This window comes from Jaculus jaculus, chromosome X (genome assembly GCF_020740685.1).
Source record: "Jaculus jaculus isolate mJacJac1 chromosome X, mJacJac1.mat.Y.cur, whole genome shotgun sequence".
Lineage (NCBI taxonomy): Eukaryota > Metazoa > Chordata > Mammalia > Rodentia > Dipodidae > Jaculus > Jaculus jaculus.
Window position 1 is genome coordinate 81,268,796 of NC_059125.1, and position 72,089 is coordinate 81,340,884.

At 40.1% G+C, this 72,089-nt stretch overlaps 1 protein-coding gene and 1 pseudogene across 1 annotated transcript; both read right to left on the minus strand.

The window, feature by feature from the left end:
- Positions 1-14,493: 14,493 nt before the first annotated feature.
- LOC101594013 lies at positions 14,494-19,558 on the minus strand (annotated as a pseudogene).
- An 8,748-nt stretch (positions 19,559-28,306) lies between these two features.
- Positions 28,307-29,281, minus strand: LOC101593429 (melanoma-associated antigen 10-like). Its single transcript, XM_004666754.2, has one exon. The coding sequence runs from the start codon at positions 29,279-29,281 to the stop codon at positions 28,307-28,309; it is 975 nt and encodes a 324-aa protein (XP_004666811.2).
- Positions 29,282-72,089: the final 42,808 nt, after the last annotated feature.

Here is a 72,089-nt window from a genome sequence, read left to right on the forward strand (position 1 = left end):
CTACCTCTATGTAGCAGGATACAAAATAAATACACAGAAATCAGGAGCATTCCTATATGCTAACAACAAACACACAGAGGTTGAAATCAGAGAGTCATTCCCATTCACAATTACATCAAAGAAAATGAAATACCTTGGAATAAACCTAAGCAAGGACGTAAAGGATCTCTACAATGAAAACTTTAAAACACTCAAGTGAGAAATTGAAGAAGACACTAGGAAATGAAAAAAACATCCCTTGTTCCGTGATCGGAAGAATAAATATTGTAAAAATGGCAAACTTACCAAAAGCAATAGACACATCTAATACAATCCCCATCAAAATTCCAATGGCACCCTTCACAGAAATAGAAAAAAAAAATCCAAAAAATTATTTGGAATCACAAAAAATACCCTCAAATATATAAAATAATACTGAGCAACAAAAATAAGGCTGGTGGTATCACCATACCTGATTTTAACCTATACTACAGAGCCATAGTAACAAAAACAGGATGGTACTGGCATAAAAGCAGACATGTATATCAATGGAACAGAAGAGTGAAGCCAGATAGCCCAGGTAGCTATACCCACCTGATATTCAATAAAAATGCCAAAAATACTCATTTAAGAAAATACAGTCTCTTCAGCACATGGTGCAGGGAATACTGGATATTTATCTGTAGAAGGATGAAAATAGATTCTTCTCTCTCTCCATGCACAAGAATTACTTCCAGTAGATTAAAGACCTAAACATCAGACCTAAAATTCTGAAACTGCTAGAGGAAAATGTAGGGAAACCCCTTCATCATATTGGTCTTGGCAAAGATTTTATGAATATAACCCCAATTGCTCAGGCAATAAAACCACAGATTAACTGCTGGGACCTCATGAAATTACAAATATTTTGTTTCACAAACAACACTATGAATAAAGCAAAGAGGCAACCTACAGAATGGAAAAAAATATCTTTTCCAGCTATACATCTGATAGAGGATTAATATCTATGACATACAGTGAACTCAAAAAATTAAAAAAAAAATTAGAAATCAAACAAGCCAGTTAAAAATGGATATGGAACTAAATAGAGTATTCTCAAAAGAAGAAATATGGATGGCATGTAAGTATCTAAAAAAAATTTTTCTATATCCCTAGTCATCAGGGAAATGCAGATTAAAACTACATTGATATTCCATCTCACTCCTATCAGATTGGCCACCATCATGAAAACAAATGACCATAAATGCTGGTGAGGATGTGGAAAAGGAGGAATCCTATACTGTTGGTAGGAATGCAATGTGGTCCAGCCATTGTGGAAATCAGTGTGGAGGATCCTAAGACAGCTAAACATTGGTCTACCATATGACCCAGCTATAGCACTCCTAGGTATATATCCTAAGGACTCACCTCATTACCTTACAAATACTTGCTCAACCATGTTTATTGCCACTCAATTCACAATAGCTGGGAAATGGAACCAACCTAGATGTCCTTCAGCTGATGAGTAGACAATGAATATATGACACATTTATACAATGGAGTTGGACTTATTGGTAAAGAAAAATAAAGTTTTGAAATTTTCAGGAAATGGATGGATTTAGAAAAGATTATACTAAGTGAAGTAACCAAGTCCCAGAAAGCCAAGCATCACATGTTCTTTCCCATATGTGGATCCTAGCTACAGATGATTGGACTTCTGTGTGAGAAGGAAAAATCTCAGTAGCAGAAGCCAGTATGCTAGAAAAGAGATATAAAGGGAAGAGAAAGGAATGGAGGGGGGTACATAATAGGATGGTATCGTGTATATGTAAGTAGAATTATAGACCAATGGTGGTTAAAAGAAAAGCCCAAGGTGAGGTCAGATGAAGAGTTTGAGTACAGGAAAGTTGGAGGAAGGGCTAATCATAATCTAAGAGGATATGAATAAATCATATAGAATACTACTTTTTTGGACAATGGAGTCATAGATTGTTGCTGGAAAATTTTTCAGTACCACGGATGGGATACCTTCTAGTGAGTTCTTGGCCATGGAGGTCCCTGATGCCCCTAAAACATTATAGGCCATTGCCGAGGCCCTTGGTTTCCCACCAGGAATAAATGGTAAGACCCTATTGCTGAAGACTACACATAGTTGGGCTGCAAGGCCACTGAGAAATCCTTCTGGTACTGAGCTGATAACCTCCTCCATGTAGACCAGATGACAGAAAGCTAGAAGAAGCCATTCTGCATGCAGTTCAATGGGAGAAAGGGAATTCACCAGTGATGATACTCAACAGTGGACACTGCAAGCCTTTTGTTTTGCCAGTCAGGCCAAATGAGCCAACGGGTGCAGTAGTGGTATGTCTATCATGGTGGAAACCAACTGCCCTCGAATGAGACTGAAAGACTGCTCCACAGGAGTGACTACATCCCTTATACTGAATACTTAAAATAGGGGTAGTCATGAGCCCTACGGGTATAATGTCTGCTGCTGCCTGGCTAAATGTATATACTGTGCTTATCAAACTGCCCAATAAGCACTTCTCTTAATGTTCCTAACCTTATATTAATGCTACTCTCACTTTTGGCAGAGAATCTTCTCTTTTCAGATGGCAGTGACCTTGGGATGACTCAGAAGGTATCATGGTGCTGGAAAGAAGTGACCACAGTGCTCAGTACTGTAATACCTCTATCACACTTTCCAAGGCTCAGGGTGTAATGTGGAAGAGGTGGCAGAATGAATGTAAGAGCCAAAGGAAGGGTGGGTCCCCTTACAAAGTTCTCCCTCCAGACACAAAATGGCCTAGATATCCATGATCTCACAGTGCCTGACACTACCTACACAAGACCATTATAAGGGGAGGAAAAGATCATGACATCAAAATAAAAGAGAGACTCATTGAGAAGGGGAGGGGATATGATGGAGAGTGGAGTTTCAAAGGGGAAAGTGTGGGGGAGGCAGGGTGTTACCATGAAATATTTTTTATAATCATGGATGTTGTTAATAAAAATTTGAAAATAAATAAATAAAAGTGTAGTAAACACAATCTGTGTCCCCCATCCACAAACGTGTTTTGAGCAATTTCTGTTTGAAAGCCTCTCTCTTAAAAGTGGGACACAGAGAACCAGCACCATCCTTACTGGGAGAAGGGTATAGGGATATTATGAAGTCCTTGAACTGTCCTCTATGACTGAGAGAACAATGAGGAGGTGATAATTCATGTGACAGCAGCCTAGTGTTCATGCACTGAGGCTAAAGTTTAGAGAAACTGCAATATGTATGTGGCTTGATTGTAGTGAAGTTCCATGGTGGCTGGTGATGGACCATCAGGAACTGTGACTGACTGAGTGCTGAGAAAAGGAAAACTGCCCTGAGAAGTTCCTGTTGGTGATGATGAGGCATTGATTAATGGGGTATTTGACCCTAAGACAGGAATGAGAAGTATAACTGAACATAGTGAATAAACAGTATCATTTATCTGATTACCTATAAGGATTTCCTGAGAGATTAACCTAACTTTATTCTAAAATAAGTGGAAAGCAGTCCTTCTTCTCAGAGGGGAAAGACAGATTCAACTAATGATAGGACATTTTACTTTGGTATCTCTAGTGTAATTTTTCTATGCAATTCCAATCCTCCCCAACTAAGGCTGCCTTGACTCTCATTACATGTCTGTTTAGAGAACTTCATAATGTCTCTCAGTTGACAAGAAGGAGGAAATATAGGAGGCTACACTACCATTGTAGAACATGTGACCACTGCCAAGTCTAGAAGATTCAAGTTCTGATTTGGCATTAGTATAATGCAACTAGGTGATATGTATTTCAAGGCATTAATTTTGATGCATGTGACCAACTGAGATGTCCTTTCTAAAAGTAGCTTGTAACTTCTCTTTATGCATGTGCATTTACCATACAGGAAGTAAACGCATCCACTAGACACATGTTCACAGTCTGCCAATGAGAACCCTACCACCACTAATGGCTCATGTGTTGGGCCCTGATAGGCCCAGGCGTGAGGCCTAGTAGAGCTTCCTGAGCTTAGCTAAAGTTTGGCAACCTGTCTCTGGCCAGCTAGGACTCAGCAAGATGCCTAATGGCCTCTTGCCTGCTACTTACATGCAGGAGTTGGAATTATCATTTCAATAGTCACAGTTTACTATTGGCCCTTACCTCTTCCTTCATCTGAAAATCCCCACCTTAGTCCCCAACATGATATAGGCAACTGTTTGTAACAGTAAAGCGAGTTCCTTTGAGTTCCTGCTTCAACAAGACTCCCGACTCAGTGTGGTTTTTCTCCGGTGACTAGGAGAAATTCTCGGTCATCCAACATCCACCCCCTTCCTCAACTCCTAGGGAGGAACCAGCAGGCCTGGTCCTTCCTCAGCACTACCTGCCTGCTGGTGGAGCCTGGCATCTGTCGCCCAATGTGGGGCTCCAGGAACCTGCCAGACTATTGCCCCATAAAAGGCATTCATTGAGGAGTTCAATCGGTGTGCAGGTGAATGTACCCTCATGAGTTATGAGACAGTCTTCATATTTAATACACTAAATTTGCTTCTATAACCTGTACTTGCTTGTCAATATTGCTTCTGTCTCTTTCTCTTTCCTTTCACTTTCAGTTTACAGACAAGCTGCATCTGTGGCTTTTGTACAACATGTTTACCTATCTTTTGGATACTTGTGATTGTGTTGTACTCATGTGTCTGTGGGTTGCTATTGCTCTAATTTTATGGGTATTTCTCTATCAACTTTATAATATGGGACAATCTACCTCTAAACCCAACCCTGACTTAGAATCTCTCAGGGAATTCCTAAAGAGTAAAAGGCTTAATTTGACCAATAACCAGGCTCGACAGACCTGGGATTGCCTTCTCAAGCTGGCGCCACGGCTGCCAGAAGGAAATCTCTTTGATTGGGACACATGAGATAGAGTAGAGGCCCTTGTTTGTTGGGCACATGTGGAGAAGGGTCAAATTCCCCCCTCAGGGGTCCTCCCTATGACCTCGGCCCTCAAGGACTGCTTCCCTCCAAGGCCAACCAAACATAAACAAATGACAGAAGGAAAAGAGAGTATACAGCTTGATCTGGCTACTCCTCCTGGAGATACAGCTTTAACCCCCCTCAAAGAATATATCTTTATATTCATCATTTGATCCCTTTGAGAGAACTCCCTGGCCTTCTGGGGGACCTCCTCCATCGACTAACCCTTTCTGGACCCCCTTGGCCCCTCCTTCATATTCGGCCACCAAGACCCCCTCAGCTCCACCTTCATATTCGGCCGACAAGCCGCCAGAAAATAAAGCTACTTTTTTATTTCCCATCAATCTAAATCCTGGGGGCAATCACCCTACTGCCTGGTATCCATGGGAAGCTCAGGACCTTAAGGAGCTTAAAAAGGTTGTCTCAGAGGATATACCCAACTCTCCTTGGGCTGAGACCCTATTAAGGGACTTGCCCATCAACCTTGTACAATCCAATATTGGAAAAATGTAGTCAGGGCTGTCTTGTCGGGTCTCCTATACATTAAGTGGTGTGCCCTTTTTAGAGATGAGTGCCATACACAGGCATAACGAAACCAAAGTCAACAGCACCCTGTGTCAATAACTTTTGAGGTGCTCTCCAGTACCTCTGATCAAGTATACTACAGGCACTCAACAGGCAGCTGTACCTGACCCGTATAGGGACCAGGTCAGGGCACTGGACTTGGAGGCATGGAAAAAGCTTGATGAGGGACCTTCTGAATCCCCCCTTATGAATGTTACTCAAAAACCATCTAAGGACTTGTCTACATTTATAGGTAGGGTGGAAAAAAGTCTCCAAAGAAAATTTGCCCCAGGGGCATTACAGGATCAGTTTACTAAAATGTTGATCTGGGAAGGAATGATGGCCGATCACCACCTCACCTCTGTGGGTCTCAGGGACAACCCCATGACTAGATGGATTGTAGCCACCAAGGACATTGGCACTATCTCCCATCAGGCTAGGGTCAGGCTGCTGCCCTTCAGGAAAATAAACAGAGATATTTGGCCACTACGATCTGTGCATTACAGTTAAATCCTAAAAACTCAACATGTTTTGTGTGTGAAGACGAGGGCCACTTTAAGAAGGACTGCCCCAACAAGACAAAGCCTCCCCCACCCTTAGGGGGGATGACCAACACCCCTCGCACCCACTGCCCTAAATGCAATAAGGGGTTTCATTGGGCTAGGGAGTGTCTGTCAATGTTTGACATACAAGGAAAGCCTTTAAACTCCTCCCAGGGCTCACCCCAGCCCTCTTAAATAAGGGGAAAGAGACCATCAAAGCCCACTGGACTGTCCCCCTGGTCCCCAGCCTTAGACCAAAAATTATTTTAAATATTGACAATAAAAAGTTCAAACTTCTCATTGACACTGGAGCAGACCAAACGGTCCTGAGAAAGGAGGATGTGCCCACCTCCTGGCAGCTTGTACCTGGCCCTCCCCTACTGGGAGTTGGTGGGCCCTCCTGGGAGACTGCCACGTGGCTCCCTTGGACTGACCCAGGTGGGGACAGAGGAAAAGTCTGCCCTCTTGTGGTGACTGGGCTCACTGCTAACTTACTGGGGCAAGACATCCTTTGAGATGCTGAGGCTTTCATCACTACTGACCATAAGGACTTTTATAATAATTTGTTAGAAAAAATATCAACAACAGTTTGAGGAAGGAAGGGAATGTCATCCCAATTACTCCAATGAACACCCCCAATTCTAAGGCTCACTGCCCAGCCCCCCGCGCCCCCGTTTAAAATCCAGTGGAGACTGGGAGGATCCTATATGGGTTGAGAAGTGGCCTCTCCCTTCTTCTAAGTTACACCAACTCCTCATAATTATTGATCAACAATTGGAGGCCGGACATATCTGCCCCTCCACTAGTCCTTGGAACTCTCCTGTCTTTGTCATAAAAAAGCCTAATGGGTCTTGGAGATTTTTACATGATTTAAGGAAGATCAAAGAATGCATGATCCCCTTCCGAACTCCCCAGAGGGGACTTCATGGATCACAGCTATTCCCAATATATACCATATTACTATCATTGACACTAAAGATTGCTTCTTCTCTATCCCCCTCCATCCAGGAGACATGGAAAAATTTACATTTTCTGTACCAGCTGTGAACTTTTGTGGCTCAGATATGAGATTTGAATGGACTGTCTTACCTCAGGGCATTGCTAATAGCCCACTCATTTGTCAATATTACCTGTCATCCATTTTCTCTTCTCTTATCAATCTCCCCAATACCCTGTTTTATATTTACATGGAAGATACTTTTCTTGGGTGCCAGGATTCCTCCATACTTCAGGACCTTACTCACCAATGTCTAACTATCCTTTATAGTCACAGCTTTAAAGTATCTCCTGAGAAAGTTCAAACTATGCCTCCCTTTGAGATCTTGGGCTTGATTCTTACCCTAGATATAGTTTCACTTGTTAAACCACAACTTTATATTCAGGATTCTTACACCTTGCCTCAACTCGAGAAGCTCTTGAGAGAAATTAGTTGGATGAGGCATTAGATACCCATAACTACTAAAGAACTGTCCCCTTTGTTTGACCTCCTAAAGGATCTTAACGTCTCCTCTCAAGTAATTTTGTCCCCTTGTCATTAACAAATCTTTCATAAACTACAACAGGCTATAAATACTGCTACCCTAAAGAAGTTCAATCCTGATTTGTCTATATCCCTCTACATTTTCTCTGGAGAAACATTATACACCACACTGTTGGCCCAGAAAGGTAAGCCCATCCAATGAGTCCACCTCTCAATCGGTGGGGTCCCCAGAGTTTATTCTATAACCAACCAGGTTGCTGATTGCATTATCAAGGGCAGAGACACCTCTGTCCGGTGGTTTGTCACAGAACCTCACCTTATTGTCACTCCCTTTAAGATAACATATTTCACTTGGCTTCAGAGAAATAATAACAGAATTGCTATGGCTCTCAAGGGGTTTCTAGGTCAAATTGACTGCCATTATGGCCCCCACAAATGGATGAGTTCTTTCTCAAGGTTACAATGGAAGCCCCCCAGACATTTTCTGTCTCAACCTAACTTTGACTTTCTTACTGTGTTTACCAATGGAGGGTGCCTGGGGGCTTCCCTAGTCATTTACCCTCCCTTAAAACAGGCAAAAGAGCCTATGCCCATAAAGTCAGTCTCCCATGAGGTTGGGGTGTCAGCACAATTCAAAGAACTAGTTGCTGTCATTCTAGCTTTGGACACTATTCAAGAGCCATTTAACTTATTTTCTGACAGCGTTTATGTTGTTAATTTATTACCCAACCTGGTTGAGGCCCATATTAGACTGGACTCCAACCCTATATCTCCTTTAGTGATTCAAGCTCATTCCCTACTCAAACAAAGAATTAACCCCATTTTTCTTCAGCATCTCAGGGGTAATCAAAACTTACCAGGATTTCTCTCTTGAGGAAACAATTTGGGTGATAAAATGGCTTCTATGCCTCAGTGTAATACTATTACAGAAGCTACACACTTCCACTTATTGACCCATCTCAACTGGAGACGTCTCAAGCACAGGTTTCCACAGGTACCAGTCAAAGACCTCAAAAATATTGTCCAGACTTGTAAGTCCTGTCAGACTTTCCTCCAAGTACCCCCCCCTTCAAACTACAGGAAACAATCCTCCAGGGCTCCGCCCTAATCATCTTTGGCAAATTGATGTAACACACTATTCTCCATTTGGAAAGCTTAAATATATTTTTCTTTCAGTTGATAAATTTCCCATGCCTGGGAATAATCTAAATATGTCATTAGTCATATGCTTCAATGTTTTCCCACTCTTGGACTGCCTGATCAAATTAAAACAGATAATGGCCCCTGCTTTGTAAGCAAGGCCATTATAGATTTTCTCCAGACCTGGAAAATCTCACATTCCACAGGCATCCCATACAAGCCTCCGGGGCCAGACTATAGTTAAAAAATATAATCAGACTCTCAAGTCTCAATTACAAAAACAAAAGGGGAAATCCTTACCCACACATGACCAACTAAAAAAGGCATTATTTACCCTAAATATTTTAAATTTTTCTAAAGAAGATAAACAATTACCCCCTTTTCAAAAACATTGGTCCTCATCTGTTATGTACACTTCTATCTGGGTAAGATGGAGGAACCCATTGGCTGGGGCCTGGAGAGGGCCTGATCCGCTCCTCACAGCAGGGAGAGGGTTTGGATATTTCTTCGCTTAAGATGAAAAAAGACCCATTTGGGTACCAGCGAGAAACCTAATGTGTTTGTCCCAACAAGGGGACAGTGACAATCACTTCTCTAGGGAGTGTCCCACCCCTAAGGACTGTTCCTAAAATGGTCCTTCACCCTGCTAAAGTAAATAACTCCCTCCCTTGGGGAGGATTGCTGGCTTTGCCTCTGATTTGGGCCTCTCTGGCTGTTTGCAGTACAGCTGCCCATATGACCTTAAAAAATTGCATGGGCTGGAGAGATGGCGTAGCAGTTAAGCACTTGCCTGTGATGCCTAAGGACCCCGGTTCGAGGCTCAGTTCCCCAGGTCCCACGTTAGCCAGATGCACAAGGGGGTGCACGCCTCTGGAGTTTGTTTGAAGAGGCTGGAAGCCCTGGCGCGCCCATTCTCTCTCTCTCCCTCTATCTGTCTTTCTCTCTGTGTCTGTTGCTCTCAAATAAATAAATTTAAAAAAAAATTGCTCAGCCACCTTCCCCATCCCCATCCAGCTTTTCCCAATGTTTCCTCTGGGTACTTGGGCCCTGCCTTCCCTTAATAATTCCAGTATAGATGAGGGATATATTCATCCTTTCTTCTGTACTTTTAACACAACTGAGCCCAATGCTCAACACTGCCTGCCTTCTGGAATGGTTTATGTTTGTGGAGGTGGGATGGCCTATGACTTTCTGCCCACCAATTGGATAGGCCTTTGTGCCCCAGCCACCTTAATCCCAGATATAGATATCATTCCTGGAAGCTAGATTCCCTGGCTCAGGTAGTAATACAAAACAGGAGGGGACTAGACATACTAATATGAAAAGGAGGCATATGCTTGTTTTTACACGAAAAATGCTACTTTTATTCCAGTAAATTGAGAATTGTCCAGGACAAGATTAAGAGGCTCCAGGAAGACTTGGAGAGGAGGCGACAGGACCTCCAGGACAGCCCACTGTGGAAGGGCTTACATGGCTTCTTACCCTACCTCCTCCCTCTACTTAGGCCCCTCCTTCCCTTCCTCCTTATCCTTACTGTTGGGCCTTGTGTAATTAACAAAATTACACAACTTATTCACCAGCAGATAGAGGCAATAAAACTTCATCAGGTCGAAATACATTATCATGGTCTGGCAACTCAGGAATTAAGTTCCCCAGATGACCCACTGCCACCTCCCTTGACCTCCGTGTGACTGATGACAGGTAAGATCTCAGACTGACTGAGGTAACCTAAGAAAGGCCATGGAGTGGGTTCTCAGTGAGCTAAACACATGGTACCAAATGATGGGTAAGATCCCCAGAGGGGAACAACCTAAGACAGGGGCCATGGTGACTAATGCTCTTACAAAAACAAAAGGGGGAGATTTTGGGCCCTGAAAGGCCAAGTAGTGAGACCTGGTCGAACTTCCTGAGCCTAGCTAAAGTTTAGCGACCTGTCTCTGGCCAGCTAGGACTCAGCAAGACGCCTAATGGCTTCTTGCCTGCTACTTATGTGCAGGAGTTGGAATTATCATTTCAATAGTCACAGTTTACTATTGGCCCTTACCTCTTCCCCATCCAAAAATCCCCACCTTCATCCCCAACATGATATAGGCAGGTATTTGTAACAATAAAGCGAGTTCCTGTGAGTTCCTGCTTCAACAAGACTCCCGACTCAGTGTGGATTTTCTCCGGTGACTAGGAGAGATTCTTGGTCATCCGATGTCCACCCTCTTCCTCAACCTCTTGTGAGAAACCAGCAGGCCTGGTCCTTCCTCAGCAATACCTGCCTGTCGGCAGAGCCCGGCACTCATGGATACAAGAACACAGAATGATTTAATCACTGGGTAATGCCTAGTAGAACAGATGCTGCTGGACTAATTGCCTCCAAGGCACACTATGGAAATCCAGAGTTGGGTCATGGATTTGTAGCAAGTAGCCTGATTAGGACAGGAAAGGAAGGAAAGGATAGAAGGACTCCACTGGATGGGGACACCCAGAATGTTGTGTTAGTGCTACAGGGAGAGACAATGTTAATTTATGAGAAAACAGGGAAGCAGTATTGAGGACATGGTTTTGACAGAAGAAGGGTAGTGTTGTGATTGGTAATGCCTTCTGATGACCACCTTGGAAGAGGCTCAGAGGAGCTCTGTCAGTTGTCACTTTAGTCATTGTAGATTGGACCCCTTGGAGGAGTGAAGGTGGACTGTGATAACTGACACAGAAATTACTGACAGGGCTTACAGAATCCCTTTGGTAGCAGAAGGACAGTGTGAGTTCTCATGTTTACGGGTCTGCCAGTACTGTATCTGTTGATTGTTCTTGGACATTACATGTGAGGTGAGCAGGGCTTCTGGGTAAATAGTTAGGGCTGAGCTGAATGAGATTGTGTTGGCACAGTTGTATAGGAGATGGATGTTGTTTTGAGGTAATTGTTAAGTATGTAACTTGTGAGTGTCACAGTGCGTTTTTAAAAATATTTTTTAATTAATTTATTTATTAGAGACAGAGAGAGAGATAGAGTGTGAAAATGGGTACACGAGGGCCTCTAGCCACTGCAAACGAACTCCAGATGCATGTGCCACCATGTGCATCTGGCTTACATGAGATCTGGAGAATGGAACCTGGGTCCTTAGGCTTTGCAGCATGTGCCTTAACTGCTTAGCCATCTCTCTAACCCCAAGTTTTGAGTGGTAACTAGAGTAGTGTTGGGGGCTGAGTTGCTTGACAATTACTTAGGACAAAACTGGCTGAGAAACTGTATAGGGCTTTGAGTATTGAGTTGTGAGTTGAGGGAAGTTGTGATACTGACCTTGTCCCAGCAGGGCAATGAAAGTACCAAGGTGAGGCAATAAGTGATAACATAGGATAGAGTAGAGCTATTAATTCTGACATAATGTGAACCAGGGTGACAATAGGAGCAGGGAGTGTTCAATGTGCTGAAGTACATAGGGAATACTACAAGAGTAGTAAGGCAGGTTTGTGAGTGTTGTGTTAGGAGTTGGCTGGATATAGAATTTTGTGGCCTGACAAAAATGGTGTGGGGGTGTAGAAGAAGTAGAGCAGAGCTGTGAGTGGTTTGGTAGAAGTCAAGAGCATGGTTGACCAAGATGGTTGACTCACAGGAATAAGTAGGCAGCATGTTGGGCTAGTGGCCTAAGAAGTAGTTGGAAAGCTTTAATTTCTCACATATTGTGGAAGGCAATGTTGATGGAATACAACAGAACTGTTCATGATGCTGTAATAATTTAGGGAAAGTACATTCATGTTTACATATAGTGGCCATGGCCACTCAAGTGCCCACTTGATAATGTGTATGCTGTTTTATAGCTTAAGCTGGACTGTAGGAGGAGCAGGGTAGTTTGTGAGTGATAAGGTAGGCATTGAGAGAAGAACTTTAAGGCTTAAAACTATAGGAAATATGGGAGGAACAAAACAGCTCTGTGAACGCAGAGGTAAGAAATTTGGAGACTCTTTGAATTCTGACATAAATCATGGCAGGAATGATGAGTTAGCAAAAGCTTTAAAATATACTCCTCATTCACCAGATTCCCTCCCTCTACTACAAGTACAAAATCAGCCAGAAGACATATGGAAACCAATTAGACAATATAATTTTCTAGAAGAATCTCCTATCTGGTATTTCCTGAGCTCTAAATATGGTGCTCTTGGTAATACGATGCCAAGCAATTCTCTAGTTTGGCTTGTCCCATTATCTTGGCCTTCTCTGTAATGTGATCATATTATTTTAAAATTTTATCTTGGCATTTACATATACATATACATACATATACAGACATATATATATAATTTAATTAGAGTGAAAGGTAAAGAGAGAAAGAGACAGAGAGAGAGAATGGGTGCACCAGGGCCTTTGGCCACTGCAAATGGACTCCAGAAAGTGATGCTACCTTGTGCATCTGGTGTACATGGGTCCTAGGAAATAAAATCTGGGTCCTTTGGCTTTGCAGGCAAGCACCTTAACTATGAAGCCATCTCTCCAGCTGTCTTGGCTCATTTTGTATTCACATCTTCCATACTTATTGACAATAAACCGTGATAATTTCCTTCCCTCCCTCTCTGTCCCCTTCACAAATCCACTCTCAATCTCATATTTTTTTAAACTATACAATACCTTATGTACAACTTTTGCAAAGTAACACTTTTTAAATAACTGGACACAAAAATATACACTTTAGAGAAATTCACATCAATAATTGTATAAAGCTCTCTTCTAGGGTCCTGAAAATTTAGGACAAACATTAGCTGTAAATAAAGTGTTACTGTGACAGTCTTGAAAGGCCACATATATATTTATCTACATATAGATATCACATTGATGTTTTCAAGGCTACCAGCTTTACTACAGAATTTTTAGATTATGTATTCAATTGTTGAGGTTTTTATGATTATGCAAACATTAAAAGAATAGTGATATAAGAAGAACAGATTTGAATAGTGGTATAAGAAGAACAGATTTGAAAAAAATCTGAACCAGCACATATATGGAAAAGCTCCAACCACTCCAAGTTAAATTCTAAATGGCCATCTTTTCTGCAAAACAGTAGTGAATAATGTTTAAAATAAAATTATGGCAAAAAAACTTAAAACGTGATTCTGATTTAGTACATTTTTCTCTTTTAATGCAAACAATTTATTTACCATTTCTTTATTCTAGTGCAGCTGCATTAAGGCTTTGAATCATTTGACTCAAAATTTTTACAATATTAAAATCTGACTCAGGATTTTACAATGTCAAACAGGTCCACAGCTATACTTCCTACTCTGTCTCACTGAGTGAGAATCAACAGAGGTAAAGCTCAACACCTTACAGAAATGGTAGTAGAGACATATGCTAACAGCTAAGAGTTACATATATAGTTTTTAATTAAAGGAAGTGTCATAACACAGTTTAGTGGCAAGAGATTGGTGCTGAGCCTGGCGTGGTGGCGCATGCCTTTAATCCCAGCACTCGGGAGGCAGAGGTAGGAGGATCGCTGAGAGTTCAAGGCCACCCTGAGACTACATAGTGAATTCCAGGTCAGCCTGAGCCAGAGTGAGACCCTACATCGAAAAACCAAAAAGAAAAAAAAGAGAGAGAGAGAGAGAGAGAGAGAGAGAGAGAGAGAGAGAGAGATTGGTGCTAATAAACAAAGGTTTCTTTTAAAAAAAAAGTAACAACTTTGGAAAACTGTTCAGTTCATTCTTTCGTTTCCATGGAGTTAATGCAAATACATTTCTTAGGACAACCTTAAAGTACACTTTAGATGGAAATGGAATGTACATCCAGAACTACAGGTGAAAACTAAGATCTAGGTGCTAATAGAAAAATTTTCCTGATTTTGGTCCTTACACATTTGTGTCCTGGAGTAAAGGTTCTTTGGTTTCTCCCGGCGCTTGTGTACTGTGAGGATGTCTGTGGCTGCCACAATGCTTTCTCCAACTGCTGGACCTTAAACTTAAATTAGTATGTTCCGGAATGAACAAGGCAATAAGCAGAGCCAGCAGTACCGAACAGGCTCCAACTAGGAATGGGGGACCGGGGATGATGGAGTTCTGTTCAAAGTGGTGCTGAGGGCTTGTGTTTGTCACCAAGTCTGTTCCTGTGATTGGCAGTTCTTTAAGTTCCACATGGAATATGTAGAAAATAAATCCATAAAGGGCTGGTCCCAGACCATTAGTAATCCTCAAATTCCTGTTATCATTCCTTGAACAACACCCTGTTGATCAGCATCAGCAGTTCGGGAGACAAGGGCACTAACAGCAGGAAAGATAATGCTGGACATGGCTGCAACTGCCCCAGCAGTTCACATCATCCAAGGTTCTGAACCAAAGCCATACCATGCCAGTTGTAATATTTGAAATCCTAGACCCAATAAAATGGTGTTCTTATTTCCAATTGACCTCATAAGCAAACTCAAGACTATAGTCTGTGCAATAATAGAATGAATGCCAAGGACAGCTATGAAGGCTGCAACACTTTCTGGTGAAAGTATAATTATCTGTCTGAGGTACAAGAAGTTGTTGGAGTACTGGCCTGCCTCGGGCAGGTAAGAGAGTGCTGGAGACGAGGAGATGAGCCCTGAACAGACCTTTGCCCTGAGATAACCTCTATCCTGAGCAACTTCTGCCCTGAGCAACTTCTGACCTTTCCTCATCCCCCCACCCCGCCATACCTAACTGATTCCATCCCCCACCCCGCCACACCTAACTAATTAACACCCTGCCTGGCAACTACTGTCTTTGTAAACTAATATAATGCAGGCCATTATCTCCAAAAGTTCAGCCACAACCACTGCAGTAGAAGACAGATAACGAGATGTGAGAACTGTACCGTGAATTCTTGGAATAACCGCAAACTGTCCTAGGCCAAAGGCCAAGAAGATTCTGTAACTTTCCACCACCTGCCTCCTCCAGCACCACCCCCACCCAAGACCCTAACCCTAACCTTAACCCTTAAAAAGGCCGCTGTGGCTCAATAAAATTGGACTCTTGACAAGTATACATTTGCTTGAGTCTCTTCCTCTCTCTCGCCCATCTTATTTCAGGTTAGGGTCCTCCTTGCCCCCATGAATAACTAGGTCCCGTGGGACGGGACAAGAGAGGAACACCATGATACAGATGAGCAGCACGATGGAATCCTGAACCACTTTCTTCAAGGATGCAAAAGGGTCAGCCTGTTCCCAGGAAATTGGTGCTCCCCATGATGCTGGCCGCATCTTCTCAGGCAGCGACTTTGGCACAGCCACAAGGATGAAGCAAATATCAAGCAAAGCTATTGCTGTAGCCAAGACCACCACTAAGGTATCCCCGTACACTCGTCCAAGGTAAGTTCCAATAGCAGGGCTGGTAACTAAACTTGAAGTGAATGTTGCTGAAACCAGCCCATAAGCCATACTTCTTTCATGCTCTTGAGTTATATCTGCTATGTATGCAAATACCACAGAGAATGTCACTGCAAAAACCCCAGAAACAGAGATAACAGCAAAGTACCACCATGGGCTGATTTTCATTAAAGGGATTGGTGCACATGTGAAAAAAACTGTTAGCAGCAAGAAGGATTTTTGTCCCCAAACATCAGAAAGAGCACCAATAAGTGGGGCACTGAGGAAGGACAACAAACCCTTTACTCCTTGAATTAGGTCATTCATCAGAAATGTATGTTTAGGGAAGGTTTCATGTAATACCACCAACGTTGGTGCCGTCAATAGTCCCCAAGCAAACCCTCCAGAAAGATGACAATAACCGCATGATAAACACTAGGAGAACCAATTACTTGAGGTAAGCTGAATGTTTCTTATCCACACTGATTGTTTTGTTTCTTTTAAGATCTTCTCAAAATAAGCGCCAGCAAAATCACTTGGAAAACATGTTGTGAGAACTGCCATGAGGCCTACAAATTGAGAGCCAGCTGATAGTTCCTTGAAATCAAGCTCTTGAGAATCTGAAGGCCATACTGTCTTTGTAAACTAATATAATGCAGGCCATTATCTCCAAAAGTTCAGCCACAACCACTGCAGTAGAAGACAGATAACGAGGAGCCTCCTCTTTTAAAGTCCTAGAATAATGCATGGTTAGAACCAAACTTGTAGTCTGAAAGACCAAAATTCCCAAGGAAAGATATTTTAAGTTGGCAGCCATTGTTTTATCTTTATTTGCCTCCCGCGCCGTTCGGCCAGCTGCTTGTCCCAGGCTCCAGGACCCAGCGACGCTGCGGGACACCCCAGACTGCCGAGCCCGCTGCGACTGCTGACCCACAGCGCCACCAGCTCCCGCAGGTGCCACCTCGGTGTGAACCACTCCATCCCATATTTTTAAATGCAGCTTTCTACAGGTTTTGCCCAAATTATCAATGATTAACTTTGCAGTGAGTGACTTCACTATAGATAATTGTACTAGATGGTATAAATTTGTAATTTCAGGAGCTGGGAAGGTGAGAAGGGAGGATCACCAAGAATTCTAGGGAAACTTGTTCTACACATTATGTTACAGGCCTTCCAGGGCTATATACCATGACACTGGCTAAGAAAATTGTCTATTGAACTGCATGTTGGCAGAGGAACAAATGAGTAAAATGATAAAATCACTGTTCAGCACGAGTTACTAAGAATAATGAGTGAGTCTGAGTTGAGCCAAAATGCAGTAAGCTTCATAAGGCTATAACCTTCATATGGCCCTTTTCTTGTGACAAGCTCTGTTCTGGGGTAATATAGGTATAGCTATTAGCCTCCTTCATATGTCAGAACGAGTAATTAAGAGGAGTTTTTCAAAAGTTTTGATACAGAAAGTTTCCATCATGATGGGGTGAGGGACTCATGAAATCACAAACCCCCTCATGGATATTTAAGGAGTTAACCAACCCCATGGGGTAGGTGCTAGAGATTCTTCACATCCAAGAAGATCTTTAGACAGTTAATATTTGCTAAAGGGAAGGGGCTAATGATGCTATGCATCTCCCTTGGATATATAAGAAGGAAGCAAAGAGACCTTTTTATCTCCAGGCACATATAAGTCATGGTCCTATGTATATATCATCCAGTAAATGATTTGATCCACCAATCTAGACTTGCATGGAATCTTTTCTTTAGTATGCTTGTTTGCACCTCATCTGGATTGAGTAGACATTTGTTCATATCTCCTAATAAAAATTCACAAAACACCTTCTCTGTATTTGGTTCTGGCCAAATCCTCCACCTCCAACAGCCTGGAATTTTTCCTGGTTAACTCCACTCAATATCTCCACCCTCTATACCACTACTCTTTTACCATGGTCACTTGCTTCCCACACTTCTTATGTTCTTAGTAACTGCCCATAACCCTCTAAGTCTCTTCTTATCACAGCCTTCTGCAACTTGTCTGCAGTACTCCTGCCAGGCAAGTTTTATCTTTGGTCATTTCTTGTCTTTGCAAGAATGAGGACAATGAATCAATCAATTTTACATTTAACCTGTCCACAGACAAAATTTCTGCTGGATATGTTGATGTTATCTGTTAGGGCAGTGAACTGTTCCATCCAAACCAGTACATATTCATGAATATTTGCCACAGAATGTCTCAAACCTTTTCTGGGATAAATCCCAAAGCCACCCAAACACAGCAGTAAGAAAAGGATATTCATACTGTATTTCTATCACCTTCAACCTCACCTTACACTACTCAAGCATTACCTAACCTTACGTTTGCTTGCATACTAGCACTAGAAATAGTACAGCGCATGGTATCATCTGCTGTGGCAGTTGTGATCTAGGCATTCATATCCTCAACTCTCAAATACACAGATTACTACATGGGTAGAATCTGGGACTAGCAGTATGTATATTGTTCATAAATGTCAAAAATTTCAATGGGATTGTTTCAGTAAGGGCTCTTGATTCCCAGGGAATTCATATTGGGAAGGTTCAGTGTGGGAAACCTGGTGGTACTTCACATACCCTTATTGAACAAAAGTTTCAGTGATGAGTCTCCAAGCATGCAAAAATATAAAATGATACCTATCAGAAAACATCCCTACATTACTCAACATTCATTAGACTACCTCTCCATTCAGACTCCTCCCTTCTTAAAGATTATGCCTAGGACCATTATCAGGAAGCCTGCCTTAGATATACCCTAGATATCACTCAGCATCCCATTATATGTGAGACTGAGGACACAGACAATAACATACCAGTGGACAAAGGAGTCAGTTTCCCTCTCCTGTATGCCAAAGAGGATAAGCATGTAGTGAGACTCTGTGTAGAAAATCTCAGAGTAGTACTCCTGGAAATTTGTCATGACCCTGCATAGCATTTCCTCCTTGGTGGTCAGCTCCTTTATTCTATGCTGGAGGAGCAGGAACTTCACTAACTCTTTACTTTAACATTTATTTTATTTTTTTTTTTGGGGGGGGAGGGGTTGAGGTAAGGTCTCACTCTGGTTCAGGCTGACCTGGAATTAACTATGTAGTCTCAGTGTGGCCTATAACTCAAGGCAATCCTCATATCTCTATCTCCCGAGTGCTGGGATTAAAGGTGTGCACCACCACAGCCAGCTTACTTTAACATTTATCTGATCTTTAGGACAGGTAACAACTGGAAGTCCTGTGAGTTGATGTGTTGTTTCTCAATTTCATTGTGCAAGTTCAAATTAGATTGGTTACATGAAGTGGGGGTCATGTAAATGGATGAAGAAAAAAAAAAACACTCTGGGAAGAACTTGATGTTCCAGCAGCAGCATATTCCTTCTCTGAAATGCTGGAACTTCGAGGATATACAGTGGAGGATGAGGAAGAGGAGAATGAGGAGGAGCAGGTAGAGGAAGGGGATGAATTATACAGCTCTATGGCCTCCTGCAGACCCAGGGGATTTTGTTTCTCATTATGGGACTGAAAGTCTTCCTCCAACCTGAAGGGTTTAGGCTTCTGAGGTAATGCCATGTTGGCTTTAATCTTGGACTCCAGGAGGAGTCAGGTGATGCTGACCCAAGACCTATTAGAAAAAAATAGTGTGGTAGATTGCAGACAGCCATTCCTCTGAGAGCTCTCACAAAGGACCTTGAATATTTTCTCTTGGGTAGTCTATAAAACCAGGGAGATACTGGATTTCTCCTGCACATGACCCTAGGGAGTCTGAGTACAGAAAACACAATTCTCTGCACAATGAATCTAGTTCATAGATAGTGAATATCTCATACAGTGTGCAGGGTATTTGGGGGGGGTGTTGACTTTCAGGAAGAGATATTATGCACATCTTCAGATTGTACACATCACTATGTCTCCTGACCCCTCCTAGACTTCCTTTTCTATTTAAACTGTGGAAACTTCCCTGCACCAAGTCTGTTACAAGCTGCTTCCTTCAGCACCAATTGAGGCTCCAAGGCACACAGATTTTTGACTGCTAGAAAAGTACTGCTTACTCACTCTTGACAACTCAATATTCCCTGTTCAAGTTCCACCTTTCACTTCCTTCAGCAGTGCCTACAATAGTACACAGCACTGCCTATACTCCTACCTCAGCCCTCACATCCCTGTTCTGGTCCTCTTCCTGAAGCCGCACTCCAAATATCCCTCCTTAGACTCCCAGCTCTGCCTTGCACTTCTGTGGCCTGCTTCCTGTGCCACTAACAGCCTCTCCTTGTGTGCCGTGCATTCCCACATTGACCCTGTCCTGATTTGCAGACTCCTGTCAGATCAGATGAGTCCAACAGTGTCTTCTAATGTCCATTGTTATGTACTGCATGATGAATTAATTGCTTAGTCTGGAAGTGATGGCAGCAGGCCCCACTATGATTAGGCCATATATAGTTATGGGGTGTTTCTTCACTCTCCTGTGATGGTATATGCACATGAGTAAGCCTTTATCAATGGAACACCAGATTTTGGCAGAAAGCATCAGTGTTAGTGTATGGAAAATCCTATCTTCAAGCATATGTCACTAGAGACCACATCAGCAGTACTTCTATCTGGACCTGGTATGGGTCAAACTATCCAGTGGGGCACAGATCCTTTTTCCCATTTTTACTGACATTGGAGGTTTCTTTAGGGTGCTGACAATTAGAGGATGCTGGCTCATTGGCAGAGGCTGAAATGAACCATAATCCTAAGCCACTTGTGCTCTAATAGCCAGCTCATTGATTGAAATGGGATTTGGGTATGTAAGCCTAAATCTACATGCACAATTTCCAATATATGCCAAGGCCACCTTACTTTAACACTCATAAGGTGCATACAAATCTTCTCCTCAGAAAACCAGAGCCCTGCCTTGCTCTTCTCAGCACTAAGGACGTAAACTCAGACCCTCACTGGCACTTGTGTGAAACCCCACCATCATATGTCAACAGGTAGAGCCTTGGCCCTAATCCCTACCTTACCATGTCCCAGGTTCTGGACCAACCCTTGCATTAAGACAAATAGATTTAGTACCCAAAACTCTGTCCTTGATACCATGTCTGTTCCACCATGCTTCAGTGCTCAGAACCCATCTCTCCATTCCTTACTCACACTCAGCCCCATCCACAAATACTAAGCACTCATAGACCATGCCTATTTCTTCCATAGCATTTCCCAGCCTTAGGTCAGGCATTCCTCTCCCAATTCCTACCTCAGCACTCACAGTTTAGAAATCAAAGTCCTGCCACATATTAACAGAAGCTTCAAAATTCCTCTCTCAAATTCTCCTTCATCCCACCAAGCCACCAAAGTGTAAGCCCAGACACCATCCTCTACCTGGTACTTCAGTGGCTTCTCGGACCATGCATCTACATGCACACCCTTTGCCCCAGTTTCTACCTCATCACAAACAGCTCTGTACCATTGCCCCAGTATCTCTGTCAACAATATGGCTCCTTTCCCCAGCATTTCTGCCAACAAAATTTCAGGATTGCAAGGTCTTTCCCCACTCCTGGGCCACAACCCACAGTGCAGCCCTTGCATTCTTATAGGCCTCCATTCGAGGTCAAGTCTCACAAAGAAGCCATTAACTTCTACCTCACCACTAGCAGCCCTGCCCACTTTCTTCCATAGTCCTACCCCATATGATGGTAGGCCTCAAATTTCAACTTTCATCACCAACCACAATATTCCCTGGCTGCCGTAATGCTGTATCAGTGCCCCCCAAATGCATTTCCCCACTGTAAACTCTACCATGTTCTTTTTGTAGCCCTGACTCCTGTCAAGTCAGAACATAAAATTCATCCCTAACATCCTATATTATTGCTTATATCCTTGTCTGGGCATTGCTTTGTGATCCAGTCCCAGGTATATAAAAAGCCTGACTTATATTCCTACCTTTCCCCTTATAGCCCTATACAACATCTCATTCAGCCCTGCTCTAAATAAACCTCAGCCAACTCAGTAGCCCCACTCCCCCTGTGAACACTGCCACCTGGTGCAATACTCTCATAATCCTTCTTCAACATATACTTCACAGGTCTGGCCATTATTTTCCATAGCCACATAACAACTCTATCTCAACAGGCTCAGCCCTCCCCTGATCCTCCAGTAGTTCTTGGCCCCTCACAACAAATATCCCCAAATATTTAACAAGTAATGATGGTCCTGTAAGGCCACTACACCCAAGAACTCATAGCCTCACTCTTGTTTAAGGCACTCTGTAATGTGACCCCGTCACTAACACCATGTCTGTGATTTCAGCATAGATGGGTTCCTCCCATGTCTTAGCTCCCTATACCCATTAAGAAGATGCACGGCTGTGCCCTGAGAATTCCAAACCTGCCTCCAACAGGCCTCATTTCTGACAACCCTCCCTGCCCCCACTGAATCTATGTTACAGATCCTACTTTGCTGGTTTCCCATAGATGCTCCTTGCTCCTCCTGGCAACCCAAACACAACAAGGACTCTGCAGGGTCACATCCTGCACATACTCTTTCATTTCTCTCTAATTTCTGACATATCTTATCCTAACAAAATAACATGCTATAAATCCCAGAATTTGCCCTGATTTGCCATAGTCACTTAGGGTTTAGTGAGCCTCAAACCTGTTACAGACATTGCTAAATCATAATCTAATTTTGAATTCTTACATCCATGAGCCATTATTTATGGAAGGATTTTCACTAATAGGCTATATGCATGTGCATGATTTATGTGTTTATGTCCTTGACAGTATATGCATATGTGCGGACATAGGCACAGTAAGAATATCAGATTTGGACTCAGACATGAAGTTAATGCCTACAAATATCCTTCCCTGCACTGAATTCTCCAAAGCCCAAGCTAGCTATTGTTGGACTGACTTAGACTCTCTGATACCACCAAGGCATTCCCTCACCTGGACACAGTTGGCATTTGTTCTACCATTGGTGCACTGGTGGCATACACCTATGTGTCGCACTTGCTACCTCCTAGTCAGAAGCTCCTCAAATACCCAAGGTATATATAAAAAAAAAAAATGATGATGATAGGACGCTGAGGTAGTGTATCTTCCTGTATTCTACTACTTGTCACCAGAGGCATTATGCATTGTTGAGAACAGACATGTAACAAGAGTCAGGAAAGCATAGGGTTGGGAAAATTGGAAATCTCTGGCTAGATTATGCTGGAGATAGCCAAAGTTAAACTTAATTTTAATACTCTCACCTTCTGGCCAGGCCCTAGGATACTCTGTCACAGGTTCTAGGCCTAAATGGTTCTGTTAGTCACCCTTCTCTCAGAAAATGCTTGCAAATAATGAGATAAATCAATGCATACATTATGTTCAAGCTGCACCTCTCATTCCTGCCCTTGGGCCAAATCCTCTAATCCTCCATGTCACATTCATAAGCAATAGGAAATGCTCTGATCAGTCATTGCTTCTCCTAGGGTCAACCCAGTGACCACAGCCAAAGCTCTCTTACCTAGGCCGACAAGGGCCTTCATTACAATCATGTCCCACAGAATTGTAGTTTCAACCTGCCCCAAACTGCCGTGCCTCAACGCATAGACAGTTGCAAGCTCTCTCTCTTGGACCCTAAAAATCAGGTAGTCCTTTTTATCAGAGGACATATCACCATCTTCCTGGTGATAAAATATGCTTCAAGAGGTGGCTATAAGTCTCTTTATCAGAGTGTCCCACATATACTCCAGGGACTTGAAAACAGCCGGTGCATAATTAAGTTTCAGTGATGGGCAGCCAATTCATTTAGAAGACATTACTTCTGTCTTTTATAAGTGAAAACAATCCCAGGCTATGCCATTTAATTCACCCAGGTGTATTTGTTGATTTTATTTATTACTTAATGTGTGAATATACTGTTTATTTGTCAAATTTCACAAGCTTATCTGCTTTATCAACTCGCCCTCACTCCCATTCTACTGACAGGCCCTCTCAGTGGTTGTTTAACTGGTATTCACCACAGGGCTGTGAATGCTCCAGTTAGTCTCATTTGATAGTAGAACTGTTCATGATACTCCTTACCACACTATTTATCTTATAATCTTTTCTCCTCCACTTCCACAATGTTCCCTGAGCCTTGGTGGATGTGTTATAAGTCATCTTTAGTGTTAAGCCTTCTGCATCCTCTGCATTTCTACTTTGATGAGTTTTGCATCTCCTCAGTGTCTTCCACCACCTTCCTGGAGGAAGGTGTCTTGCTAGCACTGAGAGCAGATCTTGGGTTTAAATGAACACTTTCTCTGCAGTGTCACCTTAGTCCTGGCTTATGTGACAGAGATAACTCATCTTGTGCTAAGCAGTTTGCTATCTTTCCTTTTTGTATTGTTGGATCTTGGTTCTCTGTGGTATGTCCTGACATGTATAGAAACCAAGTTCTGCAACCAACAGTGAGAGCAGCATGGAGCATAAGAAAAATCATGGCCATTCAAAAGATTTTCCATAGATACACCCTCTCTTAGGCAAAAACAATGGGATCTTGATTTTTAACTTCATAACTAGGATTGTGACTTGGTTCTCAGTACCAATTATGAATCTCCTCCAATTAACCAGGCCTCATTTCCATCAGATAGCAGTTCATTACCTCCATAGGCTGTGTGCCAATTTTAAACAGGTGTGTACATTTTGCCAGGCTCATTATTTTTGTAACTGTCCCAATCTGAACCCCTACTTGTTTACACTGTTAGTAACCACTACACCCCAGTAGCCTGCTGAACGCATCTCAGAACTATATGTGCTGGATTTGGGGGCTGAGGGGGGCTGTGAATTCCAATGTTTTGGTACTTAACCAATATAAGCAAAAAAATTAGTCAAAAGTCTGCAAGAAGTGTGAATTATGAATTTTTAGGATTATTGTAGGGGAATTAACATCCGGAGAGGAAGGCTGAAGTGATGGCTCATCAGTTAAAGTCAGTTGCTTACAAAGCTTGATGGCCTGGATGTAATTACTCAGTACCCACGTAAAACTAGATACATAAATCTGTGCATGTATTTGGAATTTATTTTCAGTGGCAAGAGTTCCTATTGTACCCATATATTCCCTCTCCCTTCTTACAAATAAATAATGTTTTTTTTTTTAAAGATCCATGGAGAAAGCTAGCTGACTCATGCCAGAGGAAAATTCTACTTACCAGGATAGAAATGATAAGTGGAAATTGAATGATCTCCATCACTTAGAAATCTATAGGGTTAAAAAGGCTCTGGAGAAGGTACATACACCCATACATAGAAAGCAAGGTATGAGAACCAATAGATCCCTTCACATAAAAGATCAAAAAGGATTAAGATATAGTGAAGGTTTTTTTTAATAGTTAACTGTTCAGAATACAGAAAATAAACAGGACTACAAATCAGATTTTACAAACTGCCATGACCCCTATAGTAAAGAGGAAACAGGGCTGGTGGGATGGCTCAGCAGTTAAAGGCATTTGCTTGCAAAGACTGATGGCCTGGGTTTGATTCCCCAGTCCATGTAACTGGAGTTTGTTTGCAGTACTAAGAGGCCCTTTTATGCTCACTCGCTCCCCCCCTCTCTCTTTCTCATTGAAAATAAATAAATTTTAAATAGAGGATCCATAAATGATATGAAAGTGTGACCATTGGCAAGATTCCTTCACTTTAAGATTTTAGATATAATATTCACAAAGGCAAATAGTGGATTCAATTAATAATTTTGCTAAGAAACTGATATATAACAGTAATGTAATATGATATACTAGAAAACATATCTGCAATAGCCTAGTAATATAATAAAATACAATTAATGTAAACATAGTCCATATATTTAACCATCTTTATAAGAATCTAGAAGGTTTGGAGTCAAACTGATCTTTCTTTTTAATTTTTAAAACTTTTTATTAAAAGCATACTTTGTATAGATGCATCATGTGTTGGTAGCATCTTTTTCCTCCTCCCTGCCCCCATTCTGCAAGGGACCCGCCTCAATGAGGTTGATGATATTCCCCATGGGGTTGTGGGTTATGCTTTGTGGGAGCAGTAGTCAGTTATTTAGGAGGAGGCAACTGCCTTACTTTTTTAAACTTTTAATATTTGGATATATAAAAGAATAATGGTCTTTAAAAACATTGTGCTATCTGGTTATATTTGTATGCCCATGTTCATTTTGTTATAATAGATTCTTCATTCATAGATTTATCTTTTCAGATAATTTTTGTTGTGGTTTCATTATACTCAAAAAGCATTATTGTTAGTATTAAGACTTTTATAAAACTAGAAATAAATTGCAGAAAGCAATCTTTTGTTTGTGGGAACTGTATTGTTTATTTGTTAACAGGTCTTAATTCAAGGCTCTGGCTTAATTGCAATGCTCTAGGTAGCCTAGGTTGGCCTTGAAATTGTGGCAGACTTGTTGCCTCTCTTACTGAGTATGGGAAGTACCATATATGAGTGAAAACTGACATTTAAATAGCATTATGATTTGTTCTAGGAGAAGAATGTATTTATTAATCTGAATATTTTAAAATAAAACCAGAATTTTTGTTGCCTCTGCAGGCATCATCATGTTAATTAACATTTGGTGGGCTTGTAATTTCTGATTAGAATCTCAATGACTTTTTTCCACAGGTATGGTATTATGTAGAAAATGTATTCATTATGTTTAATACTTTACTTGGGCTTCTATTTAAAAACTAATTTTTAATATGGAAAAAGTACATATATACAATCCACATAAAATAATTACACATTTTAGGGCTGGAGAGATGGCTTAGCAGTTAAGTGCTTGCCTGTGAAGCCTAAGGACCCCGGTTCGAGGCTCGGTTCCCCAGGTCCCACGTTAGCCAGATGCACAAGGGGGCACACGCGTCTGGAGTTCGTTTGCAGAGGCTGGAAGCCCTGGCCCGCCCATTCTCTCTCTCTCCCTCTATCTGTCTTTCTCTCTGTGTCTGTCGCTCTCAAATAAATAAATAAAAATTAAAAAAAATAATTACACATTTTAGATGAAGCTAAAAAAAAGATATAATGAAGGACTCAGTGATCAATGATGCCATGTAACAAAGTGAGAAAGCACCCCAAAAGACACAAGGAGGCAAGCAGGAAACTACCCAGGCAGAAGGAACCACCATCCTTTTCCCAGCCAGGGCAGAAAGGGAGAGAGAAAGTAACACTCTGATATTTAGATGAAACCACAGGAAGAAGAGAGGACTTACACACATATTTAGGCTCGTTTATACAGGTCAGTCATCCAATTAGGGTGAGTCTTGTTATAAGACTCAGGAGTATAAGGAGATAACTGATAGGTTCATGAACTACAGGGGCTGATTCAAGATGGGCCACGATCTGATTGATTCGTGGATTCAAGGAACTGACTCAGAACAGGAATGCCTTCCTAGGTGTGCTGAGCTGAGGAAGAAGCAAGAAGTTCCCACCAGAGTGTTGTTTGCTGCCCTACTGGAAGAGTCTAGATCAGACATGGATCCTAGTCCTGCCAGAACAGATCAAGTGGTTAACTCCTTGTTCACTTTGGGCCAGAGTCCCTGTCTAACTACTTATGAAAAGCTATCTTGCTCCTATTTCTCCTTGATTATGAGAGTTTTACAGAAGCAAGCTTGCCTTTCAGTGCCAATGTGATCTTTTGATGTCCTGTGACAGCAGGCTCTGGTATCTTCAGCAATAGGGCCTTCACATTTATCTCTGTGGGTAGCCAAGTGCTTTGTCAATGGCCTGCACTGTTTCATTTATTTCACAAAATGAAGATTGGTCTGCCTGTCTTAGTGTTTAACTATTAACACCGGGCCTTGCAAAGAGCATATGCTCAAAGTTATGCAGAACAGGACAGAAATGGCATCTATACACTGTATTATTCACATTAAACATTTCCCATAACCCAGGGTATATCTCTTAATGTTGCAGAATCAGAGTGCAAAGAAAGTAAAGCAATAAAAATAACTTTATTCTGATCATTTAAATATCAAGTTACTTTACATTTCCAAGAATTTCTGATACCAATGTCATGGTAATTTGTGACAAAATTGTTTGCCAAAATTGCAAAACTTACTACAATATGGATCAACAACAATCACTGAAAGTTTAAGAGAATTTGCTGTAGCAAACAATGTTTTAGAATGAAAATAAAATAAATCTTCAGGTCCCTCAGGCACAACAGTAACAAAGGCTATTTCATTCTGAACTCCTATCAGCTCCAACCTCACCCTGCACTACCTCAATCCCTGTGTGACCTTAACTTTGCTATAAAATGTGAAAGCACTTGGACTTGTACTGTGCATAGCATCATCTGCCATGGCAGGTGTGACCTGGGCTTCATCTACCTTAATTCTCACAGATTGAGAGTACTACATGGACAGAATTTTTGTTTAGCCAAGTTTACATAGATTACAAATTTCATGAATATAATGGGGTGGATTTCAGCATGGGCCCTTGGGCCCCACATAAACTCATAGTGAGCAGGATCACTGTGAGGTACTTGAGAGTAGATGAGGTACCCTTCCTGCACAAAATCTTCAGTGATGAGTTTCCAAGCATGTGCATATATAAAACGATAGTTATCAAACAGACCTACAGAATTCAGCACATTCCACATCACCTCCACACTGACACGTCTGTTCTTCTTGTAGATTAGGCTTAGAATAGATAACAGGAGCCCTGTCTTAGGTATGCCCTGGATATCACTTAACATTCCATCATATGTGAGACCCAGTGCAGGGACCAGGCAATATGAGTGGATGGAGGGGTCCACTTCTTTCACCTCAGTGCCAAAGATCAACAGCAAGTACTGACATGCGGTATAGAATATGAGAAGGTAGTACTTCTGGTAATGTTTAATGACCCTGTACAGCATTTCATCAGTGGTGGTCAGCTCCCTCATTCTATACTTTTTCAGCAGGAACCACACTAACTCATTTACTTTTGCATCAATCTGAACACAGAGACAGGGAGCAACAGCCCTAAGTGCCTGTGAGTAGATCGGTTGCATCTCATTTTGCTCAGGGGAGCCCTGAACAGACTGGTTGCATGGCATGGGGTCTATGAAACTGGAGGAGAATCCACCACTGGGAGGGCTCTGATTTGATGGGCGAGTAGCACGAATTCTCTCCACTGAGACACTAGATACCATTGTACAGACTGAGGAGGAAGGAAAAGAAAGAGAGTGGGATGAGGAAGAGCAGGTAGAAGTGGATGAGGAACCATCCTCCTTTTTGCCCTTCTGCCCACCTGGGGCATTCTGTATGTTATTGTCAGACTCAAGGTTTTCTTCAGCAAGGGAGCGTCTAGGCTTCTGAGGTTCAGACATGATGACTCAGATCTAGGACACAAGGCAGGAACACAGTGAGGATGACACAGAGACCTGTAAAAAATTTGAGTAGACTACAGTCAGCGTCTCCTCTGAGAGCCACTACAAAGGTGTATTACATGGTATACATTGGGTGTTCTATATAACCTCAAAGCTCCTGTCTTCGTGGAGGTCTTGACCCTTGAGAACCTAAGGGAACTGAATAGACTCACAGTCTGTAGCTGGGTCAAGTATTTGGAGGATCTGGGGCTATGAGTGGGACTCTGGATCCAGGAAATAGTGGTGGTTTGTGGGGGGGGAAATCTTGTCTTTTAAGAAGGGATATTATGCACATGTTTTAGTTTGTACATCATCTTAATTTCTTGGACTTCTCTGCAATTTGACTGAGGATACTATGCCAGACTATTATGTTCACGTTCTTCTACCTATAAATCCAGCACAGATGAAGAGGCAAACACTTGTTTACTGTAAGGACAACACTGGATGTTCAATCTTGTAAGGTAGAGTTTCTTGATATTTTGGAATTTTGCAATTACATTATACCCACTGTGCTCACTCTTGGCTCCCAGCTTCCTGAAACTGTTTGTAGCCTCTCACTTTTCTGCTGGCCTGAATCACAATCTTGGAACATGTATCCACCATTTTGAGAGGCAACAAAATGAAGATAGAAGACCTCACCTTGGCCTAAACCTGTCCATGGTAAATGGCAATGGGTGTGTCAATTCCATGTGGTCATTTGTATGGGTTACCTACCTAGTATCCTTGAAAAATGTCAGGTATAAAATGTCCTTTGTTGCATATTATTCTACCTTTTCTAATTCAAAAATGTTTGAAACTGTTGGCATAATATGCAGAAGCCAAAATGCAGCTATAGATTTTAAATTTTCTCATGTCCAACAGAAGGGACAAAGAGGGTATGTTTCCTCAGTGTGGATGATAGAACTCCCTCCATACTGAACTCTAGATAGGCCTTTGATGCTTGGTCTGATGCTCTGAGTCAAGGACCATCTTATCAGAGACCTGTAGCTCCCTCAGCCAATAATTAAGAAATAAAATAGGGTTTCTGGACTGGAAGCCATACCCAGGAATATGGTTGTACCGGGGATTGCTCCCACATTTTTGGGTTGGGTACTATCTGTGCTCTGGATGGGTGTTACCTTCAATCATCCCTTGGTGCCTTTATCTGTTGTCCTCAGAGGTCCTCAAACCCTTCTGTCTGCTAACTTAGGTAATCCACTCACATCAAGTCTCTCATACCACAAAGGGACTAGCATCACTCAGGAAAGCAGAGCCCAGGACACACTCTCCCCTGCCTGGGGTAACCACCAATGACCACATGACTTGGCTTAATTCTCTAGACATGCATTCTCCCTGAGTCTACTAATGTTCATTCATCTACTTAGCCATTTCTGACATATTTCCCATATCTGAAAGCTCATTTCCTTCACTTAAACAGGTATCACCCCCAGAACCAAAGTTCTTAAACCTCTGAAACATCCCAATTGTGGCCACTATCTCAAAATGAGAGCAAGCTTCATGCAGCCACCTGGGATTGAGAACAGGGCAGGCAGGATCTGTGAGGTCACACTTGTTTTAGGGACATGGGTTTCCTTCCCATATTTAGTCCTGTACATGGTTCCTCACTGTGATGAATGGAAGATTCTACACACCTCAACCCACTAATCAGACCTGGATCCTTCTGTTTCTCTAATGACTCCCCACACTCCAAAGGTTTGCTGCCCTGAGATAGAGAGGAAACAGAATTAAGGATGAAGCACACTTGGAAAATCCTGGTAGACTTTTCCATGGCTGGCAGAGGAAATGATTCTTAATTGTGTTGGAGTTTCTCAAAGAACTCATAATTACTCTTGCCAGATCTGTGATGATTTATAGATACATCACCTTAGTAAACCGCAGAGTTTCTAGATTCCAACTCAGATTCCATATAAGATAGAAGAAGAAATTTCTCTTATCCAAATTATTCCTAGATGTGCCCTAGATTGACAGCAGTATTCACATATGTTGCATTAGTTTGTATGTGTGTGGGGGTGTTGTTTTTGCTCTTTGCTTCAGGGGTCTTGTACATTATCTTGGGACTGCTGTGCCTACATTCCTTAGATGAAGATCCACTTTCCCTGACATCCCACAGGTTGAAGTGAACATGCACTTTATTTATTAAGTCATCAGGGTCTTCCTCTCAAGCTGACAGAAAGGTGTGGATGTCCCTCATCTGCTGTGCAAGTTCCCACCCTCATAGCTCATTTCTCACCTGGAGTTCCCCCTAGGATCTCAACGTTCTTTCTGTTGGGAAGGTGCTCTTTGTAGAAAACCTCAAACTTCCCTCAGACCTGGTTGCAGAAGTCAGTGATCATATTTTCCGAATGAGGAACCTGTAAAAATGTCTGCAATGAACTGTGAGTAGAAACAGAAGCTGCAAGGGAATTATTGTGTTAAGACAGCCCTCTCCCCGTCATTTCATACAGCCGTCAATAAGCCCTATTACCTTTAATTTGAAAGTGAGGAGTAGGCCTCTACTTGACAAAACCTCTCAAAAATATGCTACTTTCCAAGTACCACATGCTACTTGGGGTGGAGTTATATTCAGCCCTCATTATTGGTGGCCCCTCCAGAGTTTTGAATTATACTCTTGGAACATCTTTGATAGGTGGAGTTTCTACAATACACTCCCAGCTCTCATTACATCTAAGAAAGCTACCAGATAAACTCAGACTCAGAAACCTTTGACAAGGGCTCCTATGCAGATGTACCCAGAGTACAAACATGAAAAGAGCTCAGTGCCATAACTGGATTTTACTTTATTGACAAAAACAAGAGAGGTATGTCATTTTTATTGGACCCTATATCTGGGGTGGGGGTATACTAAAATCATAACTCTACTCTTGGGGCCCTCTAAGACCAGGAACATCACTAAATTTTGGTATATCCCTGAGGTCCCTGGGTTCTGAAGATTTTGGGGAGCAATTCATGATAAAATTTCAGCTATAGATTGTCACAGGAACATTAACAAGGTTACAAGTCAATTATAGGGGCCAGTCTATGTGAGGTAGGCTTTGAATGACACATTCCCAGTCCCCTAATCTCCATTCAGAAACTGAATGGGCCCTCATAGACCTACATCTACATAGAAAATGGTTCTATGAACACAAACCAACAAGTGGAGGGATAAATAATTATTCATTACAAGTCCCCACTTTAGGTTTTAGGGTGACACAGGGGAGCTATGTCATCATCTGGGACCTTCTAACTTCAGTTGGGCTTCTACAGTTCACCTTCAGCTAATCCCTTGCCCCAGACTACAAGTGGATACTCAAAGATCCAAGAAATTTTTAAAAATGGTGCCAGATACAAGTCCCCAGATTTTGATGCAGAAGCCTGGAGTGCTTCATTCTCACATTTTATCCTCCAGTTGGCACAGAGCCATAAACATAATTATTACTCAATTATTGGGACCTGTGTAGGTGGGGTGGAGTTGTGGCAAACCATCCATACTTACAAAGTGACACTTACAAAGTGACATGAAAAATCAGGAGCCTCTGGAAATACCTCCTATCACTGCAGTCAGAAGGGGTATGGGATCAATTTAGTGCCATGCTGATACTAGGCTGCTGCCTCATTACCTAGGGTCTCCTTTATTCTGTATTAACCCTCAGCACACAACCTTTTTGAATACTCACACCTCCCCCCACACCACCACCACCACCACCACCACCACCACCACCACCACCACCACCACGCCTTCCCACGTCAGATCCATGACCTGCACAAAATGGCGACACATAGCCTGGGTTCCCGGATGCTGATGTGGAAATGACAGGAGGGGCGCCTTTTCCCCACAATTTGTACCACCCACGGCCCCCCAATACCCACAGTGGGTTACACTTTAATTAGATGGGAGCTAGAACGGGCCTTGGCTATCCTGCAGATAGATAGGCCCCAATCTTGACTCAGAAGTCACCCGACACTGTGAGGTCGCCTCAGCTCCTGAAGATAGCTCTACTCTCCCACACACTGGTTGGTCTGAGGCGGAAGGAAGGGTGTCTCTATGTGTGGGCCCCACACTGGGTCCCAGCCTTACAAAGAGGGGCTTGCTGATCCTCCAGGGGTCCTCCACCTAGAGCCAGGCTTCCACGCTCCACACTCAGCCCTCACCCACAAATTCCTCACTCACCCACACTCCGAACACACCACACGCTCCTGGCCCACACAGGAGTCTCACAAAATGGCGGCACACAGCCCAAGTCCCCGGATGTGACGTGTCAGTGAGGGGAGGGGCTTATTTCCTCATTCCAGCCTCTGATTGGCCAAGGCCATCAGTAAGTTTAAGTTTATGCTTTAAGAAACGGGGCCTGCCTAGGATGGGTGGGGCTTGAGCAGGCCTTTTCCATTTCTCATCTGGACTCAAAACTTGACCTGGTCCATCCGGATCAGTTAGCTCTGAAAAATAGTCCAGGGCAGTCATGCCTATTGTCAGAGGTGAGGTAAGGAGTCAAAATCATTGAGCTCCACTGGATGCCAGGTGACCCAGGGATGCCCCACCATTATTTGGGACCCTGCATTCAGAGAGAGGGCTTTTATTTTTTATAGTCATTTCTCACCTTTACTGTAAACCAATGAATATTAGAAGATCCAAAAACTTTGGAAAATGTTAAATTCCTCAAATCCCAGAATGCTAATATGGAAATATGGAAACGAATGTGGGAGAGGATCCTTTCCCAACTTCAGCCCCCACACAGTGAATGAAGGTTGTGAACAGTATTAATACTCAATTATTTCCGGTCGATATTGCATGGTTTCTGGGTGACCCAATTCAAGCCACCATCTTGATAAATCTGTGAAGTGGCCCATTAAGATTGTGAATCTCTGTCAATGTGTGCTATGTAAGAATACACACCTAATGTCTGAAGGCAAAGGGGTCTCACTGCAAAAATTTGGTGACAATTTATTTCCAGTCTGACATGGGGTGTTGCCTCATCATTTGACCCTATATCTAGGGTGGGGCTTCCAGAGTCCACCATCAGCACTCACCTTAATACATGAAGTACAACATGTCTCAATGAACTTCAGTAACTTTACTCAATGACCTTAAGTCCCCAAATGTCAGGATGATGAAATGAGAGCAGGGCCCCTTTGGGACAAGTCAGCATACTTTGGCTCTGGGCCAGTATTAAGTGTGCATTTACCCCTGTTTCTTGTGGCCCTGTATCTGGAGAGTGTTTTCCACATTCTACTCTAAAATTTAACCTTCAGACTGTAATCTACTTTAACTTTTTCCAATACTTCTGAAAATGGCTCTTATGCAGAGACAACTGTAGATCTATTTGGAAGTGTTTCACCAATAAAATGCTGCCCTTATTGTTCTGGACTTATCATAGGGGTGATACTGGATTATTTGGGGTCTGGCTACTGTAAAGACTTCTGTAGCTCTTTCTTCCCAGTAATAATTAAGTAATTGCTGACTTTAAATAGAAAGTCTGTTGCTGTCAGGTTTGCATTGCTGGCAGAAATCACCAGACCAAGATCAGCTTGTAGAAAGAAATATTTATTTTGGCATACAGACTCAGGGAAGGAGCTCCATGATGGTAGGGGAAAACGATGGCATGAGCAGAGGGTCGACATCACCCCCTGGCCAACATAAGGTGGATAGTAGCAACAGGAGAGTGTGCCCAACACTGGCATAGGGAAACTGGCGAGAACACCCATAAGCCCACAACCACAATACACTGCCACCAGGAGACTTTAATTCCCAAATCTCCATCAGCTAGGAACCTAGCATTCAGAAGACCTAAGTTTATGGGGGACACCTGAATCAAACTACCACATTCCACCCCTGACCCCCTTAAACTGATAACCACACCTGGCATAAAACATCTAACTTTAAAAGTCCCCATAGTTTTTATCAATTCTAATGATGTTCAAACATCCCCATAATCCATAGTCTTTTAACTGAGCCATAATACAAAAAATAATAATAATAATCATCCTCACAAAACCCACAATGGCACAGAATAAACATTCACACTGCAAAAGATGATGTTGGACATAACAAAGAAATATTCAACCAATACAAGACTTAAAACAAGATAAACATCAAAGTCTATACCTCCAAGTGTAGCAACTCTAGCCAGTGACAAGTCTCCAACTCTGATAATTCTTACAAGCACCAAGTCTCTGGAGTTCCAATTCTGCCCCTCCAGATAGGCTACTCACTGTCCTGTAAAAATTCATTCAGGGTCAGCAGCAATCCATAGCAGCCATCTCGTGGTCCTGGCATCTCCACTGGATCTCCACTGCAACCCATGGTCCATCCTCTCAGATCCATTGGGGTGTCCATGCACGCATCAAGAAAACCTGCTTCACACTGCCCATGGCTGTTTCAAAAATACAAGACCTCATTGCAAATTCAAGGACCCTCCCTTTCATGCATTCCTCATACTCCACAATAGCAGGAAGGATGCCAATTCATTAATCCAGGGGGAATAAAGGAGACTTTGAAGATCAGGAAACTCCTTGAGCACTCAGGCCCCTTCAAAAAACTGCATTCGTTCTGTTTTCTCAATGCAGGCCAGCTGGCGCAATATCAATGACTGTAATCTCTCATATAATTGCAGCTAAACAGACAGCAGTTTGGGCCTAAAGATTTATTTCTGTGCCATATTACTCTGCATACACCAGTCTGTTTCTATGCTGTGCAACCCTGCACAAGTTCCCATGGACATAGGTATAACAGCAAGCCTCTCACACAAACTGATTCTAGCCCAGTCCAAGCAAAGCTTTTTTACATACTCATAAGCCAAACCTCACAGTCCATAGTTCTTATTACATTCAAGTCTTTTAACTCTGACCAGAATAGTCCATCAAGCTGTACTTACACCACTACCAGGCATCTCTTAGGCCAAAGTTTCAAATCCTTCCACATTCCTCTTGAAAAATCAGCTCCAAAAGGCCAAAGCCACACAGTCAGGTGTCTAGCAGAAATCCTACTCCTTGGTACCACTTTACTGTTGCAGTCAGGTTTGCATTGCTGGCAGAAATTACCTGACCAAGAGCAGCTTGTGAGGAAAAAATAGTTTATTTTGGCTTACAGACTCAAAGGGAAGCTCCATGATGGAAGAGAAAAATGATACATGGGCAGAGGGTGGACATCACCCCTGGCCAACATAATGTGGACAATAGCAACAGGAGAGTGTGCCAAACACTGACATGGAGAAACTACCTACAATACCCATAAGCCCAAATTTCCATCAGCTGGGAACTTAGCATTCAGAACACCCACATTTATGGGGGACACCTTAATCAAACCAACATAGCATTTTTTGATCACCCTCACAAGAGCTGTCTTATGAATATTCCATCATATAAGGGAAAATGGTGGATATAGGGCCTCACTGTATTCATGAGATCACTGACATCTACAAGAGACCCACATCCATCTCCACAGGTAATGAAAACTATAGGATTATGTAATATTATACCTCACCATATGTCCCCCTTCTTGTATTCTGTGTTAATAAAAGACTTGTACTCAAGTTACGTCAGCCTTGGACTTGGAGGATGGGGGAAAAAAAGTGTAGAAGCTGGGCGTGGTGGCGCACGCCTCTAATCCCAGCACTCGGGAGGCAGAGGTAGGAGGATTGCCGTGAGTTCAAGGCCACCGAAACTCCATAGTGAATTCCAGGTCAACCTAGGCAAGAGTTAGACCCTACCTTGAAAAACCAAACAAACAAACAAAAAGTGTAGGCTACATTCATGTATAGACTCTTAGTTTCCTCATAGCCCTGAAACAAAATTTCAAAGATAAGGGCTAGAAAGATGGCTCAGTGACTAAAGGCACTTCCTTGCAAAATCTTCCAGCTTGGTTTTGTTTCCTAATTCCAATGTAAATCTAGATGCACAAAGTAGTGTGTAGATCTGGAGTTCATTTTCTGTTTCAATAGGCTCTGATGTGCCCATTTTCTCACTGTCTTTTCTTGCAAATAAATAAATAAATGTTTTTAAAATCACAGTTTATATGATTTTAGAAAACACATGGAAATATCTGTATAGGTAGGAGTATCCTCCTCAAATAAGTACCTAGAATGTGGGTTATTTCCACAAAAAAGTTTTCAAGTAGATGGATCAGGAAATCAGGTCAGAAGAATAAGGTTCCCAGACACTGCTAGAAGGGCTGGTGAAGATTTTTGAAGGAGTGAACTAAAATTGTAGAAATTTAACTTAGGGTTGTTTCTTAAAATAATGACTTAAAGGGACAGGCTTACATTGAGGACAAGTCTGATCATGTGTGGGTATAACTCACTCATTATTTGGTCCCATTTTGGAAAACCAAAATAACCATAAGGAGAAGTTTTAAGTGCCCAATGTGAGATAGCATGTGGGGAGGTTGCTAGGTAGCAAGCCAGGCCAATGCACTGTGCCATAGAGGTAAAGTTACATACTGGCCCATCAGACACACACAAAAAAATATTGATAATATCCAGATTGAGAACCTGGGTCCAGGCAATTTCGCAAAGTAGAGAGAAAGGCAACAGTAATCTCTCATCATATTCATCTTCAGTAGTGCCCCTGGAGGTAATCTGTTTATCAACTCTTAAAGGACAGACATGTGACTAAGTGTACCTGTCAGCAAATAGTTAAATGTTCCAGAAACTTACAACAAAATGTTGTACATGTTTCTGGAACAGTAGCTGGAAATCTGCCACCTTAACACTCCCAACACTTGCCTAGTAGTCCCTCCTCTAAATGCCTTTGGGACACCATGGTAACATTACCATGACAAAATAATGGAGTCTTCAGTACTTGGTTGTTCCCCTAAGGGGACCCAAGAACTCTAAGTATTGCTAGGGGGAGAAAAGACACTGTGAACTTGTTAGGATAGGGATTAGTGGTTCACAGTACAAAGCAGTACTATTGTAGTGGAACACCATAATGACTTGGAATATGGAAGAGAGGAGAGAAACCAATGGTGATACAGCTCCTGGTAAAGAGTTACTGAGAAGCCCCATCGAATGCTTCATGTGACCCAAAAGAGGATTCAAGTGAATGTTTATAGAACTAGTTTTATCAAGACATGAATCAATGCCCCAGAATCAGGCAGAACTTCTAAACAGAAAAACAAAACTAAAGTGCAGACAGAATGAAAGGACCAGTACTGTTTTCTTGGCCTCTCCTTTCCCAGAAAACTCTCCTTTTCCAGAACTCAAGCCTATGGTCAGAATGAGGATATAGACACCATGATGACTGATGTAGACCATTTTTCAAAGATTTTTTACTTGATGAGACAGAGATGATTATTTAAATTTATTTTTATTTTTATCTATTTGACAGAGAAAGAGAGAGAGAGAGAATGGGCATTCCAGGGCCTCCAGCCACTGCAAACAAACTCCAGATTCATGTGACCCCTTGTGCATCTGACTAATGTGGGTCCTGGGCAATCAAACCAGGGTCCTTCGGCTGTGCAGGCAAACACCTTAACCACTAAGCAATCCCTCCAGCCTGAGACAGAGAAGAGATTTGAAACAGACTGCTTGACGTTATTTATATGCCAATTTTAACTGCATGGATTCAGAAAGCTATGACTAGATAACTCTGTGATTCACCTTGGAGAGAACAAGAAAATAATGGTAAAGTAGAATGTATATTTATCTCTAATTTCTGTGATGGAAACATCTTTTTACTTTCATGGAAAATGTCATGAAATATGTGTGGTATGCTTTTCATGTGCTAGGATAACGTCCATTAAAACTTAAAGGTAAGGTATAGGCTATGAAAAGATACCCTTTTGATATTACCTACCAAAGACTCTCATAAATAACTTCAAGCAAGCACAAAATCTCCTAATCATGCCATACATTTGTTTCACCGCCTTCTCGTGTGAAAGCTGTGTCTTTAGTCAGGTTATGCTATGGAACATCATGAACCTTCCCATCAACAGACATCATTTTCTCAATAAAAAGACAAGACCCATATAATTGGGCATGGAGACAATGCATGGTTTAGCTCAGAAAGCCTAAAATTCTCCATTTTCTTTTGAATCTACCACAAATCCAACATTCATGGGTTTCCAAAGTTCTGGAGAAATGCTAAAAAGGTAACCAGTGACTCTCTATTCATCATAAGCCATTAACCAAGAGAATGAAGCTTGATCCTACCAGAAATTCTCCAAGGTTGTGTAGGTACAAGAAAGAAAACACCATGTTCCATAGGAGGGCCCCCAGTAGTCAGGGACCCAGGGCCAAATATGATTTCATGTCAACTTATGTGTCTGGAAATCCATAGTAACCTGCTTCCTCAGGAGTCAAGTGGCCAATGTTGAGTGGAAACCTCTAAGAACATCACCTATGTTTGTCTCGCTAGTACCAAAAATTGAAGAGTATGGGACAATGAGAAGCACTACATTAAAGTATCTAAATATGGTTTTCTCCCATCTTTTTGCAATACTTCCTCTTCCATCCTGAAGCCTGCCTTGTCAGCCATGTCCTCAAATGTCTTTTCTGATAGGAAAGAAGGGGAGAACTCCCCAAATGACTCCTCTGATGAAGAATAGCAGGAGAGCTTCTCTCATGATCAACTCATCAAGGAAAGTTATGGTTCATGAACTCACAGGCCATGCATGACTGAAAAATATAATTTATTATTTTTTTTCTTTATTTAATTCCTTGAGGATATGCTAACTATCAGAATTAACAAGAGCAGTTTCTTGGCCCATTCATATATATCTGTATCTACATATCTATATAAATGTATATGAAATTATTTTTATTAACATATGAAGCTAACTTTTTTAAATGAAAATTATTAGGAATTTTAAACCTAAGTGGACATAGAATATTTTTCTTAAATGTTTTATGCAACTATGCAGTTTCTTAAGGTTTTGTGCCATCTGCTTCCCTTCCTTTAAAAAAAAAAAAATTTAGGGCTGGAGAGATGGCTTGGTGGTTAAACACTTGCCTGTGAAGCCTGAGGACCCCAGTTCAAGGCTCAATTCCCCAGGACCCATAGTAGCCAGATGCACAAGGGGGCGCACGCGTCTGGAGTTCCTTTTCAGTGGCTGGAGGCCCTGGTGTGCCCATTCTCTCTATCTATCTGCCTCTTTCTCTCTCTATCACTCTCAAATAAATAAATAAAAATGAACAAAACAAAATTTAAAAAGTACTCTGCCGGAAAGTGTGTGGGTGAAAGAAAAAGTATTTGAATAGAAAATGGTTACCATCTGTAGCCTTTAAAAATAAAACATTTTAGTTACCACCTTCATACATCAAGACAAAATACCATCTTTACAATCCCCTCCTCTTCACCCTCCCAAAACCTTGTATACTGAATCCCTTCTTCATTCAAGCTAGTCTTGCTTTTATTTGTGATGTCACCATTTTTATCTTCCTTTATGCATGTCTTATGTAGCTAGCATTAGCTCTTGTGAAACTATTAATAGTATGTACAATTTGTGTGTCTTACAGACAATAAAGCAACTGACTCATCTCATACTTGTCCACTTACATTCTTTCCACTACTTATTCTGCAGCCAGTCCCAGAGCCTTGAAAGGTGGATGTCTTACTTAGTGCTGGACATATCACTGTTATTACATCTTAACACTTTTGTGGATTTTGAATTTCCCCAGTCTGAAAATTGAAGCTTCTCTAACTAAAAGGGAGTATAGCATTCATATAAGGGCATAAAATAAGTTTTTAGAGAGTACTTTGTTGGGTACAACACATATATTTAACCAGAAAACAATAGTAGTTTGCCCCTCCCAAGGCTTTTGGCTGCCCCAGCCATAGGTTTTTGTTTAGGAATTTAGTTCCAGGCCATGAATTCCTTCCCTTGGAGTAGGTCTCAAGACCAATCAGAGAGTTATTATTTTCCCCCATAACAGACATACCAACATTGCACCAGTTAGTACATTTGATCTGGTTTTCCACATGAAAACTTGTAGAGCCCATGCTGGCTAATACTGTTGTTAATTTTTCTACCCTAACCGGCTGTATAGTTCTTTCCAGCATCCTGACAGTCAACAGGGAGGAAGCTTCTAGATTAGCCCTGACATGTAACCCCAAAAGGTGGTATCTTCAGCAATATGGGCTCATCATCTAGGTCTGGTAGACAACCAAGAGCCTTGCCAAAGTCTGGAATATTTTGTAGGCATTAGGGGCCTCACTAGCAAACAATGAAGTTATCCCATCCCTTGCATTGAAGCTTTTCTAATAACAATCTCTGGCTCCTGGGGGAAAAAAAAAATATTATCTACCTCCAAAGGGTAGGAGTATATAAGCTCACTTTTTAAAATATTTTCTTTTATTTTTTTTAAAACCACTTAATTTTTTTTTTACTAGTATTCTATTCAGAAAATATAGGCAGTTTAGTACCATTATTAGGCTCATAGGTGACCTACCCCCTCACTATTGGCCCCTACTTGTTGAGGTATATGGGTCATGCATTGTGGAGTTAGCCCGCAGTTACTGGTACAATAAATATCTCTGCATATCATGACCCAACATGTGGCTCTGACATTCATTCTGCACCCTCTTCTGCAAAATTTCCCTGAGCCATGTTGGGTTCATTTTTGGTCTGCTTCAGTGATGAGGTGTTGGAGGCCTCTGAGGCTCTGGCTCTCTGATTGGTAGGAGTTGATTTTTCTCTGTGTTGGTCTCTTTCCCCCTTGTGCTGGTATCTGGTTCATCAGGAAAACAGCACACTTGCTTGTTGCACCAAATTTCTTTAGTTTCATCCAGGGCCGTTTTGAGGTATGAAGGGGTGGCTCTCTCATTAGGATCTGCATCTATCTGAAAAAGAGAAGCAGATTCTGCAACAGAGAGTAAGTTAGCACCAGGACAAATGAGATAACCCTTACTTTTTTTATAGAGAGTTTAATAGGTGTAGGCCCTCTTGTAGCCCATGATTGATGGCACCTTGATATTAGAGAGTGGGCTTATGTTTGGATATGGTTCTGACTTGTTTCCCAGCTCTAGCTATGGTTCCCGTACCACTGAGGGGATCAGTTAGCCAAATCAAGAGCAGTTGGTTCCCCACCATGGCTGTGTGCCACTATTGCACTTGTGACAGCATCACAACTGGTTATTTGTTGCTAAGTAGGTTAGACCATGAGTTGCTTGGAGAGATATTGGTCATTTTCCCCCAGTCTCCCATGTAGCACCTTCTGGCAATAGACGCGCTGACTGTCTGGGGACTGACTCTCTCCTGGCTTCCATCCATGCCATTCCATTTTAAGTGTCAGCTGCATATGGTGTCTTCAGCAATAGGGTCTTACCTTTGGTGGGTCATCAAGTACTGGGACAGAAATCTGTCATTCTTTTAGGAAACCTTGTAGGTTTCTCTGATTAAAAGCTCATTGAGGATGGTAGCCCCATTCTGGTAGTGGGGGTTACAGGTCAGTGCCCACTAAGAAAATGAGGAAAAAGATAACTAATATACAAGAGTTAGAGAGGAGAGAGAGACAGGGAGAAAGAGAGGGAGGGAGGGAAGATGTAGAAGATTTAGGTTAGATTTGATACTACCCTTTCCAATGGCTTGTAGTTCAGGTGTTTGCTGTAAGGGCCTGGTGAAGGTTCAGCCATTTGGTCTGCCTTTTAGGAAGTTGAATTTTATGGTACCATTGCCGTTTGGGTCTAGATTAGTGTTTCCCACCACTTCAATGCCCTCCCCTCCCTTTCCATCCATACTAGTGTCTAGTGCATGAGATGCTGGCTGGGTATGTAAGTTATCTTGGGTAGATTCAGTTTAGGTGCTATAGATGAGTGAGACTATGTGGCAATTTTTTTTTTTTTCTGTGATTGGGTAAGTTCACTGAGAATGATCTGTTCCAGGTTCAACCATTTTTCCTCAAATTTCTTTGTGTCATTTTTTCTTACTGCTGTATAGAATTCCATTGTGTAGATATACCACATCATACTTATCCATTCTTCTAGTGATGGACATCTGGATTGATTCCAGCTCTTAACTATTACAAATTAAGCCACTACAAACATGGTTGAGCAAATCTCACTGGCCTGTGGTTTGAAGGTTTTAGGGTAAATGCCCAGTAAGGGAATAACTGGGTCTGTTGGTATCTCTATAGCCAGATTTTTCAGGAGTCTCCATATTGCTTTCCAATGTGGTTGTACCATCCTACATTACCACCAAGAGTGGATGACTGTTCCTACTTCTCCACATCCTCATCAGCATTTATTTTCATTCAAATTTTTGATGTTGGCTATCCTTATTGGGGTAAGGTGGACTCTCATAGTTGTTTTAATTTGCATTTCTCTGATGATTAGGGATGATGAACATTTTCTTAAGTGTGTATTTGCCATTTGTGTTTCTTCCTCTGTGAACTGGCTATTCAACTCTTTGCCCCTTTTTGTGAGTGGGGTGTTTGTCTTCTTATTGTTTAGATTTTTGAGTTCTTTGTAGATTCTAGAGATTAGGCCTCTATCAGTTGGATAACCTGCAAATATTTTCTCCCATTCTGTGGGTAATCTACTGGCTTTGCTTATTGTATGCTTGTCTGTAAAGAAACGCTTCAGCTTCATGTGATCCCATTGGTTGAGTGACTGTTTAAGAGCGTGAGTTACTGGGGTTTTGTTCAGGAAGTCTTTTTCCGTTCCTATATCATGGAAAGTACTTCCTATATTTTCTTCCAGTAGTATTTGAGTTTCTGGTCTTATGTTGAGGTCTTTGATCCATTTGGATTTGAGTGTAGTGTATGGTGAAATGTGTGGATCAAGTTTTAGTTTCCTGCATGTGGTTATTCAGTTTGTCCAGCACCATTTGTTGAAGATGCTGTCTTTTTTCCAGTGTATATTGTTCGGGCCTTTTTCAAATATGAAGTAGATGTAGTTGCTTGACCCACAGTCCAGATCCTCAATTCTATTCCATTGGTCTATACTCCTGTTTTTATGCCAGTACCATGCTGTTTTTATTACTAGGGCTTTGTAATATAGACTTAGATCAGGTATGCTGATGCCACCAGAGGTATTTATTTGCTGAGGATATATTTGGATATGTGAGGCCTTCTGTCTTTCCATATGAAATTTGATATCTTTTTTTTTTTCTATCTCTGTGAAAAACACTGTAGGGATATTAATTGGAATTGAATTAAATCTATATATTGCCTTTGGTAGGATTGTCATCTTCACAATTTTTATTCTGCCTACCCAGGAGCATGGGAGGTCTTTCCATTTTCACAAGTGCTCCTCAATTTCTTTTTTGAGTGTTTTTATGTTTTTGTTGCATTGATCTTTCACTTCCTTGGTTAATGTTATTCTAAGGTATTTTATTTTATTTTTGTTGCTATTAAAAATGGAACTATGACTTCCAGTTAAGATGGCGGCATAGGTACCATGCCAAAGCAGCCTAATGGGGGAAAAAGACCAAAAAAAAACCTAAGCAAAATACATACTTTTACTAACAAGTGAGTGAAATGGCAGTGGAGAAGTAGAAGAGATCCAGAGCATCCAGAGCCCGCACAGGCCGGCAGAAGCGGCCCAAGCAGGTGCGCTGACCATGGTGGCGGCACACCAGAAAGCCACCAGGCTCAGCTTGAGCCACAGGAAAAGCCAGGTGAAGGGAGCTCACACTCCCAACAGAGCTCTCCACAACTCAAGAAATGTGAAAGGAGAGCAGCAATGAACAATGGAGGAGCAGATCACAAGGTAGAAGAAGTAGAATAACATGTGGAACAATGAGAGAACTTGAGCATCCTTGGTTCCCTCCCCTCCCCCACCTCCTGTGCCCAGCTCCAGGGAACAGAGCAGCGATCCCAGGAACCAGCCATGTCTACTTGAGTCAACAGAGGGACCAAAGCAAGAGCAGAGTCCTTTTCTGCATCTATCGAAATAATCATATGGTTTTTATGTTTAACATTGATTAGGTGGTGTATTACATTGACAAATTTCCATATGTTGAACCACCCTTGTGTTCCTGGGATAAATCCCACTTGGTCAAGGTGGATAATGCTTTTGATGTGTTGTTGGATTGGGTTTGTCAGAATTATGTTCAGGATCTTTGCATCTAAGCTCATTAGGGAAATAGGCCAGTTGTCTTTTCTTGTGGCACCTATGCCTGGTTTTGGAATTAGGGTGATACTAGCTTCATAAAAGGAGTTGGGTAGCTTTCCTTGTTCTTCAATTGTGTTGCACAGTTTTAGGAAGATTGGTTTGAGTTTTTCCATGAAGGTTTGATAGAATACAGCTGAGAAGCCATCTGTTCCTGGACTCTTCTTTTTGGGGAGATTTTCAATTACGTTTTCAATCTCCATGAGTGTAATGTGTTCATTGAACTGATTAATCTGCTCTGAGTTTAGCTTTAGTAAATGGTATGCATCCAGAAATTTCCACATCTCCTCCACATTATCCACTTTTGTGGAGTAGAGGTTTTTGAAATATGTCCTGATGATTCTCCAAATTTCACTTATGTCTGTAGTGATCTCTCCTTTTTTAATTTTCAATCTGTTAATTTGAAGCTTCTCCTTTATTTGCTTGATCAAATTGGCCAGGGGTTTGTCAATCTTGTTTATTTTTTTCAAAGAACCAGCTCTTTGTTTTGTCAATTGTCTTAATTGTTTCCTTGGTTTCCAATGCATTAATTTCTACTCTGATTTTAATTATTATTATTTTTTTCTTTCTGGAGCTCTTTTGGTTGGATTTTTCTTTTTTGTCCAGTGCCTTTAGGTGGATGGTTAGGTTATTGATTTGGGATCTTTCTGTCTTTTTTATGAAGACATTGAGTGCTATGAATTCTCCCCTGAGGACCGCCTTCATTGTGTCCCGTAAGTTTTGGTATGATGTGTTCTCATTGTCATTCAATTCCAGGAATTTTGCAATTTCCTTTTTTTATTTCATCCACTATCCATTTATTGTTAAAGAGAGTGCTGTTCAGTTTCCAGGTGCCATTGGGATTCTTGGTGTGTCTTTTGTTGTTGATTTCTAGCAATATAGTGTTGTGATCTGATATCATGCAGAGAATTATGTCAATTTTCCTAAATATGTGGAGGCTGTCTTTGTGACCCAGTATATGGTCTATTTTAGAGAGTATTCTATGAGCTGATGAGAAGAATGAGTAGTCTGTGGATTTGAGATGGAAAGTTCTGTAGATGTCCATTAGGTCTAAGTGCTCTATGGTTTTGCTGAGCTATCTTACTTCCCTGTTGAATTCCTGTTTGGATAATCTATCTATTACGGATAATGGTGTATTGAAGTCCCAAGCTATGATGGTGGTGGTGGTTATTGCTGTTTTATTGTCAAGTAGGTTTTGTTTTATGAACTGTGTTGCCCCTGTGTATGGTGCATACAGATTTATGATTGTAATATCCTCTTGATGGATTGTTCCCTTGATAAGGAGGAAGTGGCCTTCTTTGTCTTTTTTGATTATTTTTGGGTTGAAATCTATTTTATCTGATATTAAGATAGCTACACCTGCTTGTTTCTTATTCCCATTTGCTTGGAATATTGTTTTCCACCCTTTCACCCTGAGGAGGTTTCTGTCTTTAGTGGTAAGGTGGGTTTCTTGAAGGCAACAAATTGAGGGGTCTAATTTTTTGATCCATCCTGTTAGATTATGTTTCTTGATGGGTGAATTAAGGCCATTAATATTTAGGGTAATGACTGTGACATTTGATTTGATCCCTGCCATATTGTGATGGTAGATGTGTGTTAGTGTTTTCTTGGGCTTTGAAGTTTTTTGTGCCTACTCTGAGTTTGGTTATTTTGATATGCTTCTTGTAGGCATTTGAGTTTGGTTATTTGTTTCTTCTTTGTGGAGAATTTTCTGCAAAACTCTCTGTAGGTTTGTTTTGTGTTCATATAATTGTAAAGCTGAGTTTTGTCATGGAAAGGTTTTTTTTTTTTTTTTTTTTTTTTTTTTTTTTTTTCACCATCTATTATGAGGAATACTTTTGCCGGGTAGAGTAGTTTGGGTTGGAAGCCATAGGTTCTTAGACTTTGTAGTGTTTCATTCCAGGCCCTTCTAGCTTTCAGTGTTTCCATTGAGAAGTTTGCAATAATTCTGATGGGGTTACCTTTGAAAGTGTTGTGCTGTTTTTCCCTAGCTGCTTTTAGGATTTTCTCTTTGGTGTCAATGTTTAGAGTCTTAATGATAATATGTCTTGGAGAGGTTCTCCTTTGATCCAGTCTGTTTGGAGTTCTGATGGCTTCTTGTATCTTGATTGGCTTTTCTTTTAAGAGACTGGGGAAGTCTTTCTTCAATTATTTTGTTAAATAAGTTCTCCATACCTTTGGTCTGAAATTCTTCTCTTTCTGGTATTCCAATGATTCTGATATTAGGACGTTTAAGTGTATTCCACAATTCCCTCATATTCTGTTAACAGGAACTTTTGAACTTACTGAAATTTTGAACTCTCAAACTGTTTCTTCCATCTTGTCTTCCAGATTAGAGTTTCTATCCTCCACTTCGGTGACTCTATTCTTGAGAGCCTCTAGAGAGTTTTGGACTTGTTCAATTAAGTTTTCATTTTCTACTTCTTTTCTATGTATCATTTCCATTGCTTTGTCAAGATCTCTTGTCACATAATTTTCTGATTTTCTTGATTATTCTTGGAATTCATCCTTGCATTTCTTTATGTCTTCATTTAGTATGGCCAGCTGATTTTTAAAGTCCTCTTTTTTTCCACTCTCCCTCAAACCTTTTAACTCTCTTTGAACTCCTTACAATCCCTTATCAATTTATTCTAAGTTAGTGATGGTAGTATCCACACGACTGTCAGTCCTTTGTTGCTTTCCTACAAGTTCTAACAGTAGGTTGGTCAGGGTTGCATTGCTCATAGCTTCAATTTGATGTTCTGATCCTAATGACTCTTCTATGATTTGGTTAGATGTATTATTCATTGTAGGACTAGGTGATCTAACTGGATTTTCTTGTATTTGATTTTTCATGTTATTTCTTTTGCGCTGTGGTCTGCCCATGACAGTGTATGGGCATGTAGGTGGGTGGATCAGCCTGGGCTTGAGCGCAATGGGAATCTGAGCCAGCGTTGGGCAGTTGCCAAGCAGCCTGGACTTTGGCTCCCACTTGCCAAAGTTGCTTATCTACTGCCTTACAGTGGTGCCAAAGTTGCCTGAATTCTTAAGTGGTAATGTGCAAAGCTGCCTGCGTTTGAGCTTGGAGGGGGTCTGAGGTACCAAGCCCTGAAATATCCCAAACTCTGGCTGGGAACACTGGGTCCCGGAAACAGTCTGTGCTCCCCCACCACAGGACAATGTAGGATGGCTGGCAAGGCAGACAGGTAGGGGATGGCACCTGAGCTGGCACAAGCGAGAGACACAGTCTGGGTTTGTGTGGCAGTTGCTGTGGGACTGGGTTCGCTGAACCTGCAATGGCAGGAGCAGTAATGTGGGCAATTGTGCAGAGCAGTTTAAGCTTCCACATGCAGGAATCGATCGGCACAATTGGCGTGCAATTGGAGCATGGCAGCAGTGGCAGCAGGGAGCGGCGCCTGCAGCAGCAGGGTGCCGCATGCTCCACAATTCCCTGTTCCCCCCCCCCCGTGCCCTCCCACTGACAAGAAGACCCAGAAAACCCTTAATATCTTGCCTTTCTCCAGAATTTGCAGTGCAGCTAGCGGTCGCCATCTTGGCCAGAAGAAAATATTTTATTTTTATTTATTTGTTTGAGAGAAAAAAAAAAAAAAGCAAGAGAGAGAAAGAGGAAGATAGAGAATGGGTGCTCAGGGCCCCCAGCCATTACAAATGGACTCCAGATGCATGTATCCCCTTGTGCAACTGATTTTGTGGAGCTTGGGGAGTTGAACCTGGGTCCTTTGGTTTGTAGGCAAATGCCTTAACAGCTAAGCCATTTCTCTAGCCCCATCTTTTAATAAATAAATAAATAAACAAACAAACAAATATATATATTAGATAGAAAAGAAATGGGTTTCCATATGGTTTATTCATGGCATCTTAAATTTTTTTTGATCCTTGTTCAGTCATCTCCTCTCATCTTCAGCCCCTTCTATAACCCCATATAGACCATTTTGCCCCTGATCTTCCTCTACACTTAAATATCTACGATATTTTTCTCTTTAAGCCTTTCCTTTCCTCCTTTCCTCATAGACCCTTTCTAGCTTCCTGGCCTCCAATACTGACTTTTATTTCAACTCACATACAAATCTAAACATTTGAAGTTAGGATGAACATATGAGAGATAATTTGTTATGTTTGACTTTCTGAGCCTGTGGTACCTCGTTTAGTATTATTATCTGTTGCAGTCTAATTTGCAATGCTGGCAGAAATCACCCAACTGAGAGCAGCTTTGGGGGGAAAGAGGGGTTTATCTTGGCTTATAGACTTGAGGGCAATCTCCATTATTTTAGGGAAAATGATGGCATGAGGAGAGTATGGACATCATCCCATGGTCAACACAAGGGGGACAATAATAAGAGTACCAAACACTGCCAAAGGGAAACTGACTATAATATCCACAAGCCCAGCCCCAACCACACACTGCCTCCAGAAGGTATTAAGTCCCAAGTCTCCATCAGCTGGGAACCAAGCATTCAAACACCTAAGTTTATGGGGGGGGGGGCACCTGAATCAAACCACCACATTATCTTTTCTAGATCCATCCATTTTCCTGCAAATTTAATTTTTTTACAATGGAATAAAACTCTATTATGTAAATATAACACATCTTCATAATCCACTCACCAGTTGAAGGGCATCTAGTCGGGCTCCATTTCCTAACTTTTGTGAGTAGAACAGTCATAAACATGAGTAAGAAAGTATCTCCATAGCGTTGTGTGTTCTTGAGTGTCTAGTATCATGTAACTCATTTTTCAGACATATTATCCATGTTGGACATGGCAGAAAAATAAAGGATGTAAGTAAGGGCACATAATATGTAAATTAATCCAAAATATTAATTTTTTAAGTAAAAAGTTAGTGCTTGTGGTTTTCATGCTTTTGTTGTTGTTTTTTTTTTGTTTCATGCTTTTTTTTTTCTTTGTTTTTTGTTTCATGCTTTTTTTGGTGATAGAATTATGATTAAATATAATAAAAATTAGGTCTGGAGAGATCCCTCAGTGGTTAAGATGCTTATCTGCAAAGCTTAATAACTTGGGTTTGATTCTCCAGTACTCATGTAAAGCCAGATGCACAAAGTAGTGCATGTATCTGGGGTTGGTTTGCAGCAGCTGGAGGCTGTGGCACACCCATTCTCTTTGTCTGTGTCTCTTCTCTTTCTGCTTGCAAATAAATGAATAAAAAAATTTAAAAAGTGTTTATGAAAATATATAATAAATATTATAGCAAAACATAATGCCCTGAAAGCAAACAAATATACTATGAAGTTTGGACTCCATTTTATAGCCTTTATCCTAAAACCACACTTACATAAAACATAGATTTAGATATTTTAAGCATTCTTTTTAGTTGCATTGACCAGATAAATACCAAGCATTGCTCAGACACTGAATAAGAGCACAAAATGGTAATTTTTCTACTTGAAATACCCAAAGTTATTTGACAAATAGATAAGATATATAGAAAATTGCTTAAATATTTTATTGTATGTGGGTATTTTATCAAAAATGCAATTACTGAATGTTAAATTGGTCAGTATGATCTAAAGAAACCATAATCTTGATTAAGGAGACATAGGTTTTTTAACATTGTTTGCTAGACTTTAAGATATGAATACTTAGTATATTAAGCTATATTGAAGTACCAATAAATCACATTCTTTGAAATACAAATTAGTTTTCTATAGCTTAAAATAACATAACAAAATGACAAATGTTTATAAAACAGTTGTTATCTTATCCAAAACCATTTTCTTATTCTTCTGCTTGTTAAAGTTACAGGTAAAGAAAATGGGATATTTCCAAAGGATAAAACTTGGTAAACATTTGAAATGGTGAAGTAAGAGTGATATGTTTACCATCAATAAAACACTGCAGTAAAAATTTCCTGTATTTGACTGGGTTGTAGATAAATATTTATAATAGGACATACTCTAATATATTCCTTACCATTTCTATTCATTGTATTGTATTCATTGATATTTTATACAATAAGGACAAAAATTGATTCTGGAAATAAAATTGAAATTAATATCCGTTGAATTGAATATTGAATGTTGTCTATCATTTCAGCTGAATTTAGATGAGAAACTTGGAGAGATTTATGATACATGAAAGTTTTCTCTGTTGCTGACACAGGGGAGGGTATTTGGAACGAACCTGGTAGTGACCTTTGTTGCAAAGCAACTGCAGCCAGAACTAGAAGAACAATGACTACTTAGCCTCACCACTCTAAGAAAATGAATTCTTCCAAGAAGCTGATGTGGCCCTTAAGTTCTTCCCTCAGTAGGCCTCCATATGAGAACATACATCATTCAACATTTTTAGTTAGAAAAGAAGTTAGTGGAAGTCTGCTGCATTGTTTTTTCTGCTTTTTAAATTAGTTATGTACACAGTGTATACAGTCACGTTGGTACTATTGTTAGCCTCCACCCTGTCCTCCTCCCTCTGTAAGGACCCTACTCATTGGGAATGTAGGCTCTGAATTGTGGGGTTAGCCATCAGTTATGGGTAAGAGGCAATGTCTCTGTGAATAATGACCCTACGCGTGGCTCTAACATTCTTTCTGTCTCCTCTTCCACAAATTTCCCTGAATGAATATTTTGGAGTGATGACAACTATTGGATAAGCATTATTGTTCATTAAATATTATTTCATGCATTTTCTTTATAAGCCACACTATTTTGAAGATGTCTTTAACAAAACAGACTTTTTAGCACAATGATATTTAGGAATATTGTTCAATTTTCCATCAGTCTGCATGTTAAAGAAACAACTTTATCACTTATTTATTTTCTTTATTAATTATGTACATACTCAGTGTATAAACAGCACATTTTGGTACCATCGTAAGCACCCTCTACATCCTCACCTCACCAAAGGGACCCTCCTTGTTGGGGATTGTGGGTCATGCATTGTGTGGGTAGCCATCAGTTGTGGGGAAGAGGCAATGTCTCTGTGAATAACATCCTAACTTGTGGCTCTAACAATGTTTCCACTTCCATTTCTGCAAATTTCCCTGAACCATGTTGGGTTCATTTTAGGTCTACTTCAGTGATGAGGTCTTAGGAGCCTCTGTGCTTCTGGATCTCTAGTTTGGTAGAAGTTGAATGTTCTCTGTGTCTATCTGCTTCACCCTTGTGCTGGTAGGAGGTTCACCAAGGAAGGAGCACTCTTGCTCATTTCCCCAGTTACTCTATGGTTTCAGCTGGGGCCCTGGTGAAGTGTGATGGGCTGATTCTCTACTCAGTTCTCTGTCCATCTGAAATAGTGAATCAGAAACTCCAATGGAGAGTGAAGTAAGCACCGGATAAATGGGATAACCATTATTAATTTGAGATCATTAATAGGTGTAGGCCCTTTTGTAGCCCAAGTTTGGTGGGAGCTTGATATTGGAGAGTGAACTTGGTTTTTGGATATGGTTCTGACTTGTTTCCCACTCCCTGCTACTGTTTCCTTTACATTGAGTGGATCCGTTAGCCAAATCAAGAGCAATTGGTTACCCACCATGGTTGTGTGCCACTAGTGAACTTGTGTGAGCATCATGTCATGTTGTTTGCTGCTGAGTACCTTAGACCACGAGTTGCTTGGACAGATGTTGGTCATTTTCCCCTAGTCATTCATGCACGAAGCATCTTCTGGCACTAGATGACCTAACTGTCTGGGGACTGACTCTCTTCCAGATTGAGCCAAGTCTCTCCATGTTTTATATCATCATCATATTGTGTCTTTGGCAGTAGATTCTTACCATTAACTTTTGGTTGGTCATCAAGTACTCTGAAAGAAGTCTGTCTTCTTTTGGAAAACCTTTTAGGTCTCTCTGATCAATAGCTCATTGTGGATGTTAATCACATACTGGTACTGGGAGGTATAGGCCAGCACCAAGGGAAAAGAAAGAAGAAAAAGATATATAATATAAAAGAGAAGGAGAGGACAGAGAGAGAGAAAGAGGAGGAGAAGATAATGATGATGATTAAGGTTAGTCTTCATCATACCTTCTCCAGACTCCTTTGAATCAGGTGTTCCCTCTAAGGACCTGTTGAAGGTTCAACTTTTCAGTCTGTCATTCTTGATATAGTATTTTATGGTACCAGTCCCACTTGGGTCCAGTTTTCTGCCCCACCTCCATCTTTACCCTCCCTTCACTCACCATCCTCCCTCTTGTCTGGTTCATGAGATGCCTATTAGGTATGTCAGCATCTTGGGCAGATCCATGTTAGGGGCCACAGATGAGTGAGACCATATGGTGATTGTCTTTCTGTAATTGGGTGAGTTTTCTTAGAATGATCTGTTACAAGTTAGACCATTTTTCTTCAAACGTCATTGTGTCATTTTTTTTTTCCTTACTGCTGTGTAGAATTCCATAGGGCTGGAGAAATGGCTTAGGGTTTAAGTCACTTGCTTTCAAAGCCAAAGGACCTAGGGTTTTTTTTTTTTTTTTTCCAGGACTCACTTAAGCCAGATGCACAAGGTGTCACATGCATCTGGACTTTACTTGCCCTGGCTGGGGGGTCTGACATGCCCATTCTCTCTATACCTGTGTCTCTATTTCACTCTGCTTCTATCTCTCTCTCTCAAATAAATAAACTTTATCACTTATAAGTAATGAAGGTAGGTTGGCAATCATTTACAAAAAATCATTATTTCATTAATGAGTATCCAATTTTTTCACATTGTAACATGATACTATCATATATAAATGCATTGGACCACATTTATAATTATCATTGAATGCATGAGGACTATGAACTACATATTGGACATATTTGAGGGAAATATGTGTCCTTGCTCACGTTTTTGCCTTCTACTCTCCTGCTTTAAATTCCAAATGTATTTTTTATGAAATATTAAATTTGTCCTATAAAATTCAATTTAATAAATGACTACAAGTTGTTTCCATGGTATTTATTGCTTTTGTGCAGCCTGATCTCACTTAATGATTGACTCAATACTGAGTTGTATTACAATGAACTGATATACAAGTAGAGCCAATGAGAATGTTTTTATCCCTATTTTTATGGAGTAAGGATTTGAACCTTGGTCTCTATGACATAATTGATGTCTAAAGTGTACAGTTAGAATACTTCTAAATAGCATACATTACCATGAGAAAGATATCACTTCCAAAAATACTGATATATCAATTACATAAATCTAAATAATCATTTCTAAGACAAAACTTTTATGGAAAGTGTCATGCCAAGAGCCTACCTTAGAATTTTAGTTTACTTTCATATATAGTTATAAAAATAACCTAGTAAATTAAGAAAACACATATAAATTTTGTTGTAAAAGTTCAGTGATTAGCTAGATGTAAATAATGAATTATCTCATGTTGCAGTCTTATATAGAAAGTAATCTATGATTTATAAATAACAGTACTATCATAGGCATAGAGAAATGACAGAAGAAAGGATCATCATAGAATAACAAGTTAATATAAAGGGAAATTTTTGGTTTTGCAAGGTAGGGTCTCCTCTAGTCTAGGCTGACCTGGAACTCACTGTGTAGCCTCAGGGTGGCCTTGAACTCATGGCAATCCTCCTACCTCTGCCTCCTGAGTGCTGGAATAAAAGGCATGCACCACTACGCCCAGCTATATCTATATTCTTGATTTGATTGTATAGAAGTAATAGTAGTATATTGTAACACATCTTGCTTTGGTTTACTACATTATATAAAATATAGACATTAAATGAATACAATCATCACTGTATGAGTATATACCATACATTACATGTAATGTATTTAATCAATCCTTTAATTATACTTAGTTTGTTTAAATTTTTTCCACTACAAACAATGTTACATTAAACAGGTAGAACATACTATAAAACAATACACATGTAATGATAATGAATTACAATTCCTGATAAGCATATTTGCAAATTTCCATTTCATATTTGTACCATGATTTTCAGTGCTGAGTGAATGAGTATGTGAAAAAAACTCTAAAAAGTAACATCCTAAGAGAATTACTTAAAATTATATTTTTAATCAAGTATTGAAGGTATTTGCAATGATCCTTATGATATGTAACAAAGGGGAATTTATTTAAGAATATCTACAAAAATTGATAATAAATGTATCAATATATTAAATTTGAATTAACACTTATTAGAGACCTACAAGGTTTCCAAAAAGAAGACAGAATTCTGTGAGAGTACTTCATGACTCACCAAAGGTTAATGGTAAGACCCTACTGCTGAGGACACCATATGCTGTTAGGACAGAACATGGAGCAACCTGGCTGGAAGCTGGAAGAGAGCCAAATCCCAGACAGTTATCTTGTCTAGTGCCAAAAGGTGTTACATGGAGCAACTGGGGGGAAATGACTAACATCTGTCTGTGCAACTCGTGGTTTAAGCTACTCAATAGCAATCAACCTGACGTGATGCTCACACAAGTGCAATAATGGCACATAGCCACGGATGGTTATCATCTGCTCTTGATTTGGCTAATGGATCCACTCAGTTGAACAAAACCCATACCTGGAATGGTGAACCAAGTTGGAATCATATCCAAAAATAAGCCTGCTCTCCAATATCAAGCACCCACCAATAGTGTGCTACAAGAGGACCTACACCTATTAAATTCTACCTAAAATAATAATGGGTATCCATGTGTCTTTTACTGACCTCACTCTCCATTGGAGAATTTGCTTCTCTTTTTCAGATGGAAGCAGAACCTGAGGAGAGGATCATCCTACCAGGGCACCAGATGAAGCCATAGAGTTAGCGGCGTAGTGAGCAAAAGAAGCTTTTTTAGTGTATCTGTTATCAGCACAAGACTGAAAGAGACAAACACAGAGAACACTCAACTCCTATCAAATCAGATATCTAGAGACACAGAGACTTCCAAGACCTCTCACCACTGGAATAGACCTAAAATGAACCCAACATGGCTCAGGGAAATTTGCAGAAGAGGGGGAAGAAAGATTGCTAGAGCTGTAAGTTGGGTCATTATGCACAGACACATTGCCTCGCCCCCATAACTGATGGCCACCCCCACAATGCAACACCCACATACTGCAGGGGTATGACAGGGAGTAGGCTAATGATGGTAACATCAAGGCTGTATACACACTATATACATAACTAATAAAAACGAACCATTATGACTTTTGGAACTTTTAGCCTATCAACAGAAATTGCCTTCCAGAGAAGACAATTTCCAGAAATCAAAAATAACCACAGCCATGTTATCCCAAGCAGCATATACTGAGGAGCAACATGATGAGCTTTAGGCTTTGTGAGAAAAAGGACTATATTTAAATAAATAAGTCAACTACTTGCTAAGAAAACACACACACACACACACACACGTTTAGAAATAAGCTCAAAAATGCAAATGATACTGAGAACTGCTACAATATATTCAAATATCCATTTTCTAAACATTAAGTTATGAGACATGCAATATGTTAAATAATCAGGGAAAAGAAATTGACTGTGAGAGATTGTGGGAGCCACATTTGAAAGACTTCAAAGAAAAATTCTGAAAACCCAATACATGGAGAAAAATCTTGAAAACAGCAAGAGACTAATTATTCATTACTTACAAAGTAATCCTCAGCAATAACAACAACAAAAATCTACCACTCACTTTCTTACCAAAACTATAGAGACCAGAAAACAGAGATGTCTTCAAAGTGCCAAATTAAAAACTCTAAAACTAGGACTGTAGATATGGGTCAGTGGATAAATGTGTTTGCTTACAAAGTCTGATAGTCTGGGTTTGATTCCCACATAAAGCCATATAAAGCCAGACTCATGAAGTGGTACAAGCCACATACATCTGGAGGACAATAGGCACTGCTGCACCCATACTCTATCTTTCTCTTGCAAATACATACAATTTTTCTTTTAAGAAAAAAACTAGAAACTTGAAACCTGTCCAATAGAAATTCTATAAGCAGGGCTGAAGAGATGTCTTGGAAGATATGATGTCTGGAAAGTATTTGCAGCTGCTAGAGACCCTGTCATACCCATTCTCTCTGTCTACTTCTCTTCTCTATATCTCCCTCTGCTTGCAAATAAGTTTTAAAAAATTCTATAAACAACAAAGCTATCTTTTAAGAATGAAAGTAAATCAAGCATACTTCTTGATAGACACAACCAAGTAATTTCTTTGCTTTCTCTCATGCGCTCTCTCTCTCTCTCTTTGTTTTGTTTTTGTTTTTCAAGGTAGGGTCTCGCTCTAGCCCAGGCTTACGTGGAATTCACTATGTAGTCTCAGGGTGGCATCGAACTCACAGTGATCCTCCTATCTCTCCCTCCTGAGTGCTGGGATTAAAGGCACGTGCCACCACGCCCAGCTTTTCTCTCTTTTTTTTGAGACAGAGTTTTATTATACATTACAGGCTAGCCTTGAACTCATGATTTTCTTGCCTCAACCTCCCCAGTGCAGGGATTACAGGAAAAACCAAAACCAAATGCACTAATGACAAGAACAGATAATGTTCTTCTAGAAGACTTATTAAACAACACATACTATTGCATAACTGAGACTGGGGCCAACTAGGGTGAGATAGAAGTAGTAGAGAAATACGACCTTCAATAGCAGCAGACTGCTCTTCATTGGAGAGAGTGGGAAAATGAAGGACAGCAGCCTTTTTCTGTGATTTGAAGCTGCTGTGCTCTGACACAGCTGAACTGAGTATTTAAAGGTACTGAAGCAAGAAGGAGAGAGCAGGCCAAAGACATGAGAAGATGGAAAGACCTCTATTCCTGGGTAGATAGAATTAATATTGTGAAAATGGCAATTCCACCAAAATCAATATACAGATTCAATTCAATACCAATGAAAATCCCAGCATCATTATTCCCAGAGATAGAAGAAATAATCTCAAAATTTATATGGAATGGCAGAAGGTTTCACATATCCAAAACTGTTCTCAGCAAAAGAAACACCTCTTGATACTTGATCTAAAGTTGGACTACAAAGTCATAGTAACAAAACAGCATGCCATTGGCAGAAAAAGACAAATACACCAATAGACTAGAACTGAAGACCCAGCCCTTAGTTGAAATAACTACAACTACGTAAATCTTTAATATAACAATGTACACTGGAGAAAAGACAGTATATTAAACAAATGGTGCTGGACAAATTGGACAGCCACATGTACAAAAGTGAAACTTAACGCACTCCTCTCACCATGTACAAAAATCAAGTCCAAATGGATTAAATATCGCAATTTAAGACCTGAATCTCTCAGATTACTGGATGAAAAATTGGGGGAACTCTCCATGATATAGGAATGGGGAAAGGTTTCCTGAACAATATCCCAGTAGCCCAGAAATTTAAATAATCACTCAACCAATGGGATCTCATGAAGTGAAAATGGTTTTATACAGACAAACATACCATAAACAGGGCCAATAGACTACCCACAAAAATGGGAGAAAATCTTCTGCAGCTATACCACTGACAGAGGCCTAATATTCATGATCTACAAAGAACTCAGAAAACTATACAATAAAAAATCAAACAGGGCTGGAGAGAATACTTAATGGTTAATGCACTTGCCTGTGAAGCCTAAGGACCCAATACCCACATAAGCCAGATGCACAAGGTAGTGCATACATGTGGAGTTTGTTTGGTTCTATGTAAACTACACATGTTAGTACCATCATTTCCCTCATCACTGCCCCTTTCCCGACGAGGCCCTCCTCATTGGGGATGATTTTTAAAGATTATATTGAGTCTGTAAATCAAGAGGAAAAAACTGACAATTTTACAAACTTCCTATCCATATACATAAAATATGTGCCAGTAAAGCTTTCATTTTAGTTTTATATATATCACAAATTTTCTTATATATAAATAGTACATATATATCTGTAATATTTGTATCTGTATATTGTTAGATTATATTTATGCATATATATATATGTGTATATATATATATATATATATATATATATATATATATATATTTATTTATACCTGTATATTTATGTCTGTATATCTGTATTTTGTTAGATTTAGACCTAATTATTTCAGGGCTTGCTGGATGGCAAAATAAATTTATTCAGATTTTAGTTTTAAATGTTTATAGAGAAAGTAAGAGCAAGAGTGTGAGAGAGAGAAAACTGACATGCCAGGGCCTCAGCCACTGAAATCAAACTCATGATGCTTGTGCCACCTATTGCCATGGGCAACCTTATGCTTGCATCACCTTTGTGCATCTGGCTTACATGGGATCTGGAGAGAGATGGAACATGGGTCCTTAGGCTTCAGAAGCCTTAATGGCTAAGCCATCTTTCTAGCTCTTAGTTTTAAATTTTAATAGTTCATTGCATGTGCTTAAGACAGTAGTAGACCATTACATAACAAATGTATATCCTTAATAGTTGCTAAAAACTTATTTTCATCAGTTTTGCAAATTATTCTTTAAGATTTTCTAGATAAGCAAAGGTGCCTTCTGCAAACAACAGCTCTCTTTATTTCTAATCATCCCTTTCTTTATTCCTTGCTTATTTTATTCCCTGTCTAAAATGTCTATTGCTGACTGATAGACTGATAAGATAGGGAATAACTAACTTGCTTTTAATTTTAGAAGTAAAAACATAGTTTCTTAGGTATAAGTACAATTCTGTTTGGATACTTTGCATTTGCTCCTGAACAATTTGAGGAAGTTCACCTTTCTTCCTACAGTGTTCAGATTTAATTATTTTTTTTTTATCTCTAGTGGTATTACTTTTTCTGCATGTACTGATAAGATTATGTGATATTTATTCATTACTTTATTGATTATATGTACTACATTATCTACTTTTCAAGTATTGAACCAGTCTTGGATAAGTAGAATCAATATCACTTAGTTATGGAATATAATTTGTATACATTGTTGAATGTATTTGCTAATATTATGTTGAGACATTTTAAACTATGCTTTTTAGCTTTAGTTAACTTTTGTTATTATATTGGTTACTGGGTTGTTTACCTAAAGGAATACTCATTTCATAAAATTAATCAGTAATTATTTGTGCTGAATCTTTCCAGAAGGCATTACACTGAAATTCTATAATGTCCTTATTGTATAGGACATTACAAGTGGGATTCATCTGTGACACCGTTTACATTTAGTATTTTCCATCACAATGACCTAAATATTAATTTGATATCTTTAATAGATAACTGTTGCATTATTCATATCTACTCATATGTATTTTGATATATATGGGTTACAAAGTAATTTAAGCATTTCATCTCAATTTAGGGACCATCAATTGGTATCAATTATTTTTATTATCTTTTACATGTATGTATGTAGGATCAGTAGTTCAGAATACTCATTTATTAATTTTCTTAGTTAATCTGGTTGGAACTTGCTAAATTTTATGTATATGTTCAAGCATTATTTTTACTGATTTTCTAGGTTAATTTGACATTTTACATTATACTTGCATCTCTTCTAGTATTTATTACTACCATTATTCTATTTATTTTGAACTTAATATGTTTGTTTTAAAAGCAATTTTGAAAGGTTAAAGTTTAAGGGATTGTATTTGATATATTCTAATATATATATTTGTTGATATAAAATTTCTCTAAGCTGTTCTTGCCATGTTATTTTCATTTTCATGTGATTCCTAAGCTTTTTGGGAACTTAAGGGTGTCCTGAAAGCAATGGAGCCTTTCTCAGCTCTTAGATGGTCAGTAAGTCAGGAATTAAGGAGCCAGAAAATTCAACAGTCACACAAAACTTCCACTGAGTCAGAGGCCTCCAGGCTCTTGTCTTATGAATTCAAAGAATGAAAACCATAGACCAGAGGATAAGGTTCAGAATGATTTTATTATAGCTTAGGTCTTTAGAAGGGAGATCTTTAAGAGATGGAGAGCTTAAGGGAAGGAAAGAAGACACAGCTGTTGCCCAAGGAGAAAAGGGTGAGGGGGATTTAGAAGTCACTGGTCTAGTCAGTCTGGTCATGATGGCAAGTATCTGGGATCAGGATTTCAGGAAAAGGACAATCTTTCCAGAAATCTTAATTCTTAGGAAGAATTTTCTTAGAAGGGAGTAGAAGGACTCTCTAAGTGGGAAGAGATAAGAAAAGAGTAGACCCTTCTAACGTTTTTCACCTATAGCAGAATGAAATGACCTAGCTTTTTCCCTAGATGCTCAAGGACAACTTCTACATTTAGCCATGAGAATGGTACTCTAGTTTGGGTTCCTAATACCCTATGATAACTAGCAAATTTCTACCTACCATTCTTCAGTTTGTGGAAAGATGTGTTATAGTTTGGAGCTGTGAGCTAGAAAAGCCCTAGTAGGGCCATTCTTGTGGGAGTTTATAAGTCCAGAATGCCTTGGGAAACACAGACAATGGAGACAAACCTCCATTGAGAGGAAAAAGGACTTTAGCAATAACTGTATTAGAGGTATTTATTAATGGCATTCTGGCCAAGAATGTAGCTGCATTCTGTCTTTTCCTGAGAACTTGAGCAAGGCTGAATGTAGAAGTATATCCCAGCACTTGAAGACAGAGGTAGGAAATTTCTGTGAGTTCAAGGCAACCCAGAGACTAGAGTACAAGATCCTACCACAAAAAAAAAAAAAATGATTGATTCTGTGATATGGATTATCTTCGGTGTTTTTATTCAGATCTACTATGTGTCATGTCATGTTCAGAGTTTACGATAAAGGACTGAGACAGACAGTTTCTTGGGCCCAACAATTTATTTAATGACACTAATAATCAGAAGGATCTGAAGCAAATGTAGAAAGGAACTTCAAATTACCAAGAAGAAATTTCAAGGCAAAACTGTATTGCTTCTGCTGACTGTTCTTCTTATTTAGATATACAAAGAAATAGCACCAAATGCAGAGTAAAAGATATGAATAACTGTGAAATTTGGGAGGGATGTAAATGTTACCAAGTTTAAGGGTTCAGATACCACAGTCAACAAATTGTCTGCAATTATTAATGAGATTATTATAATTAAAGATGCAACTACTTCTCTGTACTGGTATAATAGGTAATATGCACCAAGGGTAAGACTCAACCTATTGAAGGCTCTATCTTGTAAATGTTAATATTTTGAAATGAGAAATACTGAAGAGTGACTGCTAACATAGGTCCTTGTCACCAGTATCAGCACACAGAACCTGCTTTGACTCTATCATAAACTGGGAGCATAACTTGACAGCATCATCTATGTTGCAATATATTTTCAGTCATGACAAATATAAGTGGACATGGAATATTTCAATAAAATTCTGGAGTGCTGCTGCAGCCAAACAATGTATAACATTCAACCACAGCATTGGGGCCCTGATAGGACACTGTGTGCAGCTGTGAATGTGAACCCAAATTTATTTATTTATTTATTTATTTATTTATTTATTTTTAATTTTTATTAACATTTTCCATGATTATAAAATATATCCCATGGTAATTCCCTACCTCCCCACCCCCACACTTTCCCATTTGAAATTCCGTTCTCCATCATATTACCTCCCCATTACAATCATTGTAATTACATATATACAATATCAACCTATTAAGTATCCTCCTCCCTTCCTTTCTCCACCCTTTATGTGTCCTTTTCAACTTACTGGCCTCTGCTACTAAGTACTTTCATTCTCATGCAGAAGCCCAGTCATCTGTAGCTAGGATCCACATATGAGAGAGAACATGTGGCGCTTGGCTTTCTGGGCCTGGGTTACCTGACTTAGTATAATACTTTCCAGGTCCATCCATTTTTCTGCTAATTTCATAACTTCATTTTTCTTTACCGCTGAGTAGAACTCCATTGTATAAATGTGCCACATCTTCATTATCCACTCATCTGTTGAGGGACATCTAGGCTGGTTCCATTTCCCAGCTACTATAAATTGAGCAGCAATAAACATGGTTGAGCATGTACTTCTAAGGAAATGAGATGAGTCCTTTGGATATATGCCTAGGAGTGCTATAGCTGGGTCATATGGTAGATCAATCTCCAGCTGTTTTAGGAACCTCCACACTGATTTCCACAATGGCTGGACCAGATTGCATTCCCACCAGCAGTGCAGAAGGGTTCCTTTTTTTCCACATCCCCGCCAACATTTATGATCATTTGTTTTCATGATGGTGGCCATTCTGACAGGAGTGAGATGGAATCTCAGTGAAGTTTTAATCTGCATTTCCCTGATGACTAGTGACGTAGAACATTTTTTTAGATGCTTATATGCCATTCGTATTTCTTCCTTTGAGAACTCTCTATTTAGCTCCATAGCCCATTTTTTGATTGGCTTGTTTGATTCCTTATTATTTAACTTTTTGAGTTCTTTGTATATCCTAGATATTAATCCTCTATCAGATATATAGCTGGCGAAGATTTTTTCCCATTCTGTAGGTTGCCTCTTTGCTTTTTTCACTGTGTCCTTTGCGGTGCAAAATCTTTGTAATTTCATTAGGTCCCAGTGGTTAATCTGTGGTTTTATTGCCTGAGCAATTGGGGTTGTATTCAGAAAGTCTTTGCCAAGACCAATATGTTGAAGGGTTTCCCCTACTTTTTCCTCTAGCAGTTTCAAAGTTTCCGGTCTGATGTTAAGGTCTTTAATCCATTTGGACTTAATTCTTGTGCATGGCAAGAGAGAAGAATCTATTTTCATCCTTCTGCAGATATATATCCAGTTTTCAAAACACCATTTGCTGAAGAGGCTGTCTCTTCTCCAATGAGTATTTTTGGCATTTTTATCGAATATCAGGTGGCTATAGCTACTTCGGCTTACATCTGGGTCCTCTATTCTGTTCCACTGATCTACATGTCTGTTTTTGTGCCAGTACCATGCTGTTTTTGTTACTATAGCTCGTAGTATAGGTTAAAATCAGGTATGGTGATACCACCAGCCCCTTTTTTGTTGCTCAGTATTATTTTAGATATTCGAGGTTTTTTGTGATTCCAAATGAATTTTTGGATTGTTTTTTCTATTTCCATGAAGAAAGCCTTTGGAATTTTGATAGGGATTGCATTAAATGTGTAGATTGCTTTTGATAAGATTGCCATTTTCACGATATTGATTCTTCCAATCCAGGAACAAGGGATGTTTCTCCACTTTCAAGTGTCTTCAGCAATTTCTCGCTTGAGTGTTTTAAAGTTCTCATTGTATAGGTTCTTTACTTCCTTGGTTAGGTTTATTAAAAGGTATTTTATTTTTTTTGATGCAATTGTGAATGGGAGTGATTCTCTGATTTCATCCTCTGTGTGTTTGTTGTTAGCATATATGAAGACTACTGATTTCTGTGTATTTATTTTGTATCCTGCTACATTGCTGTAGGTTTTGATCAGCTCTAACAGCTTGCTAGTAGAGTCTTTAGGGTCCTTTATGTATAGAATCATGTCATCTGCAAATAATGATAACTTGATTTCTTCCTTTCCAATTTGTATCCCTTTTATGTGTGTCTCTTGCCTTATTGCTATGGCTAAGACTTCCAAAACTATATTAAATAAAAGTGGGGACAGTGGACACCCTTGTCTTGTTCCTGATTTTAGTGGAAAAGCTTCCAGTTTTTCCCCATTTAGTAATATGTTGGCTGTAGGCTTGTCATAAATAGCCTTTATTATATTGAGATATGTTCCTTCTATTCCCAGTCTCTGTAGGACTTTTATCATGAAGGGATGTTGGATTTTGTCAAATGCTTTCTCTGCATCTAATGAGATGATCATGTAATTTTTGTCCTTCAACCCGTTTATGTAATGTATTACATTTATAGATTTGCGTATGTTGAACCATCCCTGCATCTCTGGGATAAAGCCTACTTGGTCAGGGTGAATGATCTCTTTGATATACTCTTGTATTCTGTTTGCCAATATTTTGTTGAGAATTTTTGCATCTATGTTCATGAGGGAGATTGGTCTGTAATTTTCTTTTTTTGTTCTATCTTTGCCTGGTTTTGGTATCAGGGTGATGCTGGCCTCATAGAAGGAGTTTGGTAGAATTCCTTCTTTTTCTATTTCCTGGAAAAGCTTAAGAAGCAATGGTGTTAGCTCTTCCTTAAATGTCTGGTAAAATTCAGCAGTGAATCCATCCGGGCCTGGGCTTTTTTTAGTTGGGAGATTATTGATAACTGTTCGTATATCCATGTTTGTTATAGGTCTATTTAAGTGATTAATCTCATTTTGATTTAATTTAGGTAGGTCATATAGATCAAGTAAATCATCCATTTCTTTCAGATTTTCATACTTTGTGGAGTATATGCTTTTATAGTATGTCCCTATGATTTTTTGAATTTCTCTGGAATCTGTTCTGATGTTACCTTGTTCATCTTGATTTTATTAATACGTGTGTCTTCTCTCTTTCTTTTGGTCACATTTGCTAAGGGTTTATCAATCTTGTTTATCCTTTCAAAGAACCAACTCTGTTTCATTAATTCTTTGGATTGTTCTTTTTGTTTCTATTTCATTAATTTCTGCCCTAATCTTTATTATTTCTTCCCATCTACTGATTTTTGGTTTGCCTTGTTCTTCTTTTTCCAAGGCTTTAAGGCGAAGCATTAGGTCGTTTACTTGCGACCTTTCTAATTTCTTAATATAGGCACTTAAGGCTATTAATTTACCTCTTAGAACTGCCTTCATTGTGTCCCAGAGATTTTGGTATGTTTTGTTCTCATTATCATTTGACTCTATAAATTTTTTGATTTCCTTTTTGATTTCTTCATTGACCCACTCATCATTTAGTAGTGTATTGTTTAGTTTCCATGATTTTGTGTATGCTCTATAGCCTTTCTTGCTGCTGATTTGTAGTTTAATTTCATTGTGGTCAGACAGAATGCAAGGAATTATTTCAATTTTCCTGAATTTGTTAAGATTTGCTTTGTGTCCTAATGTATGGTCTAGTTTAGAGAATGTTCCATGTGCTGCTGAAAAGAATGTATATTCTGCAGCCTTTGGATGAAATGTCCTGTATATATCTGTTAGGTCCATTCCTTCTATGACCTCATTTAGTCCAGATGCCTCTCTGTTTATTCTTTCCCTGGATGACCTGTCAATTGATGAGTGGGGTGTTAAAGTCACCCACCACCACTGTGTTTGGTGTTATCTGTGACCTTAGTTCTAATAGTGTTTGTTTGACGAATTTGGGAGCCCCCATGTTAGGTGCATATATGTTTAGGATTGTAATGTCCTCCTGTTGGAGTGTGCCCTTAATCAATATAAAGTGACCTTCCATATCTTTCTTGACTAACAACGGACTAAAGTCTACCCTGTCTGATATTAGGATAGCAACCCCCGCTTGTTTTCTAGGCCCATTTGCTTGAAACACCGTCTTCCAACCTTTCACCCTAAGATAATGTCTATCCTTTGTAGAAAGGTGAGTTTCTTGGAGACAACAAATTGTAGGATCCTGCTTTTTAACCCAGTCTGCAAATCTATGTCTTTTCGTTGGGGCATTGAGACCGTTGATATTAAGAGATATTATTGAAAGGTGTGTATTTATGTTTGCCATTTTGTGTGTGTGTGTGTGTTTCTGGTTCTACCTGTGCTCTCTTCTGTTAACTGGTATTTGAGTATAGCTTGTTTTTCTAGGTTCCTTATATGTGTGCTTTTCCTTTTGTTCAGCATGGAGGATTCTATCAAGTATTTTCTGTAGAGCTGGTTTTGTCTTCAAATACTCCTTTAACCTGCTTTTGTCATGGAATGTCTTTATTTATCCATCTATTTGAATGGATAACTTTGCAGGATAAAGTAACCTTGGTTGACAGTTGTTATCTTTCAGAACTTGGAATATATCACTCCAAGCCTTTCTGATTTTAAAAGTTTGTGTTGAATAATCTTCTGTAATCCTGATGGGCTTGCTTTTGTAGGTAACTTGATTTTTCTCTCTAACTGCTTTCAATATTTTTTCTTTGGTGTGTGTGTTTGGAAGTTTGATTATAATATGTCGAGGAGAGGTTCTTTCTGGGTTTTGTCTGGCTGGGGTTCTAAAGGCTTCCTGTATCTGTATTGGCACCTCTTTCCCAATTTGGGGGAAATTTTCCTCTATGATTTTGTTGAAGATGCCTACTATGCCTCTGGAGTGGAGTTCTTCTCCTTCTACTATGCCCTGAATTCTTATATTTGATCTTTTCATAGTGTCCCGAATATCTTGAAATTCCCACTCATACTTTTCTATAAGTTTGTCTTTCTCTTTGTTGGACTGCATTAGGTCTGCCACCTGGTCTTCTAGCTTAGATATTCTGTCTTCTCCCTCATCGATCCTACTGGTGAGATTTTCTACAGAGTTTTTTATTTCATTAACTGTGTTCTTCATTGCTAGTAATTCTGACTGGTTTTTCTTTATTATTTCTATTTCCCTATTTATGTCTTGTATTGCCTTCTTTTTTTCATTAAATTGGTGTCCTGCCTCTTCTTTGATTCCTTTGATTTCCTCTTTGATTTCTTCTTTGATTGTTTTCATGTGTTCTTTGACCTCTTTGAACATATTTATAATTATTCTTTTGAACTCTTTCTCAGGCATTTCCTCTAACTCTTTCTCACTGGAGGACATTTCTGATGCATTAATACTTTTAGGTGGATTTATATCGTCTTGCTTTTTAGTGTTTCTTGTGTTATAATGTATATATTTTTGCATCTTGGATTAAGTTAATGCTTGGATTTTCTAGCTAGCTGTGTATTCTTAGCTGTATCAATTGATTTGATGTAATATATTTTCAGGGTAGGACCTTAAGTTGTTAGGTGTGGCTCTTAAGACTCTCAGAGTATCTACCAAGATGTTCTTAGGGGTTGAGTTTCCCTGCTATAGGAGTATTCAAGCAGGCTGAGTGGAATAAAACACAGGTAGATTCTAAACTTTAACTAAACACTGTATACATTCAATCAAAAACAGCCCCGAGTATGTATGCAAGAGTAGTTATTATAATGACCAGATCCTCTATCAACAAAGACGTTCAGATTTCTGGTCTGTTGAGGGATCCAAGTCAGCCTGTGACCAAGTGAGACCCTTCCCTGGTGCAATCCCAGTTACCTTGGGTGATTTTGGTCTCAGTCAAGTTGCTGCCTGGGTCGTCAGCCCGCTGTTCCGATTTATGGAGCTGGGCACTTGCTTCTCCCACGGGGCAAACTGAGCTGCTGCTGCTGCCTCTGCTGCTGCTGTAGCTGCCACTTCTGGAGCCACCAGTGCTGCTGACGCTGCTGCTGCTGTGTCCACCGCCGCTGCTCCCCCTGAAGCTGCTGCCGCTGAGACCACCGCTGCTGCCACTCCTGGGTCTGCTGCCGCTGGGGCCGCTGTCACCGGTGCTGGAGCCGCTGATATTGCTGCCAAACTCTGCTCCTGCTTGGGTTCCGCTGTCAGCCCAAATTGACGTGGCTGGTCCTGGGCCGCTGGTCTGCCCGCTGGAGCTGGGCTCAGGCGGTTGTGGAGGGGAGGGAGCCGCAGTTGCCCAGGTTCTCTCGCTGTTCCACGTGTTCCTCTACTTGGCAGTCTGCTCCTGCGCTGCTCACCGCCGCTCTCCCCTCACGTTTTCCGAGTTGTGGAGAGCGCGGTGCGAGGGGAAGCTCCCGCACCTGGCCCCTCCTGTGGCTCGAGTGGAGTCTGGCGGCTTTCTGTTGCGCCGCGGCCGCGGCGGTGGCTGGGTGAGCTGCCAGAGCCACTCTCCCCGCCTGTGCAGGCTCTGGATGCTCTATAACTCCTCCACTTCTCCGCTGCTGCTTCAATCTCCCATACACCTCACTTTCCAGCAAAAGTGTGCACTCCGCTGAGTTTTTTTGGTCTTTTTTCCCCCCTAGGCTCCTTTGGCGTGGTACCTATGCCGCCATCTTAACCGGAAGTCTGAACCCAAATTTTAATGGAGACAAAGGGATGTTTGATATTCCTGGACCATAGGATGTCCACCAAGAATAACCATAGGTTCAGAGTAGAGGTGGTCCACAGGAGATGATAAGTGTACTATAGTTAGTAGATCTGGAAGCACTGGGCTTCTCAATCTGCGTGGAGACCAGATGATTCCATCACAGGTCTCATGTGCCAAACACAGTAATGCAGGATTTAGTCTTTGTCCTGCTGTATTTCAGTCTTGCTTTGGTTCAATATTTCTTTGTTATACCCCCAATCCTCCCTTTTGACATAGGAATGTTTATTCTGTGTCATTATATGTTGCAACTGTGTAAAACGTTATGATTTTACAGTGATCACAGTTAAAAGACTGCCTTGAGTCTCAGAAGAAACTTTGAACTTTGAACAAGGGTGAGATTGATAAACTATGAGTACATCTGAAGTTAGACAATACATTTTGCATATTGAAATAGCAACGGAATCTACATGCTCCAAAGATGGCATGTAATGGTGCTATTTGGGAAAGCATGATTGTGTTTGGAAGATTGTTGATTCTTCAGGAGGTAGGAGTTTGCTGGATGAAGTGGGTTCCTGGGGGCTGTTTATATATTCGTTTGAGGGAGATTTGATTTATTCTTACCTTTTAGCCATTGTGCATGAAGATACTATGAACATTTTACATGAGATCTGTAGAAATACATTTTTCAGTTTTCTTGGGATTGTGGGCAGAAATATTAGATCATATGGCAACTTTATAGTTAAAGTATTGAGGAACTAATTTTGTACAAAATCAAAGGTCCCACACTTCTCATTAGCACTTGGAACATTCTGCAAGGTAAAATATATGATAGGTCACCTAAGTTAAGTTTCAATAATTCCAAATTAAACTGAAATCTGATTACAATGAAATAATGCTAAAAGTCAATACCATAAGCAACTTTAGAAATTTAAATAAACACAAGAATCTTTATACAGTATGTAAATACATATAAATTAAATGGAATACACTTGAACAATATATTGCTCAAGTAAAATCAAAATAAACAGGTAAAACCTAAGACAAGTAGAGTGGGAGAGATGGATCAGTGATTAAGTTGCTTGCTTGCAAAGCCTAATGACCTGGATCTGACTCTGAAGTATCCAAGTAAAGCCATATGCACAAAGGTGCATGCACCTGGAGTTTGTTTGTGGTGGCTAGAGGCCCTGGGATGCCCATTCTCTTTCTTTCTCTCTCCCTCTTTATATTGCTACTTGAAAATAACTAAATTTATTAAAAATAAAAATTAAAAATAACATAATTTTAATAAAATTAAAGTGAACCCTCAATATTCTTGAAGCTTTGTCATAGAACAAAGATAATATAAAGGAGAAAGTTTATTCCAATAAGTTCTTACATTAAAGGAAAGGTTAACCCCATTAAAAGAAATTGAAGGAAAAAAATAATATAGCAGTTATTTTCTTTATGCTGGGACAAAATGCTCAACAATAAGCATCTTATTGGAAAAAAAACTGGCTTATTTCAGACTTACAGTTTTGAAGGGAAGCTTCACATTGGAGAAAGCATTTGAGCAACCAGCTCAAATTTTCATAGATCAATGACAGGGCAAGAGAGCAGCAAGAATAATCAAGCTCTCAACATACAGCAGGCTTCAACTCCCAAAGACTGTACCAGCTGGGAATTAAGTAGAAAACTTAATCAAAAACACTTGAAGCTATGGGAACATTTTTATAATCAAGCCACCGCAGTAAACCAAAGTCAAAATCAATAAAAAAGAAGAAACAAATATCAGAATAGAAGTAAAAGCAAACAAAAAGGAGGGATGAAGAGATGGTTTCACAGCTGAGGTGCTTGACTGCAAAACCTAAAGACCCAGATTCAGTTCTCCAATATCCACAAAAAGCCAGATGCACAAAATAGCACCTGCATCTGGAGTTAATTTGCAGTGGCAAAAGACCCTAGGGTGTCCATTCTCTCTCCCTCCCTTCCTCTCTCTCTCCAAATAAAAATATTTTAAAATGGAAATAATGCATAAGAAAGCAATAGGGAAAAGTCAACTTTTGATTTTTGAATGGAAACTTTATTTATGTTTTACATGTTATTTTGCTTCTATAATAATTCATTTATATATTATTTTATTAGATACACTGCATTATTATTCTACTTTATTTCATGTTTGTTTAATTCTGAGGCTTCAATTATTTTAGTAACTACTCCAAAAGCTACAGAACACATATATTTAAAAATGTTTAGTTTAGAACAAAACAAATTAATTCCTACAACACATAACTTTTTTTTTTTTAGATTTAGCCTTCTGGTAGCAAGAATAGAGTTCACTTATTTCTATTTCTAAAAGAAACTCCTCTATGAATGCAGTAAAATTGTTTTGTCCCTTTATCTGTTGGTGTATACTTGAGTTCTCAGCTGTTGACTACTAAAAAACACGCCTGTAATGTGAACATTTATATAATGAGTATATATAAAACATTTTCTTTCTGATAGAAATATTAAAGAAAAGAATGATAATATCATATGATAGGTAAATGAACACATGTTTTGCTGTAGTTTGGGGGCAGGGTCACCTTCTAAAACTGAGGCTGATGAGAAAGAAACTCACTTATGTAGCCTAGGCTGTTTTGAAACTTATGGCAATGCTCCTGCCTCAGCCTTCCTTTGAATTGCTCAGAGGATGAGGATAAGCCACCAGGTCCAGCTTATGTTTAACTGTCTAAGGAACTGCTAAGATGTTGTCAAAATTTTATAAACTATTTTTTCACTAACAATATTTTTTATATTTTAAAATTAAGAAAAGAACCTTTTCTTTTTTAAAATTTTATTTCATTTTATTTTATTTAGAGAGAGAAGCAGAGAGACAGAACCACTGCAATTGAACTCCAGTCACTTGTGCCACCTAGTAGACATGTCCTACCTTGTGCTTGCCTCACCTTTGTGCATCTGGCTAATGTGGGATCTAAAGAGCCAAACATGGGTCCTTGGGTTTTTACA

Bases quoted from the DNA above. Each gene is read 5' to 3' on its own strand.
- LOC101593429 (XM_004666754.2), bottom strand. From the start codon at position 29,281: ATGTCTGAACCTCAGAAGCCTAGACGCTCCCTTGCTGAAGAAAACCTT.